The 52,919-nt window shown below is 44.4% G+C and overlaps 1 protein-coding gene across 1 annotated transcript; it reads right to left on the bottom strand.

Moving 5' to 3' along the window:
• Window positions 1-26,072: 26,072 nt before the first annotated feature.
• Window positions 26,073-44,605, bottom strand: LOC112559570 (protocadherin-7-like). The gene is given in 15 exon segments (XM_025230902.1): window positions 26,073-31,108; window positions 31,536-31,626; window positions 34,011-34,136; window positions 34,986-35,034; window positions 37,089-37,428; window positions 37,697-37,999; window positions 38,794-39,076; window positions 39,704-40,046; window positions 40,854-41,076; window positions 41,888-42,327; window positions 42,494-42,518; window positions 43,089-43,298; window positions 43,422-43,673; window positions 43,676-43,841; window positions 44,241-44,605. Coding segments are annotated over 15 exon segments (3,327 nt in total). The 5' UTR covers window positions 44,561-44,605; the 3' UTR covers window positions 26,073-30,952.
• Between the last annotated feature and the right edge of the window lie 8,314 nt (window positions 44,606-52,919).

Genomic DNA, 52,919 nt, shown 5'->3' with positions numbered 1-52,919 from the left:
AATGGGCCTGAAAACATGGACACATCAGTCTCAGAACAAATCATTATGCGGGAGACAGAAAAAATAGGACATGGGGAATAAAGTTAAAAGGATGTTGGGAAAGATTGAAAAAGAAAAGACAAACGAAATCAGTTGTTCGTCTTAACAACAACAAAACGCTATGCAATAATAATCATTATCAAAACCTTCTTCCGACAATGAGACCTCGCTGGCAGCAGAACGAGACGATGACAAATCACGACGAGGGAGATAACAGCGGAAAAATAAATAATACCCGAATGAATGTCTGCAGTAGCATATCAATGCCTAGCACGCAGGAATGAGTGGGAGGGGGTGGAGGCGGGGAGAGAATCGTCCTATAGTGGACATAAATGTTCACATCCGCCAACACCAGGAAGCGAGGCGGTCTGTCGGTAGGTCCTGTTTGTTGTGACAACGCTCCTCACAACCTTGCTAATGACTAAAAGTTGTTTTTTCACTCTGCGACTCTGCTGCTTCAGAGCACACGGCAGGACGCACAAGGCAGGGCAGCAGATGATGCCACCTTAAAAAAAAAACAAAAAAAACTTTGTCTTATATTCAGCACAAGCAAAATAGATGGTCCCACGACGGTGAGAGTTCTCGTTTGTCCTCCACCGCTGCTGACAAAACAGCGAATGTTGTCGAGGTTTATTTCGTTATAAAAAGATCACATTGATGACTATCTGAGACAGTCTGCTGCCTGTAGCAATCAGACCGCAGACTGGACCAGTCCGTTTTTGGCACGCGAGGACCGCTGGTCTAATTACGTCCCAATCTGAGAGAGGGCAAGGTCAATTAAAGATTTCCCCTGCTCGCAGCCTCGACAGAAGATGTGCTACCCTCGCGCCGTTTGTCTGTCTGCGACACCGAGAAGAATGGTGGACAAGTGTGGAAATTACGCTGAACGCTGTGCTGTTCTCATCGCCCAGCTCAGGACAATTATGTGACAAGAGATCGTTGAGAACACACAACAAAGCCAGACTAGCGCAGATTGCAGACATAGGAGATGTAGGATGTTGATGGCTTCCTATGTCAACACCAAGTCGTGCGATCGACTCGTTGCCTCGCTTGTTCGCGAGTCGTCAAGTCATCTGGCATATTGGAACGGTCATGAAGATACAGAGAAAGTAACAAGAAGCACATGCACAGTAGTACAGTGACCATGGCTTGAAAAGTACACTAGCTGACTGTATTTCTGAACATTCTCTAGCGAAACTACCACTTTGATTAAATCACTGAAAATATTAATAAAATAATGGTTTGTAAGAAAAAGGCGGATATAAGGTTACGTTCATACCTTGCTTACCAACTCAGATTACAGTATTTCTAAGTATGGTAGTACGAAACTAACATAAAGTAGTGGACACGCCGTCAGATGGGAGACCTACCTTCACCATTGCTGCGTCTCATCATGTCCATTCCCCATCTCACCAAGACTGGTCACAGGGACAGAGTGGCGGTGCGAATCACTGCAAAGTGGTCAAACTTTCACTCCAGACGTCACGCCAACCCAGACCACCCACCCACCCATCAGGTGGTCCACGGACCAACAGAAGACTCTTCTTCCATTTTGTGCTTGCATGGATTATAAGCTATTTTGTTGTTCAGACACAAGTTTAAAAATATGAAGTAAATTATATTAAAGACTTCCCGACAACATGAAGTTTTTGAAATATTATTATGTACGAACTCCGCCGTCAGCATGCCTGAATACTACTCACTACCGTTGACGGGGAGACGGGGAATGTTGGGATATGGAGGGTGGGGGAACGATCATGTTAAAATGCTGGTCTGGCTGTCTGTTCCTGCTCTCACTCATGGATGTACATGAAACGAAAAGAACCCATGAACCGTGTTGTGGCGCCGCGTGGTCTTTTAGTGGCCCGGGCTCTTGAGGAGCTCCTCGCCATTGTTGCGCTGACTGTTGCCCTTTTAGTCTGGACGGCTGGGGAGAATATCAAATCACAGCGGCGCGGCAAGAAGAGCAGAGAGGGCTGCGGTGGGTGGTGAATGTATGGGTGGATGGGTGGGGCGACAGAACCACTCTCATGCTCTTTTTTTTTTTTTTGATACTAGTTGTGATTGTCGGTGTTTGATGAGCACTTTCGTCTGTAGCCCCTGACACCTCTAACCAGTCACACTCTACCCCCATTCCCTTCTCACCTCTGCCAAGGAACGATTCTTGACAATCAGTAGGTTCCAGATCGGATCAGTCTCACCAGTCTAAAGGGCAACAGACGCGTATGAATACATTTCTCTTGTCCTGCCAGATTGCGATGTCCCGAAGGAGCACGCATGTAAAGTTGTGCGAAATGAGGGGCGAAGAAAAAGCTAGATTTCAACAACTTTTGCTTTTTTTTTAAAGACATCAACCACGTAGGGTATTGGAAATTTCTAACTGCCGACCGTACACAATAATGGCTCTCTCCACAACCCCACCCACCCTCCACTTCTCGTAAGAAGATCGACGAAGTCGTTGTTCCTCGCCCCCATTTCTCGCGGGTCATCTGCATAAAGTTGCAGTAGAGCTCCCTCCCGCCTGTGCCATCTGCATTAAGTGGAGACAACATGGTGCGCATGAATTTCAACAGGGCATTCCGTCCCTTCCGAACGGACAGCTTGGGGAAAAGTCGCTGTGCTTGTTTGCCCGCCTGCACTCGCTGCACTTTCAATATGAAGATTGGGTCATTTCATGTTTTTCGCGACAAGTGAATGAGTCAGAGGAAGACAAAGATACCTTCCGGGGGTAAAATCCTCGTTTATCGTAGCGATGATGATTTATTTGCATACTCAATACCGTTTACTTGTGTTGAACATGCGGTACTTAGAGGACAGTGAACAGTTAGTCATTTCTGTGTTTACATATTTCAGTGAAATCAACTGCCAGTAGCAAAGTGAGACTTAGCCGGTGGGGTGGAGCAGCACAGTTGCAGGTCGTCAACATACTATTGACGAGAAACATAGTGAGACTGGATGGATGATGAAAGTGGTTTTGTGTACAAAATAAACAGAATTGGGCCAAGCACCGAGCCTTGGGAGAACCCGCAGGAAAGTGGAGCAGGGCGAGATGTTTGACCATCAACCAACACAGTCTGGGTCCTATCAGTGAGATAGGAGTTGAACCACGTTAGTGCGGCTCCAGAAATTCCGTAGAGAGTGTGGAGTCTTTGAAGGAGCAGAGAGTGGTCGATAGTGTCGAATGCAGCAGACAGGTCCAGTAACACCACCACCATCAAGGACAGATAATATGTCTGCGGTTACTTAAATTAGAGTAGTTTTGGTACTGTGAAAAAGTCTATACGGCGACTGAGCTTAGGTGATTAGGTAGGTAGTGCTGAAGTAGGCCCATAGCTGTGTCACAGCTACTTTCTGTATGATCTGAGACAGAAAATGTTTATTAAAAAGCTTATTAAGAAGATTTATAATCTTCAATCCTTGATTATTCAAAATTGATTATTCCATAGCGTTTATGTGTATTTGTTGGCACAGTTCTTTAATTTGTCCTGTCATTTCTTTTCTCCTAGTATTTTTTATTCCCGTTGGCCAGCAGTTTGTTGCGTCCTCCGACGCCGAAAGCACTGTTCGCCGCTGGAACACATATTTTTTTTAGTCACTGGGGAAGACAGAAGAGAGAAATAGGATAAGATAAGATACGATAAGATAATACTTTATTTATCCCAGAGGGCAATTCAGTTGCAGCTCGATTAAGGGGAGAGGGGGGAGAAAGAAAGAGAGAAAGAGTGAAAAAACCTTGGATTTTTTTTTCTCTCTCTCTCTCTATTTTGTGATGATTTTCTGCGCATCTGTTTTCGTAAGGTCTTCCTGGAAACTAACCTACCCTAGTTCACACGGGAATAATTGTACCTGTATCGACCTTTGTGCGCAGAAAAGCTCGGAACTTTCCTTCCTTTCAAATCAGCAAAATAACAACTTTAGCTCTAGAACGCACTGTGTGAAGAAAATACGGAAAAACGAGTGCATAGTTTAATTCAGCGCATGCGCGTTGTAAGTTCTCTGTTCCGGTCCATGAAAAGGTAGTCGTTCTTTCTACTGTTTCCGGAAGGACTCATGTCCACAAAAGGGGAATAATACATTACTCAGTTGTCTGCCCCGATCCCCCTGATGAGCGACTGATCGTGGTAATCATGACGATGAAGATGGAGAATCAGTTGCACTTTGGTCCAGGCAAGACCATATATAACTATCAACATTTTCTGTACGTTCATATCAGTTTCTCCTTCGCGATCGTTCTTTTTTTTCTGATTTGTTTCTATAATTCGTCATTTAACTGCATGACGCCATTTCTCTTCCCCAACCCTAAGCCCAGAAACATTCAATAATGTGCACAGAGCTTACGGGCGCATGACTGTAATGTTGCCCGCCGGGAGATTTTATGTTTCTGTGCTCACCATCATGCTGTCTACATGCAAAATTGCGCGTGCGGTAGTTTGTCTTGGAGAAACTTGCATTATTCCAGCTGCGAATGCTGCTGCCAGTGGATGTCTCAATAGAAACGAACTTATCATTACGCGATACGGACTGAAACGAGGTTAGCGAGTTTCCATGGTGACAATGTCAAGTAACAACCTCTCGGACGAGTTTTTCATTATGATTATATTTACAGTAGCCACAGCTGCATCGCTTGCGTTGGTCGATTGGCAAACCACAAGATTTTGTGACTTGACCTTATACATGTTTATAACATTTTTTTCTCATTTTAAAAGATTATGTGAAAGTGTGTCTCGTGTGCAAATCTTCCTCACTAGAAATTCATCTATTGCTCTCCAGAGAAAGCAATTTTCAAATTCAAATTTTCTCTCAAATTCAGGCACTAAAACTAATGAATTAAACTGGAATTGTATTGTAAACGACAAAAGGAACCAACAGAAAAATTTCCCTTGTCAACTCTATTTTTTTATTTGTGTGCTCTTTTTCTTTCTTTTTATCTTAGAGGAGGATAAAACGTTAGTATCGCAATTTAAAGACTGTTTCACCTTCTGCCTTTACCAAAACCAGACTTTTACAAATGTAGAACAGGGAAAAATGTCAATGGTGCTTCACATTTAGTGATAATACGCAGCCAAAGAAATATTTATTAATGGTAATAGCCATATGGCACAGAAGTGCACTGGATAGACCAAGAAAAAGAACCTTAGGTCTTCTGCCATTAAGAGGTGGTTTGACCCCGAGGCATCTTTATTTCGTTTTTTTTTTTTTTTGTGGCGTTCCTATGGCATGCCTGTCAAATTTCTCGATAATTATGAAGTGCACTATTTTCTCCATTGATGCAGCAATGCAAACATGCTGTCCACCCTGTAAGAAAAATTCTCTTAATGAAGATGAAGTTGTCTATTGTCTAGAGTCTCCGTCTTTCCTTCTCATTCTTTTCTTGGAAAGACAGAGCACAGCATACGGTAAACTCTCCTAAAGGTAAGCTGATATTAAAGGGAGACAATAGAAATGTTGACCACCACCCACCCCCGCCATGCATGTAAGGTGTGCAGATGCCACTGAGAGGTCTCTCTTCATCTCTGCTCGTATAATTCCTCCCTTCAACCTTTGTGTACTGGGAGTTTTTTTTGTGGCCAGGTGAAAACCTTTCAAGCTTCATCCTACAGGCGAAAGGTTATAGTTCAGACGGTACACGCGCATGCGCGCACTTAGGGGGAGCCAAAAGTTACTAGAAGTAGCCTCCCATTCGTGTGTCATCCGGTTAAGCATTTACCAAGGCTCGTATTCATGATTTCAGCCGCTATCCGAGGACAGCTAATTCACCCATACGGGGCAGGAAAAGGTTGAGTAAAAGTACTTTGTGAATATGAGCCGCGGGCAATACACGAACACAAGCCATTGGCAATTAGTCCCCGGGGTAAATGTTCTAGCTTGATAATGAACCGAGGGCACCATGTCAACAGCCATCCCCACGCCCACCTCGCTGACACACACACACAAGTATAGTGTATGGACTACTATAGGGCACATATGTAAGCAAGGTGAAAAACTGTAAAATTTAGTGACAAAGTAAATCACTAGATAAAAGATGAAAGAAGACAAAGCATGTTTCCTGCCATCCAGCTTAAAATATAGAAATAAGCCAGGATACCCAATCAGGTTACTCTCACAATCACATCTCGAATCTGTGGAAGTCACGAGTCAACAGCTGGTAAAATGAAGACAAGAAGAGTTCATCTTGCTAAAGACTTATTTATGATAATAAGCACTTTTGTAAAACAAAGAAAATCAAGATTTCTGATTAAGGTTGCATTAGAATTTGGCGAGAGAAGTACAAACGGACTGATGTCTGTTTAAAAAAACTCGATCATTGTGAATACTTAAGGGTATTATGGGAACAAAACAATTCTTCCGTTTTCAGGCACAAATAATAATCATTAAGAAAGAGGGAGCGAAAGAAAATAGAAAAGAGATGGAAAGTGAAAAAATCAAAAGAGAAAGAGAGAGCAAAAGAGAAAGAAGCCGTTCTTTGTGGAATATGGTTATTATTTTTTAACAATAAATGTTTGAACAGTTTCTGCATGAGTGATTCCTGCTGATGAGTGCTGTGGCTCGCGATGTGCGATAGCTCACACAAAGGATGGACGAGAGGAAATCTGTTTCTTTGTCCATTGTAATCTTTAGTGGCATCGCTCATTGTGTTTACTTTATCGTGTAAATTTTATATTTCGCCTTGGGACGAAGCCATTGTAGCTGGACGGCCCGTCCACCTGATCACGTGCGCCTGCGCACTCGCCTACGTGGCTGTCACGTGGAACTGCGGTTAAGACAAAGAAGCCGCGCGACAAGAAGACTTTCTCCATTTGTGGTTGTCGCCCTCGCATTTGTCTCGAGAAGATGCACGGCCACATCGCGTGCGGGGGTTTGGTTCAGCATCTGAACCGGCGCCTTTCATCCTGCCAAGAAACCTCAGCAGCCAGTCTGCCCTTTCGATTCCGGAGGCAGAAACGCTGCAGCAAAACTGAGTGATAAATGAGAGGAATTTGCTTTGGTATACAATCCGCGCAGGGCGAAATCAATTTATCCAGAAACCTTGATTATTTCGACATCAGACCAAGAAATTAAACGAATTATGCATTCCAGCACCAGCGGGCAATTTATCAGGGTTAATCATATTCCGCGCTCCCAGACGAAATATTTGGCAAGTCTGAAAAACAGACTATGCACCGTCTGTGAGGCTAGAAACAGAGCAAATTTATTTATTTATCTATCGAAATATCTATCAGTTTGTCGGCTCTTCTGTGTGTCTTGCGATGTGTTAAAGAGTTAAATTTCTTGCTCGGCAGGTGGAATCAGCAGTGGAGAAAAAGGAAATACGAAGAGAAGGCTGTTAATGAAAGCATTGTTAGGCGAGAGCTTTAAGAACTGCGGATAACTCCTTGAAAGAAGTATTAAAATTTGGATCCAAGCTCTCGGAAGTGGATCTCCTCTTTGATGAAGGTCCTAAACACTTTATGCACGGAATCTTGGGTAAAACAGAATTAAAAATTTCTGTCCCAGCCCAGGTACTGCTTCTTCAACATAGTGACAGGCAGCATAGTAAAGTTGTCCTGTAATTTGTATTTCCAAAGTTTATGCAGTACGATAATGAATCTTCTATTTCTTCTTCTTATTTTTTTAAAGAAGCTATTTTAAAAAATTGGTGTTTCTCTGATGTCGACCGCCGCGCACCCTCCCAGGACGACCTCTCTCGTCTGCACCTCGTCGTCATTGATGATTTTCAGGGAGGGAGGGATGTTTACTCGCGACCACCATCACAGCGCTCTCCGATTAGCTCCCATTTGCAATCCATTATTTCCGCAGAGTAACGGTGAGTCAGCACAGTGCTGTCGGAGGGACATAATCAGTCAATCGAACGCGAGGACCCGAGTAGTTTCACTCTGCCGGCTACAAACTCCTGCACAAAGTAACCAGAGAGAGAGAGCGAGCGAAAAAAAAAAAAATCCAGGTATGGATCTTGAAGCTGAAGACGAATAAATCAAAGCATCATTTTACTGTTGTCGCTTGGGAACAGGAGAGGAGTAGAGGAATTTTTATTTTTGTAAAATGACGAAAGAGTTCAGAAGGGAGTTACAAGAAGAGGAGGAGGAAGAGGAGGAGGTGGAGGAAGAGGAGAGGGAGGAGGAGGAGGAGAGGGAAGGTGAATAATGGGGGTGGTATACATATTCAGATACAGGGATGGGGAGTAGCTGTAGCCTAGCTACAGCTACTGTAGCTGGCTACAAATTTTGTAGCTTGTAGCTTAGCCGGCTACAAATTAAAAAAAAAGTAGCTTTTAGCCGTAGCTACATTTTAGAAAGTAGCTGTAGCTTGGCTACATGTTGGCTACTTTCACGACCATTCGTCGACAGCGTGTCAGCAAGACGACGACAGCCACTGCTCTCACTGCTCGGTGTGTTGACAGCCAGACACCACGTGTCTCGCACGCTCAGTAACCGCAAGTACTGTGTCGTCCATGTGGCGGGAGCGATTTGAAAAACGAAGATGGACGTACCCATCAATTTCCAGCCTTATTTGAAATTTTTGACATTTTGCGAAGCCACAAAATGTGGGTATAGTTTCAAATGCAAGAATGGGTGCGGTAGCACGAAGTACTCAACGAACAAGACGTCGGCGTTTAATTTGAGAACGCACTTGCAGGTAAGTTCGTTGAGATTTTCATCGATGTTCATTCTTCATGTTCTTGCTTGTCTGCTTTTGGAATAGAGGAGTGTACATGTTGTAAAGATTGTGGAAAGGTAAGGGGTTGCATCAACGTGATTACCGCAGGGGCGACGACTGATCAAACTGCTGTCTTTACCGTTTCTGTGCTATCTATTTAGTCTTTGTCATAAAGTGTGTGTGTGTGTGTTTTGGTTTGTTTGTATGAAAAGAGCATGGAGGACGTTTGAACAGTATGGTGGCTTGAAGGATTTTATATTTAATGCTAGTAATTTAATATGATACTTAGCTTGGTAGAAACTTGCTGTGATTGTGAATGGACTTCTAAAATTTTGTTTCATTTTCATGTGTTTATTTTAGAGGAAACATCCACTGCTTGCCAGGCAGTTGACTCAAGACTGGAAACGTCACGAAAGCGGAAAAGGGAAGACGACGACCAACCCTCTGTCTCGAAGCTCTTCAAAGTGGAACACAAGAGTACCGTCAGCAAAGCAGACGTCAATTCCGCCGTCCTTGATTACCTGTTGGAATGCAACCTGTCCTTCTTCATGCTGGAGAACGAGAAGTTTTCAAAGTTCGTGTCCAGACTCACTGGCCAGGAAACGCAGTTAATGAGCAGGAAAACGGCGAACCAAATGTTGGAGGTAAGTTTTACTATTTTTTTTTCTTCCTTTTTTGTTTGTTTTACTAGTTTTATTTTAAGTAGGGTGATGTATCCACAATTAATATATTTTGTTCTTGGTCACAGAACTCAAATTTCATGTGCCTCGACTACTGGATGATGATGATGATGATGTAATTTTATAACGCGCTAGTATCCGCATCACAAAGATGCGCTCAATGCGCGGTGATCCCAGCAGCCACTAAACTGCAGGTCAAATGATAACTTCAAATATAAACAAGTGAGTCTTAAGATTTTTCTTGAAAGATGCAAAACTATCAGACTCCTTGGTCGAGAGGGGAAGCGAGTTCCACAAAAGCGGGGCTACATTGGAGAAGGATCTAAAACCCGCAGTCTTCTTGTTAGTACAGTGTTCCCTCGTTTATCGCGGGGGATAGGTGCTATGATCAGCCGCGATAAACGAATTTCCGCGAAGTAGGGACATACATGCAATAATAATATATACATGTAAAACAATATCATGTGAGTGTAAAGTAATATATTAATCATGGTATTAATACAGTACAATAACAAATTAGTGTAAAAAAATTATAACTGTACTCAGAGAAATCCAAAAAAGTGATGCGAACTGGCTGCGAGATGGGAGATAACAATCATGGTTGTCGCTTACGCATAGCAATGGATTTCTCATACACAATTATTTCTTTCTTTCTATCTACAAAATAACCATGGTATTTTAATAGAAATACTAATACAGCTACATTTTTCGTCTTTTTCCTGTTGAAGTATCTATGGTATTCTGTAGAACGATAATTCCCAGCACGAAAATATCGATCGATACTTCACTCAAAAAAAAAAAAAAAAAAAACCGCGAAGTAGTGAATCCGTGATAGATGAACCGCGAAGTAGCGAGGGAACACTGTATTCCCTGACTGAACACTCGGTCGTTCAAGTCTGAAGTGGGCTGCTGAACGAAGGTTCCGCTGGGGTTGGTAACAGCGAATGAGTTCTTGTAGATAGACAGGCGCAAGGTCGTGAAGACAGCCATATGTTAAGGTTAACAATTTGTGCTCAATTCTCTTCTCCACAGGAAGCCAATGTAGGTCACGAAGTACAGGAGTAATATGGTCAGTTGTTTTCTTTCCTGCAACTATCCTCGCAGCCGTATTCTGCACTCGCTGTAGCCTCGACAACTCGCTCTTTGAAATCCCCCAGAGGCAGCTGTTGGCATAGTCTAATTTAGAACCGATGAGGGACACAGCAACTGCATTTGCAGTCTTCTTATTAAGACTGGGTCGGAGTCGACCAAGTGTGCGAATATGGAAATAACATGCCTTGACTACAGAACTGACATGATCAGACATAGTTAGAAGATTGTCAACATAGAGGCCAAGGTTCCGTACGGAGCTGGAGAGGGGGATTCTAGCTTGACCCACTTGGATGGAGTCTAGAGAGACTTTACTAAGGCTAAGCTTGGAACCACATAGCATCGCCTCTGTCTTCTCATCATTAAGCTTGAGTTTATTCCTCAGCATCCATGACTTGACCTCTAAACAACAATCTTCTACAGCACAAACTGCCTCGCGCACCGACTCACTGTCAGTACTAAATGAAAAATAGAGTTCAGTGTCATCTGCAAACATCTTACGGTTCACATTATGCTTCTCAATGAGAGGACCAAGCTGAGATGTGTAAATAGAAAATAGAACCGGGCCCAAAACAGAGCCCTGCGGGACACCGCACAGCAATGGAACTGTCACTGAAGAAGCTTGATTGACCATCACCCTTTGTGTGCGATCACTGAGGTAGGAATGGAACCACTGCAAGGCGGAACCACCAATGCCCACCTCCATCTGGAGACGAGTCAGAAGAGTGGTGTGATCAATGACATCGAAGGCCGCACTCAGGTCAAGGAGGACCACAAGAGTCACTTTCCCTGCATCCGCACTGCACAGAAGATCGTTCATAAGACGCAGAAGGGCTGTCTCACAGCTGTGCTTGGGTCTGTACGCCGACTGGAATTTATCCAAAATGCTGTAGCAGTCCAGGTGGAATGTCAACTGCTGAGCAACGACACGCTCCACAAGTTTCGAAACAAAAGGCAAATTCGACACAGGTCTATAGATTTTACACGAGCTCGGGTCCAAGCTGTGCTTCTTTAAGATAGGCTTGATCACAGCTGTTTTAAATTGTCTGGGTACAGTGGCAGAGAAAAGGCTAGCATTGACTATGCGAACTAGTACAGGAAGTAGAATGTCAAGGTGCTGGAGAAGAACACTAGTGGGGATAGGATCATCCACAGACGTGGTTGGGCTACAACGCCGAACTAATTTCAATAGTTCATCTTCTGTCACTAGTTGAAAGTTAGAGAGGGGCGTGCCACAAAACAAGTCACTGGTTTGCTCCACAGTATCAACCGAGTCACTGAAGCTGTCCATGATGGTCTTTATCTTGTCTTCAAAGTAAGCACTTAATGTACTGGCAGCGGTCTGGTCATCCATCTCTGGAAGAACAGGCTGAGTCACATCTTTACCCAGGAGACCATTCACAACTGCGAACATCTTGCGGCAATCAGAAACTGCATAGCTTAGAATATTCATAACATACCGCGACCGAGCTTTGACAATGATGGCTGAACACTGGAACCTTGTATGGCGATAAATCTGACGATCCACCTCCAGTCTACTCTTGCGCCATTTGCGCTCCGCCTGACGCCTGACCTTCTTGGCTCGGCGTACCTCTGGAGTAAACCACGCGGTATCAGGACGCTCAGTAATGCACCTTTTTCACAGGCGCAAACTTGTCAAGAAGAGCAGTCAGGGTGCTGTTGTACAGAGCCACAAGCTCATCCACATTGTCAGGAGGGGAGACCAGGAGAGCAGAACGCTTAAGTGCAGTACGAAAAGAATCAGAGTCCTTCCCCCCCACATTTCTAGTATACACAGTCTTTCTCGGTAAGCCAGGCCTTGACATGCTTGTAGTAAACAACACAAGAAAATGATCCGAAAATTGCATGTCTTCCACAACAATAGACCTAACAGTGTGATGGCAGGGTCTCGCAATAACCCAGTCCAAGGTGTGACCCTTACAGTGGGTAGGGGAGTTGACATGTTGAACAAGATCAAGGGAATCCAACAGCTGACAAAGTCTCTTAGTGTCAGGGTCAGATGGCACATCAAAATGAAGATTCACATCTCCAAGAATTAACAAGTATTTGTTGGCAGCAGCTAGGTTGGAGACCAGGGGAATAAACTCTTCACAGAACGCTGAATTAGTCACTTTGTTGTTTCTAGAGTAAGGAGGGCGATATAGAAGCAAGACATGAAACGTCAGTGAACCACGAGTGAGGGCAAAACTGAGTGACTCAAAAGTCTTGAACGTTTCTGACACCAAAGGCCTCAGAAGCACGGATTTCTTATATACAGCAGCAATCCCACCACCACATCTATCTCCAGACCTGGGATTGTGAATGAATTTGCAGGGCGAGAAGTGCGTGGGATTGGGACACCTCCTGCCTCAGCTCAACACCCTCAAGATCCGCATCGAGCAACAGAAGTCCAAGCTAGAAATCTGTGGTCCCCTAGCTACTGCTGTCCTGAATGGGTTGGAGACCAGATTTGCTGCGGGCGGCCCGGTGGCGCAACGGTTAGCGCTGTTAGCGCCTGTCACCAATACAGTGAAGGTTGGCTGCCCAGAGTTCATTTCTCGTCTCGGGCACGCTGTTCTTTCTCTGCACGTGGCATCTGTTTACAGGGCTGGCTGCCTTGCCGTGATATATATAGCCTTAGTTGCTGACACGGCGTAAAACACCAACCCCCCCCCCCACACCACCAGATTTGCTGATGCCTATAAGGACCAAGACACCCTGCTTGCAACTGTGTCGAACCCAAGGTGAGGGAGAGTTTTCGTTATTTCAGTGTATTTTTTCTTCATTTATAAACTACTCTGTGTCACTGTTCTTTTGAGACTGAGAAGAATGTGAAGCGCTTAGAGCTCAGATTACACGAGAATAAGCGCTACACAAATATCCGTAAATAAATTAAAAAATTAACTTTTAACGGGAGGTGGGGGGAGGGGGGTGTTGATTAAAAAAAAGAAAACATAATATTCACTGTGACTGGTCTTTTGACACTTGCCTACAAATCAAAATAAGTACATAAAAACCAGTACATTAAAAAAAAATAATTAAAAAACAACAATAAGAAAAAAAAAATTAACGAAATTAAACAAAGCATTAATTATTGTGCATATTATTGTTTCAGGTGCAAGTTGATGTGGACTGGGGACCAAACCCTGCGTGAGAAATGCAGATCCCTCTTGACTGCAGAGGCAGCATTGATGGACACGCCAGTCCAGTCCCCAAGCAAGTGCTCAACTGAACAGGCAGACTTCATCATTATGAAGAAGTTACCGGCACCCCTGAGACAACTACCTTCCTGATGTCTGGATTGTCGCAGAATGTCAGTGAACTGGACAAACAGCCCACGATCAAACGAATCTCTTTGGGCACCAACACCGTCTTGCCAAGCAGTGCTGCGGTTGAGAGATAGTTCAGTCTGGCAGGACTTATCATGACAAAGCTGCGCACTAGGGGGACAGACAGCAACTTCGAGGCCAAAGTTCTGGTCAAATTCAATTCCATGGAGGACTGAAAGCATGTAGATTTGTTTTAACAGTATTCACAAATTATCAGCACTAAGTCAAAAGTTTGTTTTATACCTTTGCATTTTGTTGTTAATATGGAGTTTTTGGTGGTCTCAGATCAGAATAAAGGTCAATGTATATAAAAACCAGTTCTTGTGTTAGCAAGTAATAGTGTTTTGTGTGTATGTTTGATGTTTGTGTATGTTGCTACAGCCAGCTGGCTACAGCCAACTTTTTATAACATCACGCTTTTAAAAGTAGCCAAAAGAAGCCAAAAGAAGCTGGCTACATTTTAAAAGTAGCCCAAAGTAGCTGGCTACGTTTTGGAAAATTGTAGCTGTAGTGTAGCTGGCTACATTTTGAAAAAAAGTAGCTGTAGCGTAGCCGGCTACAAATTAAAAGTAGCTTGCCCATCCCTGTTCAGATAGCAGAACAACCTTTCTTGTACACCAGCTTACTCATAGATGTAGAAATAAATTGTGGAATGGAAGCTTGCTTTGTTTCCTTGACAGACAAACACACATACACACACGCATGCATAGACACACACACACGCATGCACACACACACACACACACGAACATGCAAATACAAAAACACGCAGACATATAGAGACATACACACACGCATGTACACACCCGTTACACGCACACAAACACACTCCTGCAGTTTTGTTTTAGGAAGTTGAGCACCGTTGACTCACGGAATGTAAGAAAACAGTAGCGTTACTTCAACGAACACCCATGAGTTCACAAGTTGAGTGAGCGATGGAAGAAGTCTCACTGAACTTTCTTTGTATCAACTCGCATTCACACCAGTGTAGAAAATAACCAACCCATGCTTCATGACCGGACTGGGACGCGCACCGTGGACGGAGGTTTCACGGAAGGGAGGAATAAGGGAGGTGGCGACACAAGACGGGAAGGAAGGGGGAGACTACTACGTTGCGGGACAAGGTGCTAAATGAAAGAGGACACGAGATATCTGCCACTCGGCCAGCCGTTCATCAAGCCACGCAGGTGTACCGCGCTTTACTGAGCTCTCCACCCGCTGGACAGACTGGAGGTCGCCGCCTGGCCCTTCCGGTTCGATCGTTCGATCACGGGAGACAAATCTTGAGTACCCGAGTGTTGTAGCCGGGGGCGATGCCGTTGCAGCGTCTGACATTAAGGCCATTACGGGGACCGGGTAGTGGGTGGGCTTCGCTGATTGCGGTAAACGTCCTTTACAAATTGAGAAGAGAGAAAAATCTAGAAAGCTTTAACTTCCGAGGTTTATTTAACTTACTGTTTACAATAAGGTGAACACAGTTTAAGATTTCTCGTTACGGTTAGCAGTAGCCAAATTATTTTTATTGTTGTTATTATTACTGCAAAGTAATATATCTGTTTAAGGAATTGATTAACATAATTAACAGATAGTTTGCAAATATCAAACAGCGGATGAGCAGCATTTTTGAATCAATGGATTCAAACAAATTGTTTGGCCTTTAAACCAGGTTAGCCTCGACGGAAAGATAAATAACAGTATCAAATACAACTTGAGAGTTTCCGACAAAGTGTTGAGTGCTCTAACGAGTTAAGGATAAAGAATACTTCAGTTATGTATATCTATGGACTTTAGGGGGCTAAACAGTTGTAGGATTTCGAAAAAAAACAACAAAAACCAACCCAAAACTGAAAGAATTGGAACGAAACGATTGCCTTGCACCGGGTCTGTCTTGAAGGAAAGCCGTAATCTCTAATTAACTTGCACTTTTTTGTTGACTTTTTGACTTTTTGTTGGCAAACGTGTACATGAAAGGCGATAATAACTTCAGTGCATTCTACCGCCTGAACCGGAAGCCAAGAGACACTCAAGCCACCGAGGCCCTGAATGCATCGAGAGGACGAGGGTCACGTGGCTCATTGGCTTTTAGAGCTGCCATGGCGACCAGATTGGGTATGAATACGGCCAAGCGGCCATCACCTGTAAGTGATTCGCACTCACGTCTCAATCACATGCTGAAACTTTTACGAGGCCGCTGGTTGTAGGTTTTCTCAATTATTTCGCCGAGCATTTTCATCTCGTGCTCTTCTTTCTCTGTTACTTCCCTCTGTCTCTCTTTGTCTCTCTCTTTCTGTCTTTGTCTAGTTCTGTCACTAGCTTTCTTTTGTATTTCTCTTTCCTACAACACTCATATGCCATGTTTTTAATGTGTTTTCTTTTTTTTAAAGGTAATTTATTTTCATTTCTGTTCAGAATGACCCGATGTGGTAGTTAGGATCTGAAGAGCTAACACTTGTAACAGCACTTCAGCCAAAGATTTTGTGTCATTAACCCAGTGTATTAAAGATGCAATGATATAATTATCTTTTTTCTGGCGAAAAATTGGGAAGGTACTGATGAGCTGTGCCCTGCAGGTTTCCTCAAAGCCTCTTCGTCTTGTCAAAGAATTTTTTTTTTCTTGTTTCTTCCTTCTCCCTACTTCCATCCACTTTAACCAAAAGGGACTTTTTAAAGTCACATTAAAAAATGTGATGCCATCTTCATAATTTTAGCTTTCTTGTTTTCTTTTTTGTGGCTTTCTTTTCCTGACATAAAAGCTTACGGACACACACACACACACACACACACACACACAGAATTTCTACTCATTATCTTTTGTGCTGATTGAAACGAGGGCTAGTTACATCTCATTAAGACAAGGCGGTAGTTTAGAGACTACTTGTCGTCGTCTTCATAACGTACATAAGCCTACCCGGGTAGTAAACATGCTATCCTCGGGTAGAGGTAAAATTGATTTATTCACAGACTTTATAAAGGCTAACCCAAACTTTAAAAAAAATTAAGGCAGGTGACTTGTCGCGATGACCTCAGCAGATAACATTCTCACAAATTTAGTAAATATGGCGAAGATCGTGACTGATCTCCTTTAACAGATTGCAGCACAACAGTTTTAGAGCCCTTATGATAAATAAACTAGACAGCTATGAGTTATGATTGTAGAAAACTGTTTACTGAATAAATAAAGTTTTTCTCGACTTTATAACACGAGACTAGCAGACGCCACGAGAAACGCGGTCGACACGGCGCCCTCCATTTTTTGGTCTTTGGTCACCTTGTTTCAGAATGAAAACAAATTAATATTTTTGTGGTCTAATATTTGATTGAAGAGAATCCTTTCGTCAGATTTGATAGAATTGACTTTTCAAGGCTTCATGCTTGCCTTTTCTCATTTTTCGTTCTTCTGTCAGTCTATTCAATTGCGACAGCTTAGTCAGCCTCACCAATTTCTTGACTGGACAAAAAGCTGAAGTGTAATCTCCGAAGTACCCTGAAGTCCCATTCTCTTGGCAATGAACTGGTTAACATGTTTTATCTGGGTTCAGGATGTTGACTCAAACTCCAGTGTTTAGACCGTTATCATGAAAACTATTGGTTTCTTGCATCCTTCAAAAACAATTTGGCTAACCGTATAAAACGTTCCCAACATTACCCTCGTATCACCGGGTAGGGTTTAGCCTGATATGGGAGACTACATATCCTGGTACCTTGGGAGCGTCTCCTGTTATACATGGGTCTTTATATACATATATATGGGTCTTTAGCCCATTAATCATTTAACTTTACAGGAGTTGGTCTGCTGAGGTAATGCCACCCTCTGGTTTCCTACCCATGTATTGCAATTGACCTAATAGGTAAGTGGACGATGGGTACAAATACGAGTCCAGATCGTTACACGCTGTGTACAATGAACATCACACCCGATACTGACAAAGTTCATTGAAAAAATTTCTTGTCTTTGTTTATTAGCTTTATCCCATTTTCCCCTCCTTAGTTCTGAACCTAACCCTGACGTTCAGGGCTCCTGTTCATGAAGCAGGGTTACCCCATCCCTGTTAGTGTACCCGAGCTGGGTAGGTCGGCTAACCGGAGACAGCGTCTCAAACTCCATATTTATGGACTTGGGGTTAATATGGGGAGCCAAGAGTGGAATTTTCCCTTATTTTCTTTCTCTAGCTAAACAATGCATTTTATACTTATAGAATTCATTCTGTAAGTGTTCTTTGGCTTCCTCTGCTAGTAATTTGTTTCGGAAAGAAAATAAATCAATATTTTCATTACATTAATTTTTCGAGAAACATATCGAGATCAGAATGATCAGAACGAATAAATTCGACTTTCCTAACTTCTTGTTTGCTTTCACAATTTTTAAAGAAGTGTTCCTCGTTTTATGCATCACCCCTAAATTGCGCAGACGCACCTTTTCGATTAGGTAACTACTGGTATGTAGAGAGCCGAGTGCTTCGAACACTGGAGTCCGAACGATGAAGCTCGACGGTTCGATACCCGTGTCACGCAGAAACCTTTCTCCAGCCGATCCAGCTGTCGGTGATGGGTAACTGACTCCACAGACTAGCAAAGGGGGTTGGGGAAGGATGGGGAGGGGGAATAGGTGTTTACGACCTTTTTACCTTTTTACCTTCAATTTTGGGGTTCTGAATCTGTAGTGAGTTTGTCGGGGTAACTTAACCAGCTGGTGTTCCTCATATCTGGAAGACTGAAGGTTCATTCGGAAGGCTTGACTTTTGGGTTAGACTCTTTATCGTGTCCGACTGTATATTACATTTCAAACTAGTTGATTTTTTTTAAGTAGCTAGTACATATTTGGTTCAGACTAAGAGCACAAATGACTGAAATCTTTTATTCAAGCTGTCGGTGTGCCATCGTCAGTCGAAATGCCAAAGAGATCGTTCGGCAAATATGTGAACACGGACGAAAGAGCATTAGTGAGAAACTGTGTAAAGTTTTCAGTTTAAAGATCAAAGAGCGAGAATCTCTTTAACTTTCGACTTTAAAATTCTGATTGTTACAGTCTGTATAACATTTGACTTTAGAGATTTTTTTTCTTACACTTTAACCTTCGACCTGGCCTTGCAAAACGCCATTTATGGTGTGCATGCGCCGTCGCTGGATCTTGCAATCCGTCCGAGGGTAAGAAATAGCTTCAAAACCGGAAGTTGAGGACTGGAACTCCAGCGCTTTCGTAAGAAGGACTCTGCGAAAGGACCGACCGGATCGAATGCCAATATTCTGCTCGGGGGAAACGCCAGGCACATGTTTAGGGCCAATTAATCACTGACAAGAGCGCCAGTCACGCTCAGGGTTCGACTTCGTTTTCAGACGACATTCACAAGATGTGACCGGGGGACGCGAGTGGATGGCGAAACCGTCGTGGGAGGGGTGGATGGGAATATCTGCGGGTATAGAGGGGTGGGGTCGGAGACAGAGATAGCAGAGATGAGGGACTAGGGAGGTAGGATGTGGGGCAGATCGCAAATGTTTAGACAGTCTGGGGGGCATAACTCTGCGTCTCTTCGTGTTGTGGAATAACAGACGACCATTTACGTAAAGGTAGGATGTGGCGGGTGGGGTTGTACCCCTTACTCTCCCTGTCACCTCCCCCACCACTCACTCCACACAGTTCAGTGCGTGCTGAAAGAGATATCCATGATTAAATGTTATCACCAACGGCCACTGTCTAAGCCTCGTGCATGTCTGAGCAGTCTTTGACCGGAAAAGCAAAGAAAAACTGCGAAATGTTTAGTTTATGCTGACGAGCACCACCACCCCAACGAATTGCTTCACATTTTACAGGAAATCGAAAATCAACATCAGTTGCGTCTCGGTGTCTTCTCCCTACCACCTCCCACAAAAACAGAAATAATTGTTTCCTGATAACAATTTTTTTTTCTTGTCAACTATTATCTACTATCAGCTGAGTCATTGGGTGTGCTATCTCACTAAAAGTGTTTGTTGGAAGAGGAGAAAGTCCAACATTTATGAATGTAACAAAGAACTGGCATCACATGAAGTTTCTGTGGGATGAGACCGGTAGACCGCTGCACAAAGCTTCAGAGCAGGTAATTTTAGTACCCACACACACACACACAAAAGGTGTTTTCATGAATTTCCTTCCATTAATAAATTAATACGGAAAGTCAAGCTGTAACAAAACCGTCTTTAGCTCACCCGTCCATCCAACCTCACCCTTCACGTACGGATGCAACCCTCTCCTCCAGCCTATCAATAACAATAATAAAAGAACCTCGAGACACAACCGAAAACCATTACAGAGGCAGAACACTGGCACTTACTGAAGCCTGAAGGTTAAATTCGACGGATGCTGAAGCTTGACAAAGGCTATGATAAAACTGACAGGAAGGATATGGATGCTGGACAAAAGCTGTGTTAAATTTGACAAGAAAGATATTGACTGTGACTGGCTTGGGAGGCGGGGAACTGCTTTGTCTTCTTTTGTCTCGTCCCTGGATCAACACTGACAGCCTTCACATTGCCCTGTGTTGTATTTTTGCGATACATACCTGCTATCAGCTGTTTTATGACTGCGCCAAATCGTTCCCACTCCTGGTTTCTGCAGCTGATTGTTCGTCTGGGTCATCCTGTCCGAGGTTTCTCGCTTGACGTCTCATCTTCCCTGCAGCAGCAATAATAATAATAATAATAATAATCATCATCATCTTGTAATAAATAATCTTGTCAATCTTGAACCTATGAACCTGACCACCTACTTGATTTAACCAGTCCTCTACCCAGGGGCCTGTGCTGGCTCTCAACGGCCGTGAGTTCACATCTACACCTCGGACAGCCGTTGTGTCGTCAGTAGGAACGCAGAAAATAAAATTATTGCCGTTTAGTTCTCATCTTCAAACCATGTACTCTTCATTTCCTATCTACAGACCTTGTGCGTCGTTCCTGTGTTTTCTGATGCATGTTTACAGTTTGGATTTGATTGTCGTGATGTAACCTTACTTGCTGACACGGTGTAAAACTCAAACAAACAAGTGTACAGGTCATCGACTGCAATAAATGTGTTTATTTTGCTTCTTGCTTCATGGCGTTTCTCGAGTGCTTTGCGATAGCTTGTACTTGCTCGACTCCTGAATTGATGGCCTTGCGCCCCATAGCAGTTATTATTATTATTTTATCTTGCTTTTGTTAAACGGGTTGAGCTTGCTTTGGTGGTGAGGAAGGGCACTATAGAAAAAAAATCATTATCGTCGTTGTCGTCACCACCACCACCGCCTCCGCCTCCGACAAGGTTGAAGTTGACAAGGACATCGATGCTGTATAAGTTAACAAGAACCATATTGAAAGCAGTATAGGGTCAAAGGTTGAATTTGACAGAAAGGATATTGATGCTCGATGAAGCAGGTGCCAGATTTCATCTTGTCGGGGAAAGCATCCGATGAGATAAATGGGAGACGACTCGTCAGAAGTGGAACTCTCGTCCGCAACTGTCGGAGATATGTCGGGCTAAAACGTCCGTGGAGACAGCTCGAGTTGCCGGCTATCAGCAGCAAGCTTTTGTATTTTGTTTTCTGTTTTTGTCTGAGTGTCGCGCGTGCAGATGGTGCCATGTGGATGCAGCAATGCGAAAGCAGACATCACGACATGCAGAGCTGGCTCCTTGTCTGATGACAGATTCCAAGTTTCGGAAAGTTTCATTTCTGAAAGTATGATATTCATTTACAGACAACTTGATAAACAGATGAAGACTTGGAAGAAAGGAAAGAAGATGGAAAGAAAGAACTAGAACGATTTTTTTTCTTTATGTACCCACATCGTCTGTTCTTTACCTTTTGACTTGTCTGACAGCTGAGGGGTTTAATGAGGATCCTTCTTCCTCTCACATGATAGGCTGGAACGAGACCCTGTGAACCGCTGAACTCTTTTCACTCTCACAGCGCGGAGAGAGCCAGGCCAGTCTCCTGGCACAATGATACACGGTCCTTTGTCCTCGCCCGTGCAATCGAGATCGTTAGGTCTGGGGTTCAGATTCCATCTTGTGGTACACGCATTTCTCTCGACATGTGTGACAGCTGGACATGCTGACCTCCAGGTTTTCTCAGGATACTCCAGTTTGCTCTCCCCCTCCCTCATCATCTCCCCCCAAGGGAAAACCACCCGCTTTCCTATCAAACAGTCAACTCACACTGATACCAGGAGGCTTGTCTACCAAACTGATCGCGGGGAACAGTTCAAGGCGATGCTGAGATGAATTGCTTGCTCTAGTCCTTTGCAGAAAACCGTTTAAAGCTACTTTCAAGAGACAGCCTGGCGGACTGGCAAGAAGACAGAAAGTACAAGCTGAAAGATCGCTTGGCGATTTTGTCGGAAAGATAAATCTTACGGTACACATAAATCGAAATTTGCAATGTTTCCAAGTCTAGACTCGTTTTTTTTCTCCCCACCAGTAATAACCACGGATGTGCCTGAACTTCCAGCATCTTTCTTTTTAATACGAATATTCTTCAGCGTCGTCTATCGTTGCTGTTCTTTGTCCGTAGTTCCATTTTCTAGCCATTACGTTAATAACGATCGGAGATCGGTTTATCAGACTGTCTTTTTCATCGTGCCATTACTTGTTTATGGAGACAAGCAGCCCTGACGAGAAGCGAACACGAGAAGAGGCCAGCAGAGCTTTTTTGTTTTATTCGTCACTACTGCACGGCCGTGTGCCTTGCACCCACTCCTCGCTTTCTCTCGCGAGGTCTCACGTAACCACGTGGTCTCACATTTCCACGATTTATACGCGCCCCCACGTCAGCCATGATTAATCACGTGCTCATCTCGAGTTGGTAATTGACGTATTTACTGGATTTTTCTTGGCTAGAAGGCCATGTTGAGAGAAGGGGGGAGCAGCACCGGTACCTGCAAGCTCAGTACGTAACCCCAATCCCTCCTCACAGGGCTGCTTTGTACGGGAACCACAGGATCCTGGGGCAGGAACCATTGATCGCTGCCCGCTCATGACGATTCTTCTTGTTCTGAAGATGACAGGGGAGGGTGTGCGGCTTGGCATGGGAAGGGGGTGACTAGAAAACCCGGGAGGGGGCACAATGCGAGGAATCGAAAGGGTGGGAAGGCAGACAGGTGAATGGAACTTTAACAATATGGCAATCGATGGCATCGGGACCGACTGGATGATGAGACCGTCTTAGACGTTAGACAAACTGGACAATTTTGTCCGCCTGTTCCATGTACCCCCACCTACCTCAATCCCAGACCCTACTCACCCAGTCAACCTTACGATGACTACATCAGAAGAGTGAGAGGTAGGTGTAGGTTGGGTGTACGAACCTTAGTCCAATGTTTCCGTAAAGTGCTCAACATGCTGTTTTAAGTCCTTCCTGGAAGTGCAAAACATCACCTTGGCTCTACTCTTCCATCTCTTCCTCCCCTCCCTGGGACAATAACAAATCGACGGATGTGGAGTGAACTGGTCAAAACGGAGCAAACGCAGCAATTGCCAGACTCTGCATATTTCATCATTATTGTAATAAGCGGTCACTGCTCGGGTGTCTGGTAATCAACCTTATCCTCCATGGGGGGCGCGCGAATTATTCCCCGCGTGCATGCTAGACTCGTGACCATCGTGCATCAGCTCATGCAGGCCGCCATTTTGATTACGTCCACACGGAGCGACAGAGTTATCTGATCTTAAGAAGTAATCATGTTCTCGGTCTTGGGACTGGAGTGCTTGCAAGGCAGCTGCAATATTCCGCATCCGGGAGGAATTCATTTCCAGACGTAGCAGTGCATAAATAATCGATGTGCAACGTAAAGAAAGGATTATGTATTTACAGTTTAGGTTTGTTGACATATGGGACAACTCCAGGGACTTTCGCTGGTTTACAGTTGTAGGCAACTATTTCAAAAAATCTTGCAAGGGACCTGTCAGTTATTTATTAACTTACCAACTTATTCCAGCTAAATGAGAAGGCGATCGATCTAAGGAAGAGATGAAAGAAGAGACGAAATAAGAAAGGAATGAAGTAGCAAATCAGTGTAACCCAGTACAGGAGGTATAACAATTTAATATAAACAACACACACTTTTGGTTGCAGGCTAGTGATGTGAGCGGCTCATTTCATGTTGGATTTCTGTGTGGGCGGACTCGCTATACACTTTGTAAGTCGACTACTTAATCAAAACTAAACATCTTCAAAACAACAACAACAACAACAACAACACAACAACAACAACAACAACAACAACAACAACAACAACAACAACAACAACAACAAACCGAACAAAAAACAACAACAACAAACAAACCAAAAAAGGCAAAGAACAACACGTAAATAAGAAAACAAATGAGTTACAGCAGGATAAACCAATCGCTTCATATCAAGGCTCACACACACACACACACACACGTTTTCAGTTCTTTAGTAGTGTACTACAGTCATCAGAATATAATAATAAATATAATATAGTATAATAAAGTGATTTAAAAAGTAATGTTTTGTTAAAAAGATATTTTATCTTTGCAAAAATAGTAATAAAAACTTTTTAAAAATAGGTTATACAAGCATACAAACGGTCAGAAGTTTAAAAAGTCAACTCTTTAATGAGATGAGAATAGAAGAACGAGCTAGTGAATGAAGAAAGGACTGCTGGAAGAAATAGCAAAGCATGTCTTTGACCTTGTCCCCTATGCACTGCATGGGACTTATAAATATTGTAGAATTATTCCTCAGACGCTATGCATCTCCCTGCGCTCCGTAATGCAAATCGCTTCAAAAGAAGAAACAAGTAACTCCTTTTTTTTTTTGGATGGAAGAAAAAAAATCTTTCAAGTCGGGCAATTAATGAACTTTAGATTGCTTCTAGAATCAAAAGAATAAACTCTAGATTAGTGCGAAATTAGATATTGATTGGCTGGGCGTGGCTCGCAAGACATGCTCTCTTGGGCCGATAGGGTGTCATTAACCGGTGTTGACCGAGCACATTTCAAAGCAAATAAAAAAGCAGACGTGGATGCTCGTGCTCGCTTTGCCATCTTAGCACAGGCCCGAGTTGGTCCGCGGCCATTATTCTCCTCTGTCCAGGCCCCATTGCTTCTGGACAAGAAGACCACTTCTCGGCTGGCCCGAGTTTACTTGCTCAGCTCTCACCCAAGAACCATCTTGCCGTGTAAGTCCAACGGACCCCTTGCCACCCAGGCCTCTTGGAGGGGAGCAGACTGACAGCTGATCTCTGCGGCTGGGTTCTCATAAGACCACTTGCCCCATCCTGGTCAGACTTTATTCAACGGGTTGTGTGCTTTTGATTTTGTTCGGGGAACTATTTAAGATGCCAAGCGTGGTGAGAAGAAGAGTGTGTATAGATCTTTGAAACCCATGGGCCCGCCTAGTGTACAACAAGGACTTCTCTTTAATCACTCATCCCCCCATCTATAAAAAAAATCCAACCCCGAAACCCTATCAGTTCAATTTTTTTCTACCCCATGCTGTTTGTAGTGAGTGTAGGAAGGAACCCCCTACTACGAATGTTTGCTCTAGTTTCGCTCCGAGAAATTTTTTCCTCAGGTGATGAAAGCTTGAGAGGGATCTTTGATGTGAAAGCGTTTGATTGCTTCTTCCACCCATGGTAGCCATTTTGAAAAGCAGAACCACAAGATTTTGGTTTGGGTTGCTGTCATCACTGTAAAGTGTTCTTGTTTTGATTGCAGCCCTGGTGATTTTGCTTCGATAGTTTGCCTTTAGTTTCGCAGGTTTTATTTTATGTTTGTTAAAAAAAGTCTTCATTTATCACTTCTATGTTCTTAAGTTTAGTTTATCCCTTGATACTTCTTGAGGAGCTTGGGGCCGCAATGCTGTGCTCTTGAGAGTTATTTGGCTTTGGAAGAAAATGTTTCTTGTTTGTTTGTTTACGTCTGCAGGAGGATATCTATTCGAGGTACACTCTGCAGGTGTTTCATGAGATTGCACAATATAAACACATACTTTCCTAGTGTGCACTCACTTTGTGTGCAGAAACTCCGTTAATTTATGAAAAATACTAAACTACAGTGGCATAGCCTTCTGAATAGCGAGACTATCTATGGCGGCTTGTTGGCTTTGACCTGGCCAGGCTTTGTCCATCAGTGGGTCTTTACTTTAGCAAACGTTTGGTAAAAAAGATCATCGAAGAACATCAGAGGAGGAAAGATCATTCTCTTAAATAATTAGAAGTTTCAGGTTTGAGAACAAGACATACGGATGCTAATTCCAAGACACAAGATGCAAGCAAGCATAAAGACGGGCCCAAACCAGTCACGATATGTACACCTGCATTTATTTTAGTAAAATATTTGTTATTCACAAGTACAAAATGTCATTTCGTAAAGCTGTTTACAAGATAAACAACAAAAGAGCGACACATAAACCTGGCTGACAGCGGCGCACGTTGCTTAGCGACAGATGTCGCGAGGATGAAACACTTTCTGAGGAAACGATAATATCTGTGGATCCGTGGCAAAAAAAAAAAAAAAAAAAAAAAAATGCGAAGACTGATGACATGTAGAAGTGATGGTACAATGTAAATACAGTTCTTGAGCTATGACTATGGATTAGCGAATGACCACGAAGCTGTTTCCCTAACCTCGTAAACCTCACGTGCAAGCACCTGTCGTGGTGTAAAAAGTCGACTCGTGACGTCCGCAGGGAGGAAGTTTATAATGGGACAGGGGCGGAACGGAACCCAGCAACGGTTCCAACACCAAGTTTTGATCCCACAAATCTCTTGAGCTCTTCCGAGTGTTCAACGTGATTGTTAGAAGGAGACGCTGCTGGCGAGGAAAAGACTTGGAACAAGACAAAACCTTCTTCAACCCTCTTCCGGTGATTGTTAACACCAGCAACACCAGCTTCCAGAAGCGGCATGACGCACGCCTCCAGGAACACGCGTGACGCACGCACCCAGATGATGTTTGACACTAGAAAACATGTGCCACTCGCCACTCCACTTCCAGAAAACAACAACAAACAAAAAACTTGGAACCATCCTCAAAGTGAGAGGACGACAAGAAGTGTCCAGGGAAAGTTTCTAACATCCTATCGAGACAGGAGCTGTTACAGTTCGCGTGTCTTGATCTCATGACAACTAGACAGTCTAGTGGACGATTGACTGACGATGTTGGTGGTGATGCGACGTTTGTGATGCTATTGACGACGACGAAAACGACAGAAGATGATGACGATAAGAACGGTGCACGCAGATAACTCTAACCGTGAGTGGAGACATTGGCCATGCACAGCCTGGTCTTGTGCGACCATGTCCAAGCTCATCGAGATTGTCTGAGTACAAGCCTCCAAACTCGTGTGAGGACAGTTGGGTCAATGCTGTGGAACTTTGCCACCGACTGCATCGGATGTTTCCCTCTAACTTCATCTATAAATGTTTTCTCTCTTCCTTTCTTCTGCACTCACCCACTTACCCTCTCCCACACCGACAGAACATTCACACCAACTGAAAGATCCCGACACCACAAAGAGTATTTGAACAGTCTACAATCAGGGATATTCTGTGTATCGGAACTAAGCTGTCAACTAGAATATCAGGGGAGGAGGAGACTGATTTAAATGTTTCCGATTCTGCTGATGACTGGAGATAACTTCACGTGGCATGGCGTATGACGAGTTGCCGTCCCCTGACAGCGACAGAGGCTTGTAGTTGTCTCCCCCTTCTGCGAGGAAACGTAGACAACACATCGTCCATATATACATTTGGCACCGAGACATCCGCAAAAAATGCAGCTCTAAAATACATGTAGAGTGGAGGAGGAACCAGGGGGGCAACATCAATCAGATTAAGTGTTGCTTTGTCGTTCACCGTCCGCAGAAAGTTTGCAAACCGAACATCTTCCTACACCACTGATGCAGTAATAATGATTTCCACATTTAGTCGCTTGCAGACGCTGACCACACCTGTTCCTTGATGTTTGTTAGCATTCTAACAGCTGTTCTACATAGAAAAAAGTCCACACATTCACGAGATATCCAGGGCTAGATGTTGTTCATAGAATTAAACACCATGGACCTAACCTGTCATCGCTCATTTCCCTCAGCCCGGCTTCTGCATGTCATCTAAGCTTTCCTCCTACATTTAACACAAACTGTAATCCAGTGAGTTCCACCCAGCTCACTAACGAGAATCCATCCAACACGACTTGTTCATCTGCATGTAGCACCACCCGGATTTCCAAGTTTTGCTTGTAATAAAAACCGAGCTCCCACCCGGGGAAAAAAATGTCTAGACACAATTTAGCACAACATGCACAAAATATATTTTGGATCCAAATCTTATAGTTTAATAATTAAAAAAAAAAAAAAATTTCGAGACGACATTTGAACACAAACTTATATGTGAGCTTTCTCGTATCACAGTTATTTAGACGTTTGACCTGTCTGGGGGGTAAATGTTATCCAGATCTTAGTCTGTAAAAGTTTAAACAGTTTTGCTGAGCAGCGCTCAGTGTCTGATCTCTTAACTTCCTTCGGCTTGTGCACAAGTTCATGATCCAGCATTTGCGAAAGGAGCAGCGATTAGGGACAAAAAATTGTTAAAAAATGTAATACTGGCAACTAAAATGTGAGTCGTTCTCTCCAAAACTGGGTATATACCAAAGTTTAAAGAAAAGAACCTGTGCGTAGTTTTTTTAGGACATCTCAGCAAGTAAAAATCACTTTTGGCAACTGGTGGTTTAAGCAAGGGAACTCAGACCAACGCAGTTTCCTCTTACAACTCAAATTAAAACCAAAAAGCTTGATAAAAAAGCGGACAAAAACAAGTCGGATAATGCATGAACATGAGGTATCATAACAGCCTGCAGACATCCCACAACACAGAAGCCGATGTCTGTCTCAAGTCATTCAATACCTTGCTGCCCTCACTGGAGATCTCACAGGGGGAAAAACCGACCCAGTACAATTACAAACCTTTGATTGGATATGCTTTGAGTCGAGCTGATCATAAATTGTTGTGTCCACTGTTTCCAAGGAGGAACCATACCGCATAAAAGTTTGTCAGAAGGTTGTGTTTCTTGTGGAGAGGACAGGGACACAAACGGTCTTGTACTTCTTGGCAGGACAACCAGTATATCGGGGTAGACGGTCTGTACTTAGCTTCTGTATGAATTCTGTGTCACACCTATAACAGTATTGGAAGTAGGCATGCAAGCTGCCGCCTTAAGCTCCACGTGTGTTTACATACATGGGATACACAACACTGAATAACTAAGGTGTGTTTTGTACATTTGGTGGCTGTTCTCGAAATCCAGGTCTTTCCCTTCCATATCAACAAACACACACACAATAGAAATTTTCTCTCATTCACTTACTCACCCTTCTCTCACTCACACAAACACACGCTCACTACACAATGTTTTATGTTCCCAGGTCTTTGCTGTCGTGCAGCAACAGCTCTTGTCGTACAGTCCGGGGCGCAGTCAACCAAGCGAATCAAACAAGTTCCAGAGTTGTTATGTGGATGAAGGAGATAATTCATATTCAGTCTTTGTTTGTTTGACCGTATATTTTATATCACAGCACAATCTTAGGTTATAACACGTGTGCTTGTTTGAAGAGCCAGAGTAGCCAGCCAATCAGAAGGCTGCTAACTTCCTGTCGTCGATGCTGTTGTCGTTGCAGCAGCGTTTATAATGGCGGTCAGTCCACAACACGCATTAAGCGCTTAGCTGTCCTTCTAGGTCACTTTTGTTTCAAATATTTTTGATTTAATTTTTATTTACTTCCTATGAAACAGCAGTGGCTGTCATTCAAATATCTTGTCATATTTGTAGACAGCAACAGACTAGTGCCACCTCACACCGCTCTTCTGCGTCGGGGAATCATTGTCGTGAAATATTTGGATCAGTCTTTAAACTATTTCGATCTGGTGAAGACCTGACCATTGCTAGTACATTGTAAGTACACCAGCCACCTTCAAAATCGATGACTGTGTTTGAACCCAAGTTCCTGAAATCGATAGCTAAGTTTGAACCACGATGGATTGTTGGATCTTTATCGTAGCAAATGTCACACTCACAATACACTACACATACACGCACATATTCATCCCCAACATCACCAAAGATCACCAGCTAAACACTAAATGAAAAAAAAGCTTCAGCTGGCAGTGTCTAAAATCAATGAGCCATTTCCAGACATAAGAGATATTTTTTCCCATCTTGCGCTAGAGAATCCTACGGTAAAGGATCTGTTCAGGCAATAAATCATTAATTTTACTCTATTCGTATTTTTATACATTTTTCTATAGGAAATGAGGAACGGCTCCTCTGAGAGCTCAAGAGGCACAAACCCCAAGTCGTGTAGTTATGTTACATTACACGATTGGTTATAAGTTGTTATTATTGGTGCTTTTTATGTACATCGACTGGAACTGTTGGCTGTTCTAACAGTCTGCCTGCAACTCCGGGTATCAACCTGCAGCTTCAACCTTAGTTTTTTGTCATGCTGTAAGCGGTGTTGAAGACATCGAGACTCCTGACTCTGCGATTCTTCCGAAGAATACCGGACGGGAGAAATTCTCTCGTGTGGAGGGCGCACGCACACACACACGCACACACGCCTCACATGTTGTGACTTAGCGAAATTTGATACTACGAAACACTCACAGTTAACATTTGAGCACTGCAATCTGGAAGGTAACAGCCATCTTGCAAATGGAAATTCCCGGGTAGAATGTTCTGGCACGCACACAGGAATCGAAAGTCCAACCCCGTTCTCACCCTTTCTAGCCTGTTTACAGACACATTCGTCGCGCCAATGGAAGATTAATCAGTTCCTTATCTGTCACCTTCATTGGCCCCGTTTGTGGACTACCCGCCATCCATCCAACTGCCAATCAAATGGATCCATGCCAGATTGTTAATCGCGGCTCTAGACAGCTGTTTAGCCCTAAGTTCAACGTAATCTGTTCTTGCTGTGACAAGCAGTAACAAGTCAGACGAGTTTATAATGAGGCCACTGTCCCCAGCCGACCCCACGTGCGCTTCAACGAGCTCGCGCTGACGCTGCGGCGGAGGACGAAAAGAAGCGAGGATGCGAAGTGTGACGGAGGAGGTGAGATCACCGGTGACCGTGGGTCTTGCCAGGACCCGAATCAAGAAGTTCATGGATGAATGAATTAAATAGTTGCTCACACCACCACGTCGTTTGGTGGATCGAAGAACAGCTTGTCGATGTCCTGTGCCAGTTCCTGCGAGCCCACCGTGTAGCTACCGGAAGTGGTGGTCTCGCTGCTCCACGTGCCCCCGGTTCCGGTCGAGTACTGCGGCTGAGCTGTAGGTGGCGTTGTTCATGTCCACGTAGTCGCCGGCATCCGCCACCATGCGGCGAGGGTGGTGGTGAGTGTGGTGATGATGGTGCTGCGGATGGGTTTGGTTCTGTAGGTCGATGTAGCTACCCTCTTCCACCTCCGGGAACTGCGAGGAGGAGACTCCGTGCAGGTCTCGGCTGTTCCGATGCTGACGGTTGTGGCTGGCCGGCACGTGCCCAGCCCGCCCGAACGAAGTCATTGAAGTCGTCTGCGACGGCGAAGTCGACGATGACAAGGACTGTTGCACGGGACTTCCGGCGAAGCGGGCCGCTGGGAGAAGGAGGTGAACGATGGCATGCTGTGGCGGCTATCCAGGCTGTCGTTGCTGGCGCTGCTGGGGAAGGTCGCCAGGCGACCTGACCCTCGTGCGGGGGTGAAGGACGTGGGGTATAGGTCAAAGTGCACAGTGCGCTGCTGTGCCGGATGCTTGCGGTGATCGTGACCTGCCTGGACGGAGGAGGACGCCCCTCTTTGCGACCCGAAGGAGTTGTCTCCTGCAACAATCAAGCAACCCGTTTGTTGGAATTGTGCCAGGGATGTTAATTCTCCTTTTTTTTCTCTCGCACTTTCATCCGCATATATGCCAGCTCATGCACCACCCTCAAGTCCGCACAGACATTAGCAAAAACTTCGTATGTGAGGACAGGCACTGGCAGTAGAGATAAATGAAAACTTAATCATTTGCATTTACTGAACCAACGAAAAATAAACGAATGAATAAAAAAAACCAAAGAAACAAAACAAAACAAAAAACCCAACAAAAAACACCATCTGAATAACGATCATGTCGGTGGATATGTTTTCCTTTTACTTATTTTTACTTATTTACATCAAATTCTAGTTAATTTTAAATATTGAAAGATTCTGTTTTTTTATTACAACGCGCCACACAAAACTGTTATTACTAACTGGCAACGGAGTGAATAACATTCGCAAAGCACGGTCTGGAGCAAGGTGCCTTCAAGGCAAGAACACCGAGTATCAATCCCAAGCAAGAAACGTTGGCAAGCAGAGAGAGAGAAAGAGAAAGAAAAAAATTCTGCTCCGTTTTCAGCATTGCTGCTACACCTGCCACCCGAAACTGTTCAGCAAAGATGTGTTCAATCTTTGTCCAGGTTTTGGCCTGGACCGGAAGGAGTTGTGGACGAGACTGGGAAGGACGGACGGAAGGACGGTGACGCCATCTGGCTGACGTGTGAACCGGTCCTTACAGCGACGCCTCGCGCCGTCTCGCGAGCACAGCTTCCTAGACCATAAATACACTTGTCAGTCTCGGAAATGTGGTTAGAATTACTTTTATCCCTTCAGGTTATCTCAGGTAATCGAGCAGGAAACACTGCCATCTCCATCCTTGATTAATTTACACTGAAATGGCGTGGTCGCAGTAGCAAGGCGGGGTGGATTGAAAGAAAAGAGTACCCATAGACGGCATGCGGCCAAACACAGTTACAACTCTTTTGGGATTGGAGGGGAGGGGGAGGTAACCTTGTGGAGACATAATCTTCGGACATTTCATTGCTGGGGTGAATGCAGACTAGTAGCTTCAAAAAAAGGTGGGGTGGAGTTGTTGTTATTGTTCTTCCAGGCAATGTCTTTGGAAGAGGTGTAGCTGTGCTGAAAAATGTCATCTTTGTCATTGCAGGGTATATTTATATACATTGCTGTATCGAAAGGATGAAGGGAGGGGAGATCGGGGTAAACCGAGGTAAAATAAAAATCTCATTTATTAGCAATGATTTACAAGCATAAAAGGCTTTTATAAAAGCTGTCTGCCGCTAGCAAGAACGGCCGAAAAAAAGTAAATAAATGTATAAATAAACGTGTGTTTCCTTTCAAAGAATATGCTGGTCTAAGTGAATTTTTCGCCATCGTTCTCTCTACTATCTTGAACAATCAGTTTAAAATCCCTCTATACTGGTTTTCTATCTACATCGAAGTCCTTTGCCGTTTCTTTATTCATTATCTGTGACGAAACCTGCATGGGGCGGACTGGAAATGGATGTTTCAAGAATTGGATGAGTCCGTAGGTGTTCAACGAAGCGGTTGAACTGGACTACAAATGACCTGAAGGCGAAAGAAACGAACGAAGGGAAAAGTAGCTCAAACTAGCAGAAGATTGTGGTTGTCGCAGGGGAGTGAGTGGGTTTTTTTTTTTTTTTTTTTTTTTTTTTTTTTTTTTGACGGGTGGGAGGGGAGGAAGAGAGATGGATGGACTAGCTAGCACATTCGTCACGGTAATAAACTTTTTACACCTGATAGCGTTTGATGGGTATGAATGATTAAAGGCACTAAAAGCACGCCATAAAACATGTTCTGCTTGTGCACGTGTGTGTGTGTGTGGATGTTAACGTTCGAACTCAGGGTGGCGGGTATCAGACATGCCGGTGCTTCGCACCCAATTCATTGTCCCTGTGGGAGCGGTCAGTGACAGGGCGCATCAATATATCGGGGCTCCAGCAGCATCTTTAATTCTGAGCGACGCAGATGCTGAAACAGTCGGGGTGGGGTTGAGGGTTGGGGTGGGAGTGGGTTGGAATCTGTCATGCCGCCGCGTCCCACCATTGTAGAACCGGACAGAGGGCAAGAGGGTTGGGACCAGGACTAGACACTTTCCCAATTGAGTGCTTGACTCGGAAATGACTCTGAGGATCTGTCTTAATTAATGAATAAATTATGTTCTCATTAGAAGCCTAAATTAATTTTGACAAATGCTAGACTTCCGCCAACGCAGCGAAGCAGATTTAAGGGCTACATTTAATAATAATAATAAAAAAAAACATTGAATGAGAGCACACGCTAGGGTGACGGATGACTTGATTCGCCTGTCTCCACAACACTTTACTGGCTGCTAACTGTGTTTGTTGCTCCTGCTTCATACCTGAATCCTTGGAAGCAGCTACCATGCATTTCTACGTCACTTCCGCCCCGTCCGCTATCGCTGGTGCTCGCATCGCAGGACAAGTCGCTCAAGTTGTCATCTGCCCTGAGTCTCCAACAGTGATTTCTGCGTAAACAAAATAAAAATAACAATCAGCTGACATCGAAAATTTTCTTGAAGATACAAGTCTAGATTTTTAGCTAGAGAGTTTTACTTCAACACACATTACTTCGAGCTGAAGCGGTTTCCTTACTTTATTCCAAAAGAACAACCAGTAAAAGTTCAAAAGGTTTGTAGTTCACCTAGACAGATAAGTGGGCTCGACTCGGCAATAATTCAGTCTTCATTACCTCTCCTTACTTCTCTTTCATTGGAGGTAACTTCCTTATTCAATTTCAGAGCCCATTACAAAATGATTTGAACTTAAAAACGTTTACAAAATTAATTATACTAAGACACTTTAGATATCACATTGCAGTAATAACAACTATACCCATCTCGGGTGTTAAGGCCAAGCAACCCATGCACCTTCGTAAATACGATGATACAGATGTAGCAGACTATGGTATCTCACAGCATGCACACTACATTATTCATGCTTTATCTAAATTCTGAAATAACTAGAAAGCAAGCACATTCCCCCATGCTGGATTATTGTAATCATAACAGATATGTGTTGCTGGTAGTGGCCAGACTCCAAGAACAGGGTGAAAATCTCTTGATGACTAGGTCCCTACGGCTTACTCATCATCACCTAAAGTTATAAAACTATAACCCGCTGTTGGTTTCACCTTTGTAGACAAATGTCTAAGAAAATTGTTTTCTGTTTCAATTTTCTACTTCTTCTAAAGAAAGTTTTTTAAACGTTCAGGATTTGTCTCATTTCGCAAAAGTACAGATACCGTTTGGAATAAATCTTGAAATGTTGAAAAAAAAAACACCAATAGCAGTGGGCATGGTTTTCAGTCGAATTACCTGACTTTTGTCATGAAGCGGGTGATGATGGTAGTGAGATCGCACAGAACTGGTCAACCGTCCAACATCTCTATGCTTTACAGGACTCATCACCTGTCTAAGGTCGTCATGGTGAGGACCGAGCTTGGACTCAGTGTTAGCCCCCAACACAACCTACAGTCATGGTCACAACCAAGTGTTAGACACCTCCCCAAGTTAGACATAGTGTCATTCCCCATCCATCCCTCCATCCTACCTTCAACCCCACCTTGTCAATAAATGAAGAAAAGCGGACAGAGGAAAGTCAAGAACCTCAGTTGAGGGGCAAGCCAACAAAAGAAACACGCAGGTTAAAGGAAATGGAAAGTAAAGGGAGAGGCAGAGGGACTTGAAGTACTTAAGCAGTCTTAATTAATCAGCAATTAATCCTCATTATTCTTGATCATGTGTTGTCATGTGATTTCTCAGAAGTGCGGTCTGGACGCAGATGAGATACCTATGATCAGCAACTGTATTTACCGCTGATGTGTGTGTGTAAAGAGAAAGAACTTATACAATGTAGTCAACATATCTATGTACTTATTTGTATATTGCTAGCATATCAAACACTACTTGTAATTGCCCTGGAGGATAATAAAGCTGTATTGTATTTAATCAGGGGTCTCAAACACGCGGCCCGCGGGCCGTATGCGGCCCGTGAAACATTTTTGTGCGGCCCGCGGTCACGTCCGCGGTGTATATGTATGTTGTGCTTGGTGTTTTTTATGGGAACTACAGTTTCTGCTTTTTTATTAGTGACAGAGACAACGTCAACTTATTTTAATAAACTAAACTGCCTGTGCATGTAATAAACTACACTAAATGTAATTAATAATTATAAAAACTTTATTTTAGCATTTAACTGCAGTGACAGTGTTCGTAAAATTTAATGAAAAAACATTTTCTTTTCGTGGTGCGGCCCGCTGACTGGCTGTTACTTTCCACTGCGGCCCACATGCTAATATGAGTTTGAGACCCCTGTATTTAATATTAGGTAATCTTACAATTTTTGGTTGCAAATTTTTTTTTTAAACAAACGCGTCTGAAACAGAACTCAGGGCTGCACAAGGAGCTGCCATGTTTGTTGTCACGTGATGTCGTCGACACAATCCTGTACAGGAGTTTTTTTCATCTACTAGGAGCGGTCGTCTAAAGGTCGTCATCAAGTATCTGCAAATCGTGTCATGCAGTTTCGATTTCGAGTGCAGCGAGGATTAAGAGCTGTGATGAGCAGACAAGACTGGTGCGACAGGGAACTCTTTTCGTGTCAAATGGCGCCACCTACATCCAAAATTAGGGTTAGGTGGCTTTCCTTCGCGAAGGAGCACGAAAACACAGCGGCCTACTAACTCTAACCCGACTTCTTCAGCGAAAACAATTTAGAACTTCAGAATTTATTTTTGACTAATTTGCCACTTCACTTGCCTTTTCCTTTAAATGTCTCGAAGACATGGATCGTGAGTGAAAAGTTTTGCACGAAGTCCAGCAAATTCTGACATGCGTTATACATGCGTTATGATTGAGCATAGGCACAGGAACAAGCTACTATTTTTATGGTTAGTATATGTAAATAAATAAACACTACACTATCATTACGTTGGTGAACTGTAATACTCTACTGCAGTTCTTTAATGAAGAAGACAGAATACCATTTGTCATTTAATACTCATCCTTAGTGATTTAAATTATCCTGTTGGGTGCCGTTCAGGAAAGTAAAATGCTCATGAATGAAGCTTACCCATTAGTTTGGAGAGGTCTGTAGTTTTCTATTTTGTCAAGTGAAGATTGCGAGGAAGATTGAACAGTTCGGAGATGTGGGATCTTACATTCATAGAATAAAGTTCTGAATAGGATATTGCAACTGTCAAAAGGACGCGACCTTCTCTTAACTTTAGATGATAACGATGATCAGGACTGAGAGGAGCAGGAGGGTGATGGACGCTAACGTGACAAAAGAGAGAAAAAAAAAAATAGAGAACAGAGAAAGTGAGAAAAATAAAAGAAGAAAGAAGAATAATAAACAAGATAAGATGAGGAAAGAGAAAACGAGAGAGGGTGATGGTGGTGGTGGCAAAGAGTACGTTCATTCCTCTGTCCACGTCATTAGTTTCTTGGCGTTGCCTTGGCTACTCAAGACAAGCCATACATGCGAGACATTCAGTAAGCAACTTGCAGCATCACGGGGAGACAAACCTGTCCCTTGCCCCCCTCCGGCAGGGTCTCCAGGCGGCCCGCCCCCTCCTTCTCGCACGGCGCTGGCGTGGAGTCGGGCGTGATGTTGTTGTCTTCGTCCAGAGAAAAGCTCACCTCCTTTCGTCGTCGCTGCTCCGTCGACGAGCAACGATGCATCGGGCGCCGTGGTGGCCGCGTCGAACTCCTGGGCGCCGGCGTACGGGCTGGCAAGCTTCCGAAGGTGAGCCTCTACCTGAAAACACAGATTGAATTGTGGTTGTTACCTTTCCTTGGGCTTCAACAGTTCTATCCAGAGGAATGTTTCTAACAGCCAACTTCTTTGATTGAAGTGGTCAACTTTCTTTAAATCTTTGCTACTCTGATGTCCGTGTGTTTATTCCCTTCTCTCATTCCCAACCCCTCAGACACATATTCAAAGTAAGTACAGGAAAGCTCTTGAAAAAAAAAAAATCACGCATCATGGTCAACACAGACATGCACAGCCACACCACGTGACCCACTTTGACCTCCTCGTCCTTGGCCCGGTACAGTCGGCGCTGGCGATCCTGGTGTCTGATCAGCACCATGGTGACGATGACGACGATGGAGAGGACAAAAGTGACCACGACGATGATGATGACCAGCAGCGTGTTGCGAAAGGCCGCGCTGTCCGACGTCACGGCAGCCGTGTGGTTGCCCCGATAGACCTGGATGTAAAGCATCGTCTGATTGGCCAGCTGAGTGGGGAAGCCCTGGTCGTGAGCTACCACCACTAGCCAATGCTCTCCGAGGTCCTTTTCTGACAAAGGTCTGACGAGAATGACCTAAAGAGCAAACAAGAACACGTGACCTGATTGGGGCATTCCCAAAAACAAACAAACAAACAAACAAACAAACAAAAACACCAAGATGATATGCAGTGGAGTAGGAAACAGGGGTCAAGGGTCGGGGCAGGCAGCTGGACAGCCGTCCCACTCAGAAAAGATACTGAGAGGAAAAGAATGCAAACATCATTCACTGTCAGCATGGAGTTACCTCCTACCCTAACCCCGAGCATCTTCCTACGCCACTGAGATGTTGTAACAGACCACACCCATCACAATGCTGCATCTCTTTTTTTTTCCCAAGATCACATCTGCTTGACGACCAAGAGGTAATTAAATGCAACCAGCTTTGGATTTTAACAAAAAATTATCATGCCTTCTGGCATTTCTAGGATGACAAGTGCCTGTCAGCTGAGAATTCCCTGTTCATTGTTTACTTTTTCCGTCGACAGTAAATGTCAGCATATATGTTCAAAGCTTTGCTGACAAGTGAGCTAACCTTCAGCCAATCATGTCCAACATCAGAAGCCTAACATAACAAGATCTTTCATCTTTCGTCTTCACCATAAATAACAACACTGAAAACTTAATGTACATGATAGCCTTTCCTTAAACCATCTAGGGCCACCCTCATCTTTGCTTTTAACTGGCTAAGCAGTTCCGGTAAAATTGGATGAAAAGATGTATTTAATACTGAGCTTCTTATCATGTTCAAGATGAAGCAGTATGCTTAACCTTACGACAGAAGAAGAAGAAGAAGAAGAAGCCAAGCATAATAATGTGTGGAACTGTACCTCCCCGGTCTCTGGGTCCACATCGAAGAACTTAGTGCCGTTGCGCCCATCCCTGGCGAAGACGAGGCGCTCGTTGTTGCCGAGGTCGGCGTCGTAGGCCACGATGGTGGCTACCTTGGTGTTGGGCGACAACGTGTGCGGCACGCGCACCGTGTTGTTGATGTCGTTGGGGAAGAGGAAGACTGGGCTGTTGTCGTTGATGTCTAGGATGCGGACGGTGACAACGATAGAAGAGCTAAGATGAGGCCTTCCCAGGTCGTGGGCGACTATCTCAAAGTCGTACCTACAGCACACAAGTCAAAGTGAGGGTTAGAGCAGGGTGACCAAGCATACCTACGAAATGCAGATTTTAAAAAAAGGTAGATAATATGCATAAAGATTATTCCCAGGATTCTAATTTTGTCTGTTTTTCGTTTCTTTTAAATTTCTGGTTTTTGTTTGTTTTTTTTTTATTTTTGTTTTTACATTGTGACGCGTTTTAAGGCGCAAGCTGGAACCAAGGCTAAAATAAAGTTCAATAATATGTCATTATGATGATAGTGATTATATAGAACACGTCTTCCCACTTTATACAACCTTACGCACTTTCAATCTTCTTAATTCTCAATCAAGACATCGTTCATCGGACACGCCCACCACACTTAACGCTGCTGAGTCATCTGACATGGCTCCGATCAAAAGCCGAAATTGTCGCAGAGACTCCGAACTCAACTGACGACATTAACGAATACATTGATTTCTGCTACGCTGCCGATCGAACTTTCCAGAGTACTGAGCCAGGGTAGCGATCATACACGAGATGTGTCATCATCAGGTCAAAGGTTCAGGAGTCGTGCAAGTATGAGGACAAGTCGGGTGCCTGGTGGAGACGACACACACACAGAGAGAAAGTCAGAGGTCGGGTACTCACCTGTCGCGCTTCTCTCTATCCAGGGTGCCGTTCGTCTTAATGACGCCATCCGTGATCACCTTGAAGGGCACCTGACCATCGTAGGCTGGGTGGAGGCTGTACAGCACGATGGCGTTTTCCTCCTCGTCGGCGTCCATCGCCGTGACATTGCCCACGTATGACGTCAGAGGCACGCCCTCGCTGACGTAGAAGACGGGTGCGATGTCCACGAAGACTGGAGGGTTGTCGTTGACATCGAGGACCGTCAGCAGGATGGTGGCGGTGGCGGTGTTAGACATGGTGCCGTGGTCGTAGGCGACGACCGACAGGTAGCGCTGCGATCCGCCATTTTCTCTGTCCAAGCCTGTAAAGAAATGAGATAAATATCTTGGTTTCCACGTGTAATCAAAGTAATCAGCCAGATGAGTTCAGATATTGTACAGTAACCACGCATACTCACAGAGTTATTAGCTGGGAAGATGGGAAAAGAAATAAAAAAGAAAACAGGAAATGAATGCATTGAGATATTAGCACGTGCATATTAAAATAGACGGATAAAGAAGTTAAATCATAAAAAGAAATTACAGAAAAGAAACACACAGAAAGGAAGACTACGAAAAAAATGAATCATTGAATGAAGGATAAAACGAACTATCGACAACGAGAAAGATCGAAGAAAGAATGTAGGGAAACTAGGACAAAAGTTCCTTCGAAGTTCAAAACTCTCAATTTAATTTCTCAGATGCGCTACCTGTCTACTCAAACAACTCACTTTCAGTTTGACAATGTTCTTTATCAAGCGGTTATTATTTGATACCTCCACCCTTTACTAACACCTCCATCCATGCCTCACGTCCTTTTCCGACATTAGCTTCATTCACCTCGACTTGGAGTTCCAAACCACAAAGTCACAATCACAAACCTGTTTGTGATGCGCTTGAAAGGACAAACAAAAAGAGAGACAACCAGACCTGTGCACCGGACCGTGACAACAGACCCTCCACAAAAACCAGCCAGACGATCGAAAGCCATTACCACTCCAACCACTCCAACCACTTCTACAGTTCCACGCCACCACCACGTACAGCTGCAGGAAAGTAAGACTTGGGAGAAGGGTTGGGTAGTCTCGGGAAAGCTGGTCATCTAATTTCACGCAGTGAGTTGTGCTCACCTCTCGTCGCCACCACCGTGCCGTTGTCAAAGACGTAGAACTCGTTCTGGAAGTCGCCGAGGATCCGGTAGGACAACCGAGCGTTCTCGCCGACGTCGGCGTCGGTGGCCGTGACGGTGGTGACGTAGATACTACGGTCGCTGCTGTAGGCGCCTGTCTCGGTGACCCTCGCGGAGTACAGAGACTGCGAGAACACCGGCGCCTGGTCATTCTCATCACGGACCTGAGGACAACAGGTGGAGACTTCATTAGAAAATGTAGACAACAACATCTTTACAAGAGACAGAGACAAAGACCCTACAGGAAAGAGAAGTAGAAAGTGATTATATCAGAAACACAATACTCAAAAAATGATGATTAAAAAAGGAAGATATGTAGGGAGGGACTTGATTAAAAAGAAAAACAAAAAGCGATGATTAAAAATGTCAGACATTTAGGGAACTTGATTAGAAAGAAAAGCAAAAAGTGATTTTATTAAAAAGATAGGATGAGAACAAATTTTTAGACAGAGATGCAAGGATCGATGTTGTTAAAAAAAGCAGACAGAGAACAACAGCACAGAAAAGAAATTTAGAGCGAGCAACCACACCACTGAGATGCAGAGAAAGATGCAGAAAGCAAGCTCATTAATAACACATGTAGAGAATAGTCACATCAATATGTGGAGAAGCAAAATTATTTCGAGGAACTGATTTTACGTACCTACTGCAACACTAAACAATATCGTGGCAAGAAAGAACAGATTCAAAACGAAGACACGAAAAAAAAATCTGCAAACAATTCAAAAAACTTTGTGATTTAATTTTGCCCAATGGATATTTTAAGGGCATTCAAGTTTCTTGCAAAGAAAATAAAATAACTTTCCAACGGGGCAAAAAAATCAGTTCCCATAACACAAAAAATGTAATTGTCCTCAATTAAGGAAACAAAAAAAACCCCAATAAACAGAAAATGCAAAAAAAAAAAAAAAAAAAAAAAAAGAGAGAGAGAGAGGAAAAAAATGAAGGAGAAAACGGAAGTAAGCAGCTGCTCACCTTGACTCTGAAGATCTTGCTGTCGGACAACGGCGGTTTGCCCGCGTCCTCGCACGTGACGTTGACGACGTGGGTGTCCTGCGCCTCGCGGTCCAGCGGGCGGCTGAGGATGACTTTGTACTGCCCGACATCCATGGCCTGCAGCTGGAAGTGCGTGGCGTTCAGGTAGCACGTGACGATGCCGTTCAGCCCGGAGTCCGAGTCCCGGACCAGGATGTGCGCCACCACGCGGCCAAGATCGGCCAGCTCCGATAGGGTGGTGGTGGCGCTGCTGCCCAGCACAGACATGATGATCTCCGGCCGCGAGTTGTGCGTGTCCAGCACGCGCACCACAGCCTGTGCACGCGACGACTTGAAGGCCGTGCCTCCGTCGCGTGCTTCTCGACCTCCAGGTTGTAGGTCTGTCCGGCGTAGTCGTCCAGCGGCTTGGCCACACTCAGCTGTGAGACAACAGAATACACAGATGTGAGAAGATCTGAAATGACTTTGTAAACAAAGCTTACTACATTCATTCTTCTTAAAGCAGTGACAAAGAAACAATTCTTTCTACAAGTGGAGTGATTGTTAACAAGGAGAAAAAAGGTAGGGGGATGCACCTTAACCAACCTGTGTTTGTGCCTGATACCCGGAGCTAAAAAAAAAAAAATTGGTGTCTCAAGACTCGCTTGCGCCTGTGACCGACAAACTCCCAACACCCTGCCCACCCTGCATGAGCGCCATATTTACCAGGAGGTTACAAAGGAAGGAAAGAAGGAAAGGGTTTGGCTTTGAGTCCTACATTTGTTGCCTGGCCATGATGAGCTACTTCAGTGCCCTTACTGCCATGTGCTGTGGGACCTTTGCCTTTACCTTAATTCTTTCAAACGTTTTTCCTATGCAGTTACTAATAGAAAAACGATTTCGCGCTGATACAGAAATCATTTGTCTTCAATCAGCTCTAAAAGTATGAAGTAAACCCGAAATCCCAGGGATTCCAAGGTTGGCCTAATCACCAGCAGAGAACGCTCAATTGTTAAAATAACCAATCAAAACATCAAAAGAATGTAGAAGAAAACTTGGACAAAGTCAGGCTTCTTGCATTCCCCTGGGTCCGTCCCCTCCTCCACCTTTCGTGCTTCCTGCATTCCCTGGATCATTGACTTAATTTTGGTTACTAATGAGTTGATTACGTCATGATGTTTGATTACTAACGCATACTTACCTCCCCGGAAGTTTCGTTTAAGGCGAAGAGCCCCAGCGCGGTGTCGGGCTGCAGGGGAGGGAAGCGGTAGATCACCTGACCGTTGGGGCCGCTGTCGGCGTCGTGAGCGGCAAGCGTCAGGATGATGGTGTTGACGGCGACGATCTCCGAGACGTTGACGACATAGAGAGGCAGCTCCCACACGGGGGCGTGGTCATTGACGTCCCCGACCTGCGCAACGTGTACAGCTCGTGAATCGACCCTTGACAATCATTCCTCACACTAACAATCACTACCCTCGGTCACTGATTCTCTCGTCCTCTTAATGACACCCGCCACCCTTATCTCACTCACCTGCACGTTAACTGTGAGAGTCCCACTTCTGACCGGAGTACCCGCGTCCTTCGCCAGCACTGTCAAGCGGTAAAAGTCCACAGTCTCGCGGTCCAGCCTCTCTCTGACACTCAGCGCCAAAGCCAGGTCCATGGACGTGGACCCCTGCACCTGAAGACTAAAAGGGACGTCACTCGTCAGGAGGCTGTACTCTTGCACAGAGTTGTTTACCCCCGTGTCTGCGTCAATGGCGTTGGGGAGAGTGTAGAAGTCGCCGATGTCGCATTCTCCATGATGGTGAGGGACACCTCGGACGGAATGAAGGTCGGAGAGTTGTCGTTGATGTCACTCACGGAGACCGTCACATCGATGATCTTGAAGAAAAGGCCGAGGGAAGATTGAGCGGCGAGACGAAAGGACAGGCGGCATTCCATCTGGAATCTGGAAAACAAATTTAAGCAACTGCATAAAAAGCACGTGCAGATAATTGCAAATATATTACATGAGACAATAAGTGATTAGAATATCATCAGCTGACGCATTTGACTAAATCAACTGGCAACATTTAAATCTTTAAACTTAAGATGCTGTATGTCGATCAAGAGAAAGATATATGGAATGTAATAAAAAAATCTCTCAACTCATATCATACAAGTTTTATCAGATTTAATAGTAAAAAAAAAAGCTGCTCTTTCCATTAACCCTAGATAAGACATTTCATTTTACCTACATAGGTATTCGAAAAAAAATTGAGCACTCTTTCACTTTCTTTACATGTCACCAGAAAATTGTGCAGCATAGAGAAAAAATTATTCTACAGTAAATTTCAAGTCGCATTACCTGCAGAGCTGCTCTCGATCGAGTCTGGCTCCGGTACTAAGGACACCCGACACGTTGTCGATCCGGAAGTTGCCTGTCACTCGCGCCTCTTCCGCCAGGAAGCTGTACGTCAGATCCTGGAACTCCCTGGCGCTGCCGACGTGGTCCCTGATGTTGGAATCCTGCGCTACATTGCCAACGAAAGTGCCCTTGGGTTGTTCCTCCGCGATGACGTAGCTGAGAAAAATGTCCTGGCAGTGCGCGACGGTTGCCACGAGCGACAGGACCAAAAGCGTGGCCTTGACCCGTGCACAGGAAGTCGACAGGATGTGTAGAGCCATGATGAGAAGTCAGAGAAGAGGTCAGGCAGCGCGCGTGAATGTGTAACCCTGAAAAAGTTGAAGAAAAACGTTAACATCGTATTTGTAGAGAAAAAATGAGAAGCAAATAATTGTATCCGTGTTGATGATAAATTTGATAAAAATATCTGCTCACTCGTCTCTCCAAATTTATTTCTTTTTTGTCCACTGTGTGCTAATGTGTGTGCGAGCCGGGGTGCCTGCATGCCCATGCGTGCATGCATGTGTGCACATACATTTTTGTCTATATCTCTTGCATTGAAGTCCATTAACAAAGACTGAAACTTCAATCAGGTTGACAGCGTTGACAGAGATGCTTCGATCTGAAAGGAAGACCATTGTTGGTACCAAGTGGAGGAATCAAATTGTAAAGATAGGGCTAGTCCACGAAGACTTGAAGTCGGGACCAGAGTTAAATTTTGATTTTTATATTTCTTTATAGCCCTCCACCACGTTTAGAATGGCGGAGAGGGTTTGACCTGTCTGCCCGTGACGCGAGGAGGTTCGCGCCAGCCTCTGCCAAGGTTTTCATTCCACTCCTGTCGCCTTCCTGATGTATTCAGCAATAAAGCCTGGCTGTGCCCATCTCTCACTCCCGGCACGAGGAGGGTCGCGACCCCGGCTGACGGAGCTGATGTCAAAGATCAGGGGGACTGATTGAAGCATTCATCATCTTACCGTCAAGGGGGGATCACTGGCGTCAGAGGGAGGCAGAGCGCTTAAATATTTGTATGCTGAGGAGTCGCATTTCGTATTGCCGTAGAGATGGGGGTAGGGATGGTGTCTCGGTGGTCCCACTGTTAATTAACGCCCCGTCATGACGTCACCGGGTGAGGAGGAGGGGTGGAGGTGGGATGCGATGAAAAGTGAAGAAGAAACTCGGGTACTCCATCCGACGCGCAGTTCCCGCCATAAACTTTGGTACCCAATGCTGACGTCGTACTCTCGCGATCTATCGTTTTGTCTGCGAGACTCTCGCAGGATAAGCATTCACCGGACCGGCCTGGACCGGACACGAAAAGGGTCACTTGGTAGGCGAGATAATTACGGAGGCCAGCGCGGGTATTAATAGTTATGTCCCTTGACGTCGACGGGAAGAGTGGGAGCCAAGAAAGAGCCAAGACAGGGCGCAATTTCTCTGCGAGAATTTTTGGTCCACAAAAACAGCTTCTCGGGAAAAAGAATATGTGATCTGGATGCTACAACAAGGCACAAATCGTTGGCTTCGCCATAGAAGCAATCCCACAGGCTCTCGGGTTCTGCGAAGCAATTTTCCAACGAAACTGTATCGGCCCCATTGTGGGATGGACAGACCACGATCGCGGTGGCCAGACCAGTACCTATTGCTGTCAATTATATTCCACCCATTGATGTTGCAGGAAAATAATATAAGATGTTGTTTTCTTCTTTCGTCTAAAGCTTTTCATTCACGGACACTTTAAAAAGAATCTTACAATCTTAACAACTGGACACAGGTTTGGGTCGCACAAGGTTCGAAGTTCATGTCTATAAACTTTTAAAGGAGGATCTTGCTGACACTTCCATGCAGACCAGCCCAGTTTGTCCACCGATGATCCATTCAAAATTCTTTTGTCTTGCGTGTCAGCAGCCATATTGTGGATGCAACACAATGAAAGTGTGTATATATACTGTGTAATTGCGTGCACGTGTATATTTTTGTGTTTGTTCGCATATGTTATTGAGTATCTCTATAGTCTTCAGTAATAACTGGATTGTTTGCCACTTGCCTAGCTGTGTAAGCCTTCTAGGAATTTACAGTACTTGACTTTAAGAACACATAAGAGGTAGCTATTCAACAACAGGTGCTTAATTCCATCGGAATGCACGTAGTTGGAACCACAGGTGTGCAAAAATCCCGCCACCCTTACCTTTAACTTCTCCTCTTCTTTGTCAAACCAGCCCACCAACATTGCCTTTTTCTATTTCTTTCCAAAAAATCTTGATAACAATTCTTTCCTCACTCGGCGACTACACTTTGAGGATATGTGTTTATCTTCAAGTTGGCCAGACGCTAGTCTGCATTTTTTTCTTTGATAATATTTTCAAGATTTTTTTTCTCCTGCAATCTCCCAGTTTATCTACCTCTTTATTTATTCTCCATCAGCTGCACGGCCGAAGGAATCTTTCAGCGCGTGCACTGCGCTGGCTGCATGCAAACGCCGGGATCCTTAGCGGATGAGATGTGAGCGGCCTGCTGTACCTAGACGATTCATTTTACGTGTCGATCATCCGGGCACTCAAGGGTGAGGCGCAGTCATTCCGCAGGACCAAAAATAGAAGTTGGTTATTGGAAGCTTATGCTTCCCGTTTTCTTTCCACGGCTGCTGTGCTACGAAATGGGGGTGGGTGGATGGGGTGGAGCGGAAAGTGGAAATCAAGAAAACGAGAAGGAGTGAATGACCAGACGAAAGGTAAAGGGGGGTGGGAGACTAAACGGCCAGCCAGACTGACCGGATGCCAGCGTTTCAAACTGTAAGGCTCTTGTGAGGTTGCCCGCCTACCGTAGCAAATTAACGATGCGAAAACTGGGTGCTTTCCTATCAAAATCACAAATGGAAGGTGTCTACAGCTCTCCTCCTCCCCATTTCACTGCCTGCCGCTGCTCTCCCGTAGGCAGTCACCATGGTTAATGGAGGCGCTGCGACGTTTCAGTGAGTGACGTCATGCACGCGACGTTACACTCGGTTATTTTTTTATCTGCTGATGAGAGTCACGAGGTGTGAGTGTTCATTGCACGCGCAGACCGGCAACCTCAAAAGAACTAAATCTGTCCACCTTAGTCGTTCTTATTATCCTCTCTTTGTTGTTGGATGAGGTTTTCCCTTTTTTTCTATGCTTTGTTGACTTGATGTTCGAATTAGTTAAGGAAGAGACAGAGAGAGAGAGACAAACCAGAAAAATTTGAGAGAAGAGAGGAAAGAAAGAAGAAAGGTAAAGAAATGCTATCATCGAGGAGTGTTCACAGACCAGCTCTCACCTACTGTGCACAGTATTTTTTAAGTGTTCACAGCTTACAAAGGCATCAAAAGGCGTTAGAAGGGCGATAAGGCGAGCGATTTGTATTTAACCACACCTGTGCAATGATAAAGCTATTAATGTTTTCTTTCACCATTCTGCTGATAGCTAATGCCCCCTCCTACTCACAAGAAGCGATTTATCACTCCCGTAAAAAACGAATTTTCTAAAAAAGATCTCTTAAACCCTTTGTGTCATTTTCACAGATCGGATTTCTTAAAAGATTTCTCTTTTATCTTCCTCCGAGTTTGCACATCGAGTTGGTTTTTACAAGACCAACACTTTAAGTGCTTTCCATCAGAAAAGAAAATGGACTTATCAGAGAGACAGAGAGCGGTTGACTACTCTGCGCTGCCTGTGTGACTAGATAAAATGACTTTCAGTAAATCAAAGCCTTTGATAAAAAGTAACGATAAAAACAGGAAGCTCCAGCAAAAACCCTGTTCAAAGAAATGCCTCTCGAAGGTATGTTGTTGTTTTTTCAATGAAAGCTTTTGTACGGTTAATTCGTTTTTATGCGGGGATCCCTCCTAAATGCATGTGTCTGAGTTCTGGCTCCCCTTTGTGTTTGGAAAGCCTTAAAAAAAAGAAAAGAAAGAAGAAAAAAATTCAGAGAAGATGGAGGTAACCATAAAAATTAAGAGGCTTCCGTCGTCTGATTCCTCCCCTCCTACTCATTCTTCTTCCATCGCCAGTCTTTTAAAGGACAAACGTCTACCGCTGTTATCGAGGGCGATAAAATAAACCGATCCTTAGGTTCACAGGGAGCAAATATCAGGTACAATCTGGCTTTTACCTTAGGTTGCCATGACGGACTTGAACCTAAGAATGTTCACTAAACTAGGGATTGGTTAGCATCTCTATGCTAGGAGGTTTGCATAACGCGCTGACACACTCATGGACACACAATACACACTTACGTACACACAGACAAATGTATCCACTTTCGCACAAACATGTGTTTATTCACTCTGGACTATTCACTAGCAGTCCATGGTAATGCCTACGTTTCCTTTGCAGGTCTGAAAAGTTCTCAGCCCCTCAGTTTCTCATTCTCACCCTTCTTCTACCAGAGCTTTATTTGTCAGGAAGTGTTCCGCCCGCCATGAAAAGCTCCTTTTTTTCCCCTCTTTGCTGTGCATCCCTCGCCTCATCCCTCGCTATGGGTGTCTTCTCGCTCATTACGCCCGGAAGATGTTAGGTCGAGATCCCTTTTAAATCGCGCATCAGTCACGCGCAGGCAGGCGGAAAATGATGTATTGACGTGGCCGGGGTCAGTATCAAAAGGCAACGCTGACGATTCCGTGACTTCCAGGGGTCAGGGTTACTCCGCACCCCTTCTGAACAGACGCGGACAAATCAAAGAAACTGTCTGGACAAGGCATCGACTCCATCACAAGGACATTATTCCACGCTAATGTATCGCCTGTCTTCTCGGCCTCCTTCTCGTCACACACTCACACACATGCGCGCGACCATGCGTGCACGCGCCGAAAGACGATTTTCTGACAGTAGTATTCAGAAGTATAAAAGATCGTTCTTTCAATATGTTTTGATGTTTGTTGTCGTTTGTTGTTGTTGGTTCTTAAAGCATGTGCGTCAGGGTTAGTGAAGTGAATCAAGAGGAAGGACAAGGAGGAAGTGGGAGTGAAGAAGTCATTGCGGACGAATTTTCTTCATTTTGTTTGACTCTTGTCAACATTTCTGACATGGGTTGAAGAGGGTTGGAGGGTGACGTGTTCATAATATTCGAGGCTATACAGTCTCCTCCAGTCCGTGAGTCCTCTTACCTTCCATTAATCCTTCTCGGCATTTCCTCACTCCTACGTATTTCTCTTTTAAAATCCCTTGACTGACAAGAAGAAAGAGTGAGACTGAATTTCTTGAGATGGTGGTCAGGGAGGTCAGACCGCACCTTTGGTACGTGTAAACTCTTCACGGCACGCGCTGTGACGTGCCCTGACCTGCAGCCGCCTACCTAACGGTGCAACGTCACTCAACCACGACACCTTGTAAGTAAACTTGTCCCACTTCGGGTATCCTGGACAAATGTTTGTCTCCTACTCCTTCAGTTTAAATCCTTGCAAAGGTTTTGTTTAGGGATAATTTATTTTATTTGTTATTGTCGGGAATGGGGTATCTTCAGGCCTGATAACACTCTTTGATGCCATTGCTAGTCACGTGACAGCTTCCTACCCTCTCCCTTTTTAAAGTTTTCTTTTACCGTTTCCTTTCTGCGCGTGTGTGTTTGTGTGCCTGAGTGCATATTGTCTATGTGTGTGGGTCTGTGTTTACACAGGTGTAGAAGCACGTGCGTGTTGGCAAAAGAAACTCCGGAACGGCTCAACGCGTTTGGTGGCCAGACGCTCGGGTCGAGGGTCATTAGCGGTTCGTCATTGTCATGGAAACCACTCAGCTACAGGGCTCAGAAGCCAACTGTCCCAGGAACAGCAGTCATGTCCAGGAGTTCCTCCAACTCCATCAAAGGAAGCTAATCGTCAAGTCTATCGTTGTATCATTACCAGAAAGAGTTAATCGTGGAACCTATGTATCGTTACCAGCGAGCGTTGGCAAGACATCAAGATGGCGGGGGAGTGGATGAGGAAAGACGATCACAGGCTCACTGTTGTCTGTACCTTAATTAGGATACGAATAAAATAAATTGAAAAAGTGTGTTTTTATTTCAGTAATAAAATCGACAGAAAGAGACAAATTGGCAGGCTTATTTTAAAATAAAAACTCTTCTCGAGTTGTACTGTCCTAGCAACACTGAGCTTACTGTAACGGTTCTGTCGTAGATGAACAATAAAAAGGATATCAGCTATCAGCTTGCTTGGCTGGGGAAGGCAGGATACTGAAAACTTAGTAGCCTTGCTTTTCAGCTGATTTCAGAATTTATTGTTACTCGGTTGAAATATTTATCTTCCGTCGGAAACGTGAGAAGTCAACAGTCTTCTGTTTAAAACCAATGACTGTACATCTCACGTGACAACAATTGTCATCGACTGTTGGCTTCATATGTCACTGTGGAGACCGTTGTTTTTAGAATGTGTGTACGAGTGGACTCTTTTACACCTACCGTTCTGTTTCGTGCACCCGAAAAATACTTTCAAAACTACCCTGCAGACTAATCTAAAGAGTTCCTCATCACTTTCCAGTCCTTCTCTCTCTCTGTGCGTGCGCGCGCATGCGTGGCTACTGTCATCAAAGAGGAATCTACCGAATAGCACCAATGAGTTACCAGACCTATTTCTGATTCTCAGTGGAAGGCTGGACCGAGAGGTCTCCCGACTTTTATCCCTCACCTCCCGCCTCGGACTGTATCTCGAAAAACAACATTAGTCCCCGGGCGGGGAAATCGCCCTTTAACCGGCCCTCCCTCGGGCTACAAACCGGATCAAAGTATTCATCTGCAAGCGAGACTGCTTGTCTACAAAAGAACGAACTCTGTCCGCGGTGGAAACGCCTGGAAGCCTCCTCCAAATTTTGGCAACAATGGCGGGACCTGCAATTAGAGAAATGAAAACATTGTGCCGCCCACAAGGCGGGCTGAAGACGAGAAGCCAGCAAAGTGGCTGGAGGGACAGCTCGTGATTCGCCTTCTTCACGCCAGGCGTCGCAACTGGTTACCTTTGTGTGACTGAGGCTAACAAAGGGGGATAATTCAATGACTTGAGTTGTAGGAGTGTAGATGGCGCTTATTGTGGAGAAAAGACGCTGCTAAAAATAGTCGACAGTTCGAAGAAAAAAGAGTAACTTCGTGTGAATTATTTTCAAATATTTGAAAGGAAAAATGCGAAAATGAATTTGCGAAAGCTCATGTTCACAGGTGTTCAATGGTCATAAAATATTGCTGACTTACAACAAACGGGAAAGTTAAGAAAAGACAAAGAGATGTTATGGGGGAAACCAATGTTCGGAGAGACACGTCAGTAGACGATTCAACCAGTAAATCCGTTATTGTACAGATCATTTTCCGCAATTCGATACATATTAAACATAAAAAAACTCAGATCAGTCCTGCTGTTTGTTAAGGAAGAAAGAATGCTCACCAAGAGACAAAACTTACTCTCTAAATTACTTTACAAGATTGCTTTGATATTGCATTACCGGCATTGTCTAGACATGATCATCTGATAATGGCATGCAAGAACACAAAATATAAGGCTACATATAAAAGAATCATAACATAACCTGTCAACAAGCCAGGGATTGAATCTTGGAATTTGCTTCCAAGGAAATTTCGCCACAAGTAAATGGCTATGTTGGAGTTCAAGCCAGAGTATGAAAGGCTTGATACCCTTAAAATCAATTTCAGCTCGTTCTAGAAAGAAGTTGTATTTCATTGTAGGTGTAATGAGAAACGCGAGATAGAAAGACGAGACATTGGGAGACAAGAAAGAAAAAGGAGAGGAAGAGGTGTTTAGGAAATCGAGAGAGGAGATAAAAGAAAAAAAAAGAGGCGGGGGGGGGGGAATACCCAGAGAGGAAAGAACAAAGAGTTTCGCTCAAAAAGAGAAAAGAAAAAAATGTAGAGGAGATAAAAAGGTAAAATATATAAAAAGAAAGGAGCCGGAGTAGTGTAGGTCTCGCAAAGAAAATGGCCGAAGTTTGTCAGCAACTAGCCGCTTACGTGGGAAGGTGGAGAGCTAACGATCCCACTAACCCATTAGCTCCATCTTAAAATCTGTTCCGGGGCCTCCGGGTGAGGACCACTGTAATTGAATTGACAAAATATGGCGCGAGATACGGCGCGACTTGCGCGTGAGGTGACCGGAAACATCCCCGCCGGCGGCCACAAGGGAGCCGTGCGTTCCGCATGAGAAGTTCCCGCGCGTGACGTCATCTGTCTCAGTGGTAGTGGCGCTCGTCAACGTCTGAGGTAGTGGAGAGGATTCTTTGTTCCGCCACTGAAGATCAACTGCTTTGTGGGTAGCAAGTCGGGCCCGCAGCATGGTCTGTGGTCTGGTAACGTGTTGTTGCGGTGGAAAGAAATTATTTACGCAACTGCTGGACGCTCGGCTCTTTATCTACGACAGCTGGGCGATGCGGGCGAAAGGGGTGGATATTGGGGAGGGAGTGGAACTGATTTCCCCAGAGGACACCGCGCGGCGGAGGCTTGACGTCAAATCTCAACAACATCGCGGCCATCGTCGTGGTCGCAGTGACGGAGGAGGTAGGAACTGGGAGAAAAAGGTCCTGGCAGCACGTTGTATGTCTCTGGGTCTCTTGCCATACCACCACGACGACATTGATAAGAGAACTTACATTTGCCTCGTCGTCAATATCTTCTACAAACCCATTT

The sequence above is a fragment of the Pomacea canaliculata genome, linkage group LG3 (genome assembly GCF_003073045.1).
Source record: "Pomacea canaliculata isolate SZHN2017 linkage group LG3, ASM307304v1, whole genome shotgun sequence".
In the NCBI taxonomy this organism is placed as follows: Eukaryota; Metazoa; Mollusca; class Gastropoda; order Architaenioglossa; family Ampullariidae; genus Pomacea; species Pomacea canaliculata.
The sequence above is the reverse complement of the archived record's forward strand: the minus strand, read 5'-3'. Positions and strand labels throughout refer to the sequence as shown.